This window comes from Meles meles, chromosome 1 (assembly GCF_922984935.1).
Source record: "Meles meles chromosome 1, mMelMel3.1 paternal haplotype, whole genome shotgun sequence".
NCBI lineage: Eukaryota > Metazoa > Chordata > Mammalia > Carnivora > Mustelidae > Meles > Meles meles.
The window spans coordinates 140,089,078-140,161,166 of record NC_060066.1 but is presented as its reverse complement, the minus strand read 5'-3'; the positions used below and the strand labels follow the sequence as shown (position 1 = coordinate 140,161,166).

The following is a 72,089-nucleotide window of genomic DNA, read 5'->3' as shown; positions in this document are numbered from 1 at the left end:
TGCTCTGCGGGGAGCCTGCTTCCTCCTCTCTTTGTCTGCCTCTCTGCCTACTTGTGATCTCTGTCTGTCAAATAAATAAATAAAATCTTAAAAAAAAAAAGAAATCGTTTCTGATAGATCTCCCTTTAAATGTATAGTTAAATTTAAATTGAGGTCAAGTAATGTCAGAACGTTCATGCTAGAATCGTCTTTGATATTATTTAGTGCAAACCTCCGCTGTTTTAAGCAGGAGACTGGGGCCCTACTGAGATTAAAGGATGAGTTCTCATCTGACTTCTCCTGACTTTTTTTTTTCTTCCAAGTCTATTACACATGCTACTTTGCCTTCCTGATGAACTCATACTTCTAAAAGTTAATGAGTTTGGGCCAACTTAGAGTAGACTTAGTGAATCTTATCTCCTCAATGTTTGTTTGGTATCTACATTTTGATAAGGCATTGTGTACCACATATTCCAGGCATTTGTCTGCCTTACTCAAAACCAAAAAAATACAGTACTTACAATGTTTTACTGAGAGACTTTAAAGTTTTCCCGATTTCTTGTCTTATCTACTCATTACACCAACATTTATTGAGAATCTATTATGTCGGTCATGTCCAAAAGGGTAAGCACCACAAAAAGAAAAAAAAAAACAAACGTTTTTGCCTTCATAGAACTTATCTTGTAATTTTTATTTCTATATTTGAAGTGGACTTCTAGTGAATTGAAAGAATTCTTGCATTGCTTCCTGTGATAGCCAGCCTCCAATAACCCTTACCTCCTGGTATTCACACTGAGTATAATGCCCTCCATGTTACCCTGTATGTGGGCTAGAACACTGTACAAGTGACCGTGTGTGAGTTTGAGTTTCACTTATAAAAATACCGCAGCTTTGGTCTTTGCCTCTCTTGGCTCACTTACTCAGGGGAAAGGACCCCAAACAGCTTTGTGGAAAGGCCATGTATAGGAAAGAATTGAGACCTGCTGCCCACAGCCAACACCAACTTTCCAGCCACACTGAGTGAGTCTGGGAAGTCACGTGGGACTGGATCTTCGGCTGTGTCTTGGAAGCAGAGCTTTAGCCTCAGATCAGTCTTCAGATGACTGCAGCCCTGGCTGACTGCTAAACTGCAACTTCCCAGCGACCTTGATCCAAAACTTCTAGCTCTGTTGCTTCCAAATTTATGACTCACAAAAATTGTAGGAAATAGCAATACTTATTGTTCTTTTACACCACAAGCATTGGGGTCACTTGTTATGCAGCAGTAGGGAACTAAGATACCTCCCGTGTTTTAGGAAGCCTTCCTAGAGAAGAAGGATCTGAGAAACACCCGCGTTGTTATACAGTGGGAAGGGAGGATTATTTTCCCACACTTCTGAGTCACAAGAGAGCCAGCGCTTAGTGGGAAATACATATAAAAACACAGGCCATTGCAAATCCATGGTTTCTGACAGAGTGTTCAATGTTTTTGATGCTGTCAGAAATTTGGGGTTTCAAAATATGATTAGGAAAAATATAAAGGATCTACACCTGTATTACATGGGCGAGAGGAAGAGACCCATGGGTGATGAAAAGGCCATCTTCTTGACTACAATAAAGAAGCCTCCAGAAATTAACTTAGTGTAGTTAACCCCAGCAGTGGGCATAGCAACTGAAAATATTGCAAAAAGTGCAACAACTCAGCAAGATCATTTGCTAATAATTTATTTTCATCAAGAAAAGAAAAACATATCCTAGGTAACGTGCCAATTCTCAACAAGAAAATTCATGGCAAGTCTTTCTCTGAGAAAAGAGATAATTAAATCGTTCTGAAGTCTTTGCTCCTTAACTACAGTAGTCATTAAGGCTGTTCACAAATATTCTTGTTCTCTTTCCTTCCTGACATATGGTGGGTTGTACTTTCCCACCCACTTGAAGGTATCACCATGTGCCTTGCTTTGGCCAGGGAAATGTGAGTGGAAACTTTGGAAGTCAGGATGCTTCCCTTTCTTATCTTTTTCTTGTCATAGCAACCAGCAATACTCCTGCTAGTGACTGCTTTGTCAGCCTGGGGCCTGGAGTGAAGATGACAATGGTATGGAACAGGGCCCCCACCTGACCATGCTAGGAAGTAGGGTAAATAAGATACAAATAAGAAATAAATCTTCCCCGGGTGGCTCAGTCAATTAAGCCTCTGCCTTCAGCTCAGGTCATGATCCCAGAGCCCTGGCATCCAGTCCTGCCTCAGGCTCCTTGCTCAGCAGGGACCCTGCTTCTCCCTCTGCCTGCCAGTCCCCTAGCTTGTGTTCTCTCTCACTCTTCCTCACTCTCTCTCTGACAAATAAATATAATCTTTAAATAAACAAATAGATAGATAGATAGATAAATCTCCAGGGTGTTTGCCTGGCTCAGTCCATAGAGCTTGTGACTTTGGATCTCAGGGTCGTGAGGTCAAGTCCCATGTTGGGAGTGGAGCCTACTTTAAAAAAAGAAAGAAATCTTCATATTTAAGCCACTGAAATTTTAGGGTAACTTCTAACCACAGCATAATCTGGCCTATTCTGGCTGAAATGCTAATAAATAAGTGAAGTCACGTTCATTGGTCCTGCCTGTTAAGACACTGGCTCAGCAGCTCTCCACTGGTTAAAGGGAGCTACTAAGAGTGTAAGAGTCTTGCTGGGAGCCAGGAGCCTTTCTTCCTCTATCTCGGTATATTTTCACAATAAGCCAGATATTATTAATGCCATTTTACCTGTAAGGAGGCTGAGAAACGAAGTGCCTTCCCCCAGCTCACTGGCGGGCAGCAGAGCTGGGACGAGAAGCCAGGTTTTCTGAATACAAAACCCAAGCCCAGTCACTGAGCTGTACCGGGGCCCCCAGGACCGATTATGAACCAAGGTAATTTTAGCCTACTTGATAACTCAGCTGTGACCTCTTCCTGCCTTAGTCACTTTTGTATCCTCCTTCCTGTCTCTGCTTTGCTATTTTCTACAGGAACCTTCATCATGTTCCCCCACTCTGAGGTAATTGTCACCCACCCACTTAAGGGTGAGTAAATAAATACTTGATCTGCAACCCCAGAAAGGTGTGCTAAACATTCTCTATACATTGGAATTTTACTTAGTCTGTATATGAGCCCTGTAGCAGAAGTATTATTAACTTCATTTGAAAAGTGGGGAACTGAAGCGCAGGCAAGTTATGTAAATTACCTAAGGTCTTTGTTAATTATCATTGGTGGGTGGATTTCAAACCTGTGCCCACCTGACTCCAAACTTCTTGCTCTTTCTAGCATCTGTTCCCACAGTGATATTCCCTGCATGTAAATCCTTATGGGGTTGGAGGAGGGGGGGGCAGAGAAAAACAAAGTTGGAGAGGATTAAGACACTCCACACCCCGTTTGATTGGGCTTTTCTCTCAAGCAGCAGCCCTTTGGTAACTGAGAGTCTGCAAAGATCCAGGGATCCAAACATCATGAAAAAACAGGGCCCTCCAATCTCCTCAGAGAAAAATTCAGGAACAAGATCAGCTGGAAATAGTCATTTAATTTCCATCCTTTGATTTGCATATAGAAAGTGCACATTATGTATTTGTTCATAAATTTGAGTTCCCTAGTGGCTTCTCAGTCTATGGTAGACAAACAAGGTCTCCACAGCTTCTGGCTTTAAGGCAGGCGTGGGTACTTGACTGGTCCTCCGGATGGGCATTTCTGGCCGCTGCATTGTCCTGGCAGTCTTTTTCACACTTCTTTGCACCCCCACGGACTAGGTTACCACCTTCTTAGCCCTTGGCTCTAGCTCTACTCCTATTTCACTTCTTTGTAAATTAGTTGCTCAGATCCCCCTGGGGAGAATGAAAACACATAATGTTCCTGGGTATTTGAGGCTAAGTATGAGAGCAGTTACTGACCCCACCTCTTTTTTTTTTTTAAAGATTTTATTTATTTATTTGACAGACAGAGATCACAAGTGGGCAGAGAGGCAGGCAGAGAGGGAGGGAGGGAAGCAGGCTCCCCAAGCAGGGAGCCCTATGCAGGGCTCCATCCCGGGACCCTGAGGTCATGACCTGAGCTGAAGGCAGAGGCTTAGTGCACTGAGCCACCCAGGTGCCCCGCATTCTCTTATTTCTTAACTCATTCATTGTAAGTAAGTGTAAGCAACTGACTATTCGGTGGGTATTCTAATGGAACATGGTCCAAGCAAAGGCTTCTAATGCATGTTAATTTATTTTTAATTACTTTATTTCTTTTATATATTATAATTAAGAATTAGGCTGAAATCAAGTGCCCCAGAAAGTTCTCCAGTCCCAAGTAAATCAGAACTGTCGGTCATCCTAGATAGTGTTGTTATTATTATTATTATTACTTTTTAAAAGATTTTATTAATTTTTTTATTTTAAAGATCACAAGTAGGCTGAGAAGCAGGCAGAGAGAGGAGGAAGCAGGCTCCCTGCTGAGCAGAGAGCCCAACTTGGAGCTCAATCCCAGCACCCTGGGATCATGACCTGAGCCAAAGACAGAGGCTTAACGCACTGAGCCACACAGGCGCCCCAATAGTGTTATTATTATTTTTTCCAGAAATTATGTCAACAGGTTATATTATCTAAGAATTTAATTCTGTGATGGCAAAGGAAGGGTTACAAAAGATTTGTTGTAAGAAAGGAGTATTAGGTCTGGTAGGGTGGAGAACCTGCCATAGAGAAAGCCCTGAGTCATGAAGGAGTTTAAGAACAGGATCTGTTTCCACAGGCTGTCCAGAATGGGAAACACCCAGGGCTGAGTCCAGCCCTTCCCACATAGATAAGAGTTGCACCTCCGGGACTGGGCTGGTGTGTGGAGTTGGGAGGGTAAATCCTGGGGTATTTGACATCTATGTTCCTAATAGGGTAGCCTCCAGCACACATGTCCAGATTAATTAATGCACCCAATTAATAATTTTTATTCTTGCAAAATCACAGAGCAGGACAAGTTTGTTTCTGCTGCCCTCTTACCTCTCTTTGACACTCCCGTTCTAGTACTCTGTGTCCTCATGTGGAAAACTGTCCCCAGACAGTAGCAGTGTGGTCTCTGGACTCAGACCAGTTTTGATTCGGACCCCTGCTCTGAGCTAATCATCCTGTGTTTACGCTCCCTTCACTGTAAAATGAGGATAATGACAACATATCGGCTGCATTGAGTTAATGTTAGGAATAAGTAGAAGAAATAGAGTAATACAACTCATTCTTAGCATGACATATACTAAATGTCTCATAAATTGTATTTACCATTATCCATTGGCCTATGTACCTCTGCCCTTCCCAGGAGCAACTTATAAGCGAAATTACTCATTTCTCATTCTTGCCTCTCCTCTCTCATCTGTGTCACTGGAGCACACAGTCAGAAAGCATTCCACTTCATGAAGCAATTTGTGTTAAGCCTAAAGTTTCCTGCATTTTAAAACTTACTTACCTCCACCAGAGGATGGTGTATGAGATATTTTTAGAAGTGAGAGAAGAGGGGCACCTGGGTGGCTCAGCGGGTTAGGCCTCTACCGTCGGCTCGGGTCATGATCTCAGGGTCCTGGGATCGAGCCCTGCGCTGGGCTCTCTGCTCAGCGGGGAGCCTGCTTCCCCCCCAACCCCCTGCCTGCCTCTCTGCCTACTTATGATCTCTCTCTCTCTCTCTCTCTCTCTGTTAAATAAATAAATAAAATCTTAAAAAAAAAAAAAAAGAAGTGAGAGAAGAGTAGTAGTAGATTTTCCATTGCTCCTTGTTGTGGGCTGAATTGTGTCCTCCCTGAGTTCATATGTTGAAGCCTTAACCCCTAGCACCTCAGAATGTGACTGTATTTATAGATAGGGCCCTTGAAGTGGTAATTAAGGTTAGATGACATCATTGGGATGGACCTTAATCCAATGTGACAGGTGTCCTTATAAGTGAGGTGAGGACACAGACATACACAGAGAGAAGACCACATGAAGACACAGAGAGAGGACAGCCATCTACAAGCCAAGGAGAGAAACCTCAGAAGAAACTCCTGCTGCTGACACCTTGATCTTGGACTTCTAGCCGTAGAACTACAAGGAAACAAATTTCTCTCCTTAAGACACGCAATCTGTGGTAGGCAGGCTTAGTAGACTTACACACCCTCTCCCTTCTGTCACAGACCTTTTTTTTTTTAAAGATTTTATTTATTTATTTGACAGAGAGAGATCACAAGTAGGCAGAGAGGCAGAGAGAGAGGGGGCTCGATCCCAGGACCCTGAGATCATGACCTGAGCTGAAGGCAGAGGCCCAACCCATTGAGCCACCCAGGCGCCCCTGTCACAGACCTTTTGCAGATTGAAGTTCCTGGGGCCAAATCCCAGATAAGTTCCTCGAATTGCCTGTTTTCCTTTTTTCATCCTTATGGCAAACCCTGGAGATTCAGGCTATGGTTTCACAACGGGGAGGAAAAGAATTAATATTTTTGGGTTCAGACATGCCAGGTACTTAATTATCATGGTAACTTACAAGTAGTTATTATTACAGATTAGGAAACTGAGAGTCAGAGAGGTTGCATATCTTAAGTAATCATTCATTCATTCATTCATTCAACAAGAATATTATGGAACAAATATACCCATACCTGTATACCAGGCAATATGAAAGATGCTAGAGATACATCAGTGAATCAAACTGACCTACTCCTTCTTCTCGTAGGGCTAATAGATTAGCGGGCAAACAGGTTTTAATAATCACATGGGGTAGTTGTTTGGTTCAGTTGGTAGAGCACATGATTCTTGATCTCAGGGTTGTGAGTTCTACCCATGTTAGGGGTAGAGTTTACTTAAATAATCCCACAAGTAACTATATTATTATAAATGTGATAACTTACAGAGGAGCATAGCATATTAGTAGGAGGGTCAGATCAGTTTAATTCCATGCAGTAAAAATGTACTGAGCATCTATTCTATGCTCCATGTGCTAAGTGGGAAGTATCAATGAACATGACAGATATGGACTGTATCCTCTTAGAACTTCCGTAGCTGGTGGGAAAAGAGGACATCAAACAAGCCTTACAAACGAGAGAGAAAGAGAGATGTGAGAGATGACTTCAAGGTTGTCTGGGGCATTTCACAAAAGCATATTATTCGGTATAAGAAATCAAGGTAGGCTTTCTGGATGAATTGCTATACTTACTGGAACTTGAAGAATCAGGTAGCAGTTAGCCAAGCAGAGGTATGTGAAACTTTCTTCAGTCAGACCATTTCCAGCTCAGACAGTACCTTTCTTCCCATAGACTTTCTGAGCAGGCAACTTTTCTCTGCCTGGTCATCTACAAGTTGTCCAGATACAACACTGGGCACTAACCAGAGAACTATTTTCAAAGTCTTGTCTTGAAAGGGACATTCACCTTAAAGGGTAAGCCTAGGAAATTCCCATCTCAGTGGGGGACTTTAGGGCACTTCCTTTCCTTTACTATTCCTTCTGTGGCAGATGCTGGGGGTTGGCTTATGGAAAACCTTCTTCCTATTGCCCTCTGCTATACAAGCCAGAAACAAACAGATTTATTTACCCAGAGTCCCTTGCTGGCTGGTTGGTCATGTGGCCTAGTTCTGGCCAATAAGCAGAAATTACTGGGTAAGCTTTCAGAAAGAACTTTTTAATTATTTTTTTGTTATTTTTTCTTTTTTTTTTTTTAAAGATTTTATTTATTTATTTGACAGATAGATCACAAGTAGGCAGAGAGGCAGGCAGGGAGAGAGAAGGGAGGAAGCAGGCTCCCTGCTGAGCAGAGAGCCCGATGCGGGGCTCGATCCCAGGACCCTGGGATCATGACCTGAGCCGAAGGCAGAGGCTTTAACCCACTGAGCCACCCAGGCGCCCCTGTTATTTTTTCTTTTTACAAAAAGATTTTGGGACGCCTCGGTGGCTCAGTGGGTTAAGCCTCTGCCTTCCACTCAGGTCATGATCCCAAGGTCCTAGGATCGAGCCCCGCATCAGGCTCTCTGCTCAGCGGGGAGCCTGCTTCCCCCTCCCCCTCTGCCTGCTTCTCTGCCTACTTGTGGACTCCCTTTCTCTCTGTCAAATAAATAAATAAAATCTTAAAAAAAAAAAAGGATTTTATTTTTAAGTACTCTCCCCAACATAGGCCTTGAACTTATAACCCTAAGGTCAAGAGTTGCATGCATGCTCTACTGGGTGAGCCAGCCAGGTGCCCCAATGGAAGAATTTTTTTTTTCTAAGTTGGCTCCTTGCCCAGTGTGGAGCCCAATGCGGGTTTGAACTCGTGATCCTGAGGTCAAAACCTGAGCTGAGATCAAGAGTCAGATGCTTAACCAACTGAGCCACCCACGGGCCCTGAGAGAAGAACTTTTTTAAAAGGACAGATTCACCTGGCACTTGTTTTTTCCTTTGTCCTTGCTCATGCCTGCTTTCTTCTTCTCGCCTTGAATCTGAATGTGTGAACTGGAAATGCAGCCGCCATCTTGTGATCACAGGGAGGAAAGCCACTTGCTAAGGATGCTAAATTGTAAAGAAAGGGCCTGGTTCTCTCATGGCTTAAGTTGGCCCTGCTTATGCCCTGACTTAACTGTTTGAGAGGCTACTGAGCCTTTCATTCTTCAGTGTTTTAGCTAGTTCCCCGCACTGTTTCTTATTTGCTACCAAACACATCCCTAACTGATTTGTTCATTGCCCTATCTCCCTGGCAACCAAAAATAGGGGCTTGAATATTTCTACCTTAGTTTTGAAAGATTGTAGATGTTTTCTACAGTCTGCTTGGTGTCAGGATGTACCTGGTTGGGAAGGTCTAGGTCTTACCATAAATGCATACTGAATCATATTTATTTAGACAATTGTACCCTACATTGCAGAGCCAGCTGCCTTTTGAAATGTCCCTAATTTAAGCCCTTGGGGCACTTATATTCTAGCATTAAACTTCGTGTTAAAACAGGTACAAAGTAGTCAGGGAGTGGCTCCTCCCTAAAGTCTAAACACAATAAAATTGATGCACATTAACTTTAAAAAGAATTATTGTTAAAAAAAAAAAAAAAAACAGAAAAGGAAAGATTGGAGAGAGGAAAAAAAGGCAAGAGTACAAAAACTAGTTTTGGGGGCGCCTGGGTGGCTCAGTGGTTTAAGCCGCTGCCTTTGGCTCAGGTCATGATCTCAGGGTCCTGGGATCAAGTCCCACATCGGGCTCTCTGCTCGGCAGGGAGCCTGCTTCCCTCTCACTCTCTCTGCCTGCCTCTCTGCTTACTTGTGATCTCTCTCTGTCAAATAAATAAATAAAATCTTTAAAAAAAAAAACTAGTTTTGGGTAGTATATCAGATTATCTTCCCTTTTGTAAGATCGAGATGAGTAGAAATATATTCTCCTGAGGGAAGTCTTTCCTTGAGGTAGGAAATTCCTCAGACATCTCCCTTGCTCCAAATATTACATCTTTTAGTTACAGGGAGGCATTTACAAAACAGATTTTCTAAGGCAATCACATTGCTCTGCAGTATAATTTCAAAAGTATTTCCTTACTGAAAACAAAATTTGCCCTTTTGTTTATAAGAATCTTCCCTTTGGAACACAGCCTCAGAGTTGTAAAGCAAAACTACATGTTTACCTTATCGTAGATTACTTTCTCTGATTCAGAAGTTTTGATCTTTGTGAAGTTGATCTTCAAAGAGCCAGATCAGCCACCTGGGTTCAGTGGTGTGCTCTGTGTGTTGTCTGTCTCACCGGCTGAACTGGAGAGATTGCAGTGAACTGTGTTTGTTGACTTAGCCGGATCGTTGCCTTGTGGGCAGAGGGAGAGGAGAGCAGCAGAGAATCTGGAAATAAGACCATCCACCTCTCACAGTGGAATTTGAGAGACCCACTTACCTAACCACCTCCTCCTCATTTGGGTACCTGACAGGGGCCACTGCTTTGGGAGAGTAGGTAAAGAACACGCCAAAGTGGAAAGTGGAAAGTCTTCCTTGGTTCCAAGGAGCAGAGAAATATTGAGCCCATCTGGGAAAGAGAATTTATCACAGATAGAAAACTGGAACCAGAGAGATCAGGGGTCGAGGCAGTGCGAGGGACTGGCTGATTCCTTTGTCTCTCCCACGGTATGGATCTTCTCCCTCTTGTGATCTTTCTGCCTTTCTGCTAAGCTATGTCTGGTCTGTTTTTCTCTATGTATTAATGGGCCAGTTCTTCAATCCAAATGCCAGGAAAGAGCTAGTCCAAATGACTTTGCTTAATCACATTGTCCTTTTGGGCAGTACTCTTGGCCCAAGGCACCTTCATGAGCCATTAGCTTGCTGATGGACAGGCTGCCTCAGGTTAGTGCCCACCTCTAGTCCCTTCAGCGATCACTGATGCACAGACATCAGCCTAATCTGACTTTCCTGATCTGAGGGGCTGCCGTCAGGGCAGTGTATGCTAGAAGGAAGTGTCAGATAACACAGTCTCTGGAACTTGCATTTATTTTATTTTATTTTTTTTAAAGATTTTATTTATTTATTTGACAGACAGAGATCACAAGTAGGCAGAGAGGCAGGCAGAGAGAGAAAGGGGGAAAGCAGGCTCCCTGCTGAGCAGAGAGCCTGATGCGGGGCTCGATCCTAGGACCCTGAGATCATGACCTGAACTGAAGCAGAAGCTTTAACCCACTGAGCCACCCAGGCACCCCTGGAACTTGCATTTAGACCAGATCCCAGTGCCATCACATGCCTACTTTGCTGGACCAGATTTGCACTCAGATTTCCTTTTCTGTAAATAGGGAATAAAAATGAAACCTATTTCACAGGATTGTGATGAAACTTGAGCAGGCCAACGTATAGGTGAAAGGGTTTGTTAAATTATTAAATATTATACTCATGACATTATTATCAGAAAGAGATAATCTCAAGCCATGGTGACCCATTTTGGCTTCATCTATAAAGAGAACAGTGACAGGAAGCATGTAAGGAGTGTTGGGGGTAGAGGTGGACAGGAATGTCCTGTGACCCTGATTTAAGAGGTATCCAGGGGTAGCTAGCCACAGTCCTGGTCCTCAAGGTCTAACAAGGCTCTCAGTGCTTGGGGTGTGTGTGTGTGTGTGTGTGTGTGTGTGTGTGTAAAATGATTGACAGAGAATAAGGAACCCCCTTTTTTAAAAAAGAATTTTAAAAACTTATTTATTTGAGAAAGAGAGAGAGCGCACAAGCAGGGGGAGCAGCAGTCAGGGAGAGAGGGAGAAGCAGGCTCCCTGCTAAGGGAGGTGGGGCTTGATTCCAGGACTCCCAGATCATGACCTGAGCCGAAGGCAACACTTAACCAAGTGAGCCACTCAGGTGCTCCTAGAGAACCTCTTCTATCTCTTCAGAGCCTCTCTTCCCCTTTACTGATGGTCCCTCTCCTTTTTTAGAAAGTATTTTATTTTTAAGTCATTTCTACACACAATGTGGGGCTCCAACCCACACCCCTAAGATCAGGAGTCGCACATTCCAATAACTGAGCTGGCCAGGCACCCCCTAATGGTCCCCTTTTTGCCACTAACCTCTCCAAATTTCTTTAAATACCAGGAATAAAGTAAACAGGAAATAAAAATATCAGAGCTGAAAAGAGAGAGGTGACAGTCAATAGGCAGAAGTCATACGATATTGGGTGTGAGTTCCCCAGAAGGGTTGGGAGGTTCAGACCATAGAACTGGGGAATTCTGGCTCCTAACCAAACATTCTGTAGATGCCAGTAAGTCTCAAGCCCTTTGTATGAAGAGTGGCCCTAACCTTGGCCAGAGCTGCATCTGGGCACCCCCGGAACTCCCTGATTCACAGCCGTGGTAGCTGAATGAAGGTGTGGTCCTGCCAAGTCCAGTGGCTTTACTTGCTGAGCTCACCAGATCCCTCCTTAAAGCACGGGAGGGAAGGTGGGGGTGGGGAGAACCGCCTGCCAAGATCCTTTAGCAGAGCTCCTCTCCTGGATTGGAAACCTTGGCCCTGTTCAAGTAGGCTCAGGTTGCACACATTCAGGCTGTCACATAAAAATGTACTGAAGCATATAGGAAAAATGCAAAATTTATTCATAAAAACAAAGCTTTCCAAAACACACTGCAAGCTGGAATGTCTTGGTCCAGCAGACTATCTACTGAGTTCTGCTGGCTGAGATGGGCCAGGGCCAGGCCTCATGGGGGAGGAAGATTAAATAGGGGAGCAGGAAAAGTAGAAGCAAAGTTTGGACATGTTCCTCTGAGAAGCATACAGGAAGGGCAAACAAGGGGAGATAGGGAAGTGAGGAAAGAGATGAATCATTCTCCTCTATATTTGGCTAATTCCCTCATTGGCATTGGCAGATCTGACTGCTGAATCGAAGTCCTGGGGTCCTTGTTTTCTTCTCCCGGGGCTTTCTGTTCTCTGTTAATTAGGACATTGGAGAAATTGTCATGATAATTATAGTGTCTAGACTTGGGAAACTATGGGAAGCAGTAAGTGAATATTTAATTGCAGAGTTGAGAAGACACATGTAGACAATAGTATTTTGAAAGTCTCTTCCGAGAACAATGCCGCACATAGCTGTATTTCTTGGGATTGCTCTGACGTTGCCTGTTATGTAAGGGGAATCTTGGATGTTTCGTCTGAGCACTTAGGGTTGTCAAAATTTTCATTTCCTCAAGAAGATTCCAAGGATCTGCAAAGAAAGCTGTGCTGTAGAGCTCTGATCTTTATCAGTTTTACCCTCAGAGAGTATCGTCATAAGGGGTGGTGGAGGCAGATGCTCTAGTTTGTTGCCCAGACTGGAAGATGTTGACTGATTCTCTTGGAAAGATAGGTCAAGTAATTAGGATGGGAACCTCCCACCTTGCTGCGTTTGGAAATCATACTTTCCCTTTCACCGAGTCAATGACACACTTTCTTCAGCTGGTTGGTGGAAGAATGGAACAGAATGTTTTCCTTCTCAACATAGTTAATCCATGCTTATTGTTATCTGGTTAGAAATCCCCATTATTCAGCATTTCCCCACTGGGAGAGGACAAAATGATTGGTGTTCCTAATGATGCCTGGAAGGTTCCTGGCCATCTCCAGCTGCATTTTATTTTTCCGGATGGAAATATCATTACTGTTTCTGCTGATTATGCATGTAAAACTGGCTTATTGTAAAGATTCAACATTGAAAAATGGGAAAGTGGAAAACCCCATTGTAAATGCCTCACCCATGGTTAATCCCCCAGGTAAACACTCTGTAGACTAGTATAGGTCCCTTGAGAATTTTCATGCATATAAATATACACATGTATATAGAATATATTTATGCAAATAAGATCATATTATGCATACTGTTGAGTAAACTGCCTTCTTATTTTATGTGTCATAAACAACTATATTAAACACGTAGAACTACTTCAATTTTTTTTTTTTTTTTTAGAGTGGGGAGGGAGGGGAATCCCAAGCAGTCTCCATGCCCAGCACGGAACCTGATGTAGGGCTTAATCTCACAACCCTGAGATCATGACCTGAACTGAAATCAAGAGTGGGACGGTAAACTGACTGAGCCACCCAGGCATCCCTTTAATCTTTTTAATGGTTTCACAGCATTAAGTAGAATAGATTCATCATCATTGATTTTTTTAAAGATTTTATTTATTTACGAGAGAGAGAGAGAGTGCTTAAAGGAAGAGAGAGAAGCAGACCCCCAGGGAGCCCTGTGTGGGACTCAATCCCAGGATCCTGGGATCATGACCTGAGCCCAAGGTAGACACTTAACACACTGAGCCACCCAGGCACCCCACCACCATAATTGATTTTACTCTGTATCTATTTGTGAATAGTTAGGTTGCTCCCTATTCATTGCTATTAGAACTAATTCTGCAATAGCATTTTAGCAGTTCTCGGATTAATTTTTTAAAAATATATATTTATTTATTTTAGAGAGAGAGAGCAAGCAGGAGGGACAGAGGGAGAGGGAGAGAGAACCTCAAATAGACTCTACACTGGACGTAGACCCTGACACAGGCCCGATTTCATGATGCTGAGATCACAACCTGAGCCTAAACCAGGAGTCAGATGCCTAACCAACTGTAGCACCCAGGTGCCCCTCTGATCATTTTTTAAAGATCAACTATATTGGGACGCCTGGGTGGCTCAGTGGATTAAGCTTCTGCCTTCAGCTTGGGTCATGATCTTGGGGTCCTGGGATTGAGCCCTGCATTGAGCTCTCTGCTCAGCGGGAAGCCTGCTTCCCCCCCTTCTCTCTGACTGCCTACTTTTGATCTCTTTTTTGTCAAATAAATAAATAAATAAATAAAATATTTTAAAAAATCAACTGTATTAGTGCTTTTTAAAGTTCACTTAATCGAAATATAATACAATGAATTTAATTTAATACAATGTTTAATTTAATTTTTAAATTAATACAACGAAGTTTAATACAATGAAGCAAACTCATTAGAAGTATTTAGTTCCATGAATTTTGACACAAGTATCCACCCATGTAACTCATACCACAGCTAAGGGATACAGTGTTTCCATCACCTCCACAATTTCCTCCTGCCCCCTTGAAGTCACCCCTCTCCTGGTCCCAGGCAACTATTGTTCTGCTTTCTGTTACTATAGAGTAGTTTACATTTTCTATAATTTCATGTAAGTGGAATTAGATAGTGTGTACTTCCTTGAGTCTGTCTTCTTCCACTTCACATAATGTTTTTGAAATTCATCCACATAGTTGCCTGCATCAGTGGTTCATGTTCATTTCTGAGTATTGCTGAGTCCTAGGCCATTGTGTGGGTATACCACCATTTATCTATTTAACTGCTGGTGAAAATGTGGATTCTATCCAGTTTGGGGCCATTATGAATAGAGTTGCTATGAACATACGTGTAGAAGTCTTTGTGTAGACATATATTTTTATTTCTGTTGCATATGAACTTTATAAGAAACCACCATACTGTTTTCCAAAGTAGTTTGCACCAGTGTACATTCCTACTAGCTGTGTGACCAAGTTCCAGCTACTCTACATTTTTTCAATATTTGATATGTTCGTCTTTTTAAGTAGAGTCATTGTATTGGCTGCACAATAGTATACCATTATCACTTTAATTTCTATTTTCCCAGTGATGAATGGCGTGGAGAATCTTTATTATTATTATTTTTTTATTTGACAGAGAGAAGTCACAACTAGGCAGAGATGCAGGCAGAGAGAGAGGAGGAAGCAGGCTCCCTGCCGAGCAGAGAGCCCGATGTGGGGCTCGATCCCAGGACCCTGAGATCATGACCTGAGCTGAAGACAGAGGTTTAACCCACTGAGCCACCCAGGTGCCCCCGTGGAGAATCTTTTCATAAGCTTTTGGCCATTTGTATTTCTTATTTTAGGAGGCACCTGTCAAAATATATTGTCCATGTTTTAAAAAATCAGATTGTCTTCTTATTACTGCATTATAAGAGTTCTTTATATTCTAGATACATCTCCTTTGTCAGATGTGTGCATTGCAAATATATTCTCCCAATCTGTGACTTGCTTTTTTTCTTTTCTTAATGGTATTTCCAAAGAGCAAAATATTGAAATTTTAATAAAGTCCATGAATTATTTTTTGAAATGTCAAAAAAAAAACGCACAAAAAAGAATGAGATTAAATAGTGGTTAGTGCAGATTTTGTACAAAGTGCATAAAATATTTCAATTCCTTGGTAATTGTCAACTGTGTGTTAATTAGAGTATTGGATTAAACAAAGCATCCCTTTTCTTTATTGCCTTGGCTAACAGAATTCGCTATACTTATGTGTCCTCATGCAGTGACTCTGAAAGTCATCTTAAGCCCCCCCCTTTTAAAGAAACTTAATTGGGAAATATAGAGAAAAAAGAATACATCAGATCTCTGCTGACCATTTATACCAGAATACCTTTTCCCTAAATGAGCACTCTATAAAAGTCTGTCAAGAGTTATAATGAAAGCCTATATCGAGTGCTTACTGCTATCAGGCAGTATGTGCTAAATGGATTCTTTCATTTAGTTCTTACAACAATGACCCTATGAATGGGTCACCATGGTTATTTCCACTTTTGTTGTTGTTGTTGTTGTTGTTTCCACTTAATAAAGAAACTTTTCAAGTTCACTGAACTGAACGGAGAGCTAGGATCTAAACTCCAGCTATAGATGTGTCTATATGCTTTATGTTTTTAACTGACTGAGCCACCCAGGCACCCCTATGCTTTATTTTTTTAAATGACTCATTTATTTCAGAGAGGGCGAGAGGGGCAGTGGAAGAGAGAGGCTTAAGCAGACTCTGCACTGAGCACAGAGCCTGACTCGGGGGTCGATCCCACAACCCTGATACCAGGAGCTGAGCTGAGACCAAGAGTCCAAAGCTTAACTACCATCCAGTGCCCCTGTGCCTGTGTGCTTTAATTACCACCCGCCCTTTACTCGTTCTGTGAGTTTTCTTTGCTGCATTGAAAGAGATGCATTACGTGTAGATTGTAACTTAGCAGTGTAATGCAATTGTTGTACTCTAAGATTATTTACTACCCAATCTGTATTCTGATTTCCCCCAGTATCCCAACATGTCCTCCAATATATTTTAACACCAATATTTGATCCCTATTAATAGCATGTTTGATGCTATTTATAGGCCAATAATAACCAGCCATTACCTCTCAACCATATATTTTTATTTTTAAATAGCATTTATAATGCCGCCTCCTCACCCTTATTTAGGCATTTGATTTTAAGGGTGAACCTTTTTGAGATTTTTGAATATTTCATTTCAACTGCAAAATGAATTTTTCAATGTAGAGACTTCATTTTTAAACTCACACTTGCCACTATTCTTAAGTAAAACATTCAAAGATTCTGGTATTGAACCTTCTGACTCTCTGACAAGGTAGGGGTCAAAGAGCAAGACTCTGGAAGGCTAGAGAGAAGTTGCTAAGGGAGATGAAGGCTGTCTCTCATAAATAAGAAATTTTGCTGAGTCACAGCTGTCCTTCTGCATTTTCAGAAAAAAATAATGCAAATTAGTGCAGCCATGTAGTGGTGAGGTCTCTGTGCCTCACAGAGCTAACTTCTGGGAAGGGGTGGTGTATATTCAGCATGGGGCTGGGAGGGGTGGAGAGCATGTTAGCGCCATGAGTGTTGATGATTGAATACGGCAGTTATTAGGCTCTGCAGTTACATATTCTAATGGTTGTCCTGGGGGGGGGAATGTCTAAGCAGAGTTGCAGAAGACAACTATAGGACATGCAGTAGTCCCTCTTCCTTGTTACTCTGTGCTTTAAAAATTAAATAAAGTCAAAAAAAAATTAAATAAAGTCAAGCATACCATGAACATTTTCCTTTCTCCTTTTCAGTTTCCTGAAGCAAAAAGCAACCCAGAAATTAAAGGATTTGGAAAAAATTCCTCTGTCTTACGTTAATTACTGAACTAAACATCACAAAATTATGACCTTTCTTCCCTTAATAATTTGTATCAGTGGGAATATTTAGGTCATAAAACAATTTGGGGAGAATGGTATTCTGTGCAAAGGACATCTACTACCTTCTGTAAGAGCATCATGCGTTTCCAGGTTTGGGGCACATATTTTGTCAAAAAACTAGAGCCAAACCTACCTCTCCCAGGCAGTTTTGGAGTAAGAGAGGGAGTACAGGAAGATGAGTGAGTTCCCAGAGTTAGTAATTTTGTCCACTGATCCCAGCCAGGCAAGTAGATCCCTGGAAAAAAACAGTACAGACCCCTTCCCAGCTACAGCTGTCTTATCCTCCTATTCCATCCTGCCCTTGTCTCCATACCTCTTTTTAGAGTTCCTGCAAGGATGTGGTTGGAGGGGAGGAAATTGTAGAGAAGTGAGTGGAAAAGAGCTCTTCAACACTCAGCATGAGGTGTGGGTCAGAAAGCTCCTTGGGTTGACCTTACCCATTTTCTAGTCTTCTTGCTTCCACTTGTTGATTGAGTGACCTTAGAGAAGTACCCCCTTGTCCTCATCTGAAAAGTCAAAGGTTGGGATTAGAGCTAGATGATCTTCAAATGCCTTTTAAGACCTGACAACTGGGACTCTCTTCTGTAATTCTTGGTACAACTTGAACTTTCTTCATCCAAGACAATGCAAAGCAGCTTGTGCTTTTTGTAGGGATCTGTTTTAAAAGATCCAGGCACCTTCCTTTTAAAACAACTCACTTTTCTACACTCATAGATTTCTTTAAAAACAAATATGGGGACTGATTGGTCAGAATAATGTGCTTCTAGAAATATCTGATGGTAGGAAGGTCATTGATTCATCAAATGCATTCTTGCTTTCTCCTTAAGGACTACATATTGGCCAGAGCATGACTCCATATATTTTTCCTTCCTTCCCTCCTTCCTTTCTTTTTAACAGGATTTAATCCACTTTCTTTTTCTTTTCTTCTCTCTCTCTCTCTTTTTTTTTTTAGGTTTATTTATTAGAGAGGGAGAGAGAGATCACAAGCAGGGGAGAGGGATAGATGAACAAGCAGATTCCCCGCTGAGTAGGGAGCCCGATGCGGGGTTCAATCCCAGGGTCCTGGAATCCTGACCTGAGCCGAAGGCAGATGCTTAACTGACTGAGCCACCCACACACCCCACCTTATTTTTCCTGTATAAAACTGTGGTGGTCACAGTGGGAGCCAGGGTCCTCTGCACCGAGACTCTGGTGTGGTTCTCTACAAGATGGTATGTGAATTCCTGATAGGGAGACTTGGTGCACACGGTCTCTTTCCAGAGGTCAAGGGTGAGATAGCTGTAGGTCTTGGAAATGGCATCAAAATGACCTCGGCCAAGTTGCCCAGGGTGGCCAAGTAGCCCCCAGCTGGGGTGTAGCAGTTGTCACTACTGGCCATTGTCAGAAGCTTCTTGGTCACAGGGGCTGAGACAACCCCTCTGGGAGCAGGGATAACGTCCACGAGCACAGAGCCACAGCAGCAGGTCACCTTGTATGGGACAGCATGAGCCTTGCCAACCTTGTTCCCCCCATGTGTGGGACAGTGTTGACCTTGTTCCCCCAGTCTCATTGCATGGAGGTGACAGATGGTCCCACGGATGGCAGTGGCTACCTGCTCAGAGAACTTAACATCCCGAGGTATCTATTGTGATCTCCAATGGCAACAAATGCCTTGAACCCAGTCTGCTGGCCCACACAAGGCTGCTTCCACACAGGCATCATCTTCAAAACCCCATCCTCGAGGGATCCCCTCAGGAAAAAAGTCAGTGATCTTAGATTCCTTGATGAGGAAGAAGAAGAGGTAGATCTCCTCTAGGAACTTGATCTTCATGTCCTTGACTAGGTGGTCCAGCTCAGTGACAGTGATCCTCTCCTTGTCCTCAGTCTTGACTTTTCCAGCTCTATAGCCCTGGCCTCGTCACCCCACCCGCACCCCTGCAACACCAGTGGTGTTTTCTCTGCGAAGAAGCTACTTTCCTTTCTTTAAGACTGATCTCAGCTAACTTACTCTTCATCAGGACTGCAGATGGAACTGTACAAGAGGTGAAGTAAGCTTCTCTTTCAAGACAGGAGCGTGAGTTTATGTGCATTACCTCCCTGCTAAGACTCCCCTGGAATAAAAATAAACAGGTATGGAGAAAAGTGTGTGAGGGGAAAGGATAGAAGCCAATGGAGTGGAGATTTAAAAAAAAAAAAAAAAAGTCTGAAAGATAAAAAGTGAAAGGGGAGGATTATGGTCGGATTAGGCAAAAAGTACCACAGGCTAGAATATACAAGGTAAAATGGCAATTAGAAACTTGAGAAAAAGCAAATTCTAAACAATGAAGTCACAGGCCACACATGAAGCAAACTACATCTAAGCATGAATATAAGCAGTTAACAGAGTGTAAGAAAAGGCAATCCATTTGACCTTGATGCTAGAAATAGCCTAATTTGAGAGACCCAGGGGTTATAACACTGGGTTCATGGAAAATGTCATCCTAGTATATTAATATTGAACAATGTTCCCATTGATCATAAAATATATACAGCATATTGGCTTGTTTCCATTATTTTATATTTTAATAAATTTTATTTTTAAAAACAGTTTTAGATTTACAGAAAGATGTAAAGCTAGCAGAGAGTTCCCCTATTATTAACATCTTAAAGATTATTTATTTATTTATTTATTTATTTATTTATTTGACAGAGATCACAAGTAGGCAGAGAAGCAGGAAGGCGGGGGGCAGGAAGCAGGCTCCCTGCCGAGCAGAGAGCCCGATGCAGGGCTTGATCCCAGGACCTCGAGATCATGAGCTGAGCCGAAGGCAGAGGTTCAACTCCCTGAGCCACCCAGGCGCCCCTATTATTGGTATCTTATGTAACTATTATCCATTTGTTCTAATTAATGAGTGAATATTGATACATTGTCATTTACTAAAGTTCATGTTTATCAGATTTCCTTAGTTTTTCCCCAGTGTCTTTCTATTCCTGTTACATTTAGTCATCCTGTCTCTTCAGGCTCCATTTGGCTATAATAGTTTTTCAGGCTGTCCTTGTTTCTGATGACCTTGATAGGCTGAGGAGTACTGGCCAGGTATTCTGTAGAATGTCCCTCATTTGGAGTTTGTCTAATGTTTTCCTTATGATTAGATTGGGGTTGTGGGTTTTGCAGGGAACACCACAAAGGTCAGCCATTTTTGTCACATCAAACCAAGAGCACACACTAACAACATGACTTATTGACTCAGCACTCTTTTTGACCTTGATAACCTGACTGAGGCAGTGTTTGCCAGGTATTTCCAGTGTAAAGTTACCTGCTCCCCATTCACACTGTACTCTTTGGAAGAAAGTATATAGGCTTTTAACTTCTTCTTTTTTTTTTTTTTTTAAGATGTTATTTATTTATCTGACAGAGAGAGAGAGCACAAGCAGGAGGAGCAGCAGGCCTCCCCGCTGAGCAAGGAACCCAATGCGGGACTCAATCCCAGGACCCTCAGATCATGACCTGAGCTGAAGACAGACACTTAGTTGACTGAGCCACCAAGGCACCCCTAGACTTTTAACGTCTAAAGTCAACCTGTAGACAAAGTAAAGAAGAATATTTTGTGGTTGCAGTACAGAAGGTAAATATGAACAGTTTTGCTGGTGGTAAAGTGGTACTGACAACAATGAGAAGCAGAGGAGAGTGGAGCCATGGGGAGGGGGGCCAATACCTTCCTTTCATAGAAGAGGAAATGCACAGATACTCTATTAAAAGAGATAGGAATTTGAGTCCTCATTTAAAAACATGAAATTTTAGTTCTAATAGAGGAAACAAAAAGCTATTATTGCTATTGAAATTTGGAAGAGAAGGATGGTGTGAGATACATGCTTATTTTCAAACTGTGGAATCAATTGATATTCACTAAAGTTGGTAATGTAAGAAGAGAGGTAATAGTACAGTGGAAGGAAACGCCACATGATCTCACCCCAGATGACACCCGAGTTTTCACCTGTAGAGGGGACCCGAGCTAAGCAAGGAAAAGAGGAAAGGCTGTTGCTTTTCATTGGAAGTTCATTTATACTGTTGCATGTGTTACCATGTGCACAAATCGTTTGCTTTAAAACCAGAGATGATGTGTAGGGGGGTGCCGGGACTTGTACTAGATCTTCTAATATGACCCCTTTTGCTAACCCACCTTCGGTCATCCAAACCAAGCAGCTATTCACAGAAACCATGCTACTATGGTTTTGTTTTGGCAGGAAGCTTACTTCTGAGAAAGTAAAGGGGTAATCTTCTTGGGTCTTTGATTTGTAGGAAAGACATTACCGTAAACAACAACAACAACAAAAGCAAAACAAAGCAAAAAACCTTTTGTTTCCCTTGAAATAAAGATTCGGAAGATTTCAGTTGCAAAAAAGAAATTGGCTTTTTTTTTTTAATTTTTTTTAAACATTTTTTTAAAGATTTTTTTTATTTATTTATTTGACAGAGAGAGAGATCACAAGTAGGCAGAGAGGCAGGCAGAGAGAGAGAGGAGGAAGCAGGCTCCCCGCGGAGCAGAGAGCCGGATGTGGGGCTCGATGTGGGGCTCGATCCCAGGACCCTGAGATCATGACCCGAGCCGAAGGCAGCGGCTTAATCCACTGAGCCACCCAGGTGCCCCAGAAATTGGCTTTAAGATGCATCAACTGTCTCTGGTTGAAAAGTATTGGCAGTCAGTGAAAATCCTCTGTGTTTCCTGTGTTTAGCATTTATACAACATGTTTTGGTTTAAAAGCCCTTTACTGTCATTAGTTAATTACCTCCCAAGGGCTGCAGGGTAGTTATAGGGAATACTGGAACCAAGCCAGCTTTTAGAGCTCTGAGAGGTACAAGTGTCTGTACCAGCCCAATTCAGATGTAGTTGTTACACCATTTCCCACACATGGATCGATTGGTTAATATGTGGCTATTCAATCTCTAAAGTTCCATTTCTAAACTTGACATCTTCTCAATAAGTACAAGTTACTGAAACAGAAGAGAACTTACTCCAATAGCATCTCTTGTATCTTGAAAATCAACAGTGGTAATGGTTTTAGGTTTATCATTAAATAAGAATCTCCAAAGTGAAGCCTAAATACTGGTACTTATTAAAAGTGCCCTGGATGACTCTAGAGTAGAGCCAGGCTTGAGAACCACTGACTTAAATGGCCAATCAAAGTACCTTCCCTTATCCCCCAAAATAATTTTATCTACAAGGAAAATGAAATACAACATTTGGCTAAGGAGAACTAATTGAAATAGATGTTACAATCTTGTATTATATCAAATACATATTTTACATTATAAAAGTGCTAAAGGGGAACCCAGGTGACTCAGTTGGTAAGTGTCCGACTCTTGGTTTTGGCTCAGGTTGTGATCTCAGGGTTATGAGATCAAGCCACACTTTGTGCTCTATGCTCAGTGCAGAGTCTGTTTAGAATCTCTCTCCCTCTCTCTCTGCCCCTCCGCCTCCCCCTCAATAAATAAATAAATAAATAAATGATTTTTTTAAAAAGTGCTAAAGAAATTTGGAGAATATAGAAGAGTAAGTATGTAAAAATTGAACACGAGAGAATCACTGTTCATGTTTTACCATTTTTCTTTCTGTTTTATCTCTATGCTTTGTCTTTTAAAAAATTATTGGCATTGCTGGGGCACCTGGATGGCTCAGTGGGTTAAACCTCTTCCTTTGGCTCAGGTTGTGATCTCGGGGTCCTGGGATCAAGCCCCACATCGGGCTGTTTGGCAGGGAGCCTGCTCCCCCCTCGCCCCCCACCTACTTGTGATCTCTGTCAAATAAATAAATAAATAAATAAAATCTTAAAAAATTAAAAAAATTTATTGGCATTACTGTTATCAGATTCCATAAACAATTTTACATCTTGTTTTTCAAGTTTGCCATTATAATAAGCATTTTCCACTGTTCTGTGCTTTAAAAGATCATCTCTAAAGACAAAAATCTACCAAAATGAGGCAAACAGGGGACTTTATATCCACAGTTGACCCCAAATAGAAATTCGGGTACTTTCAAAGAGGCTCCCAGGAATATTCTCTACCCCATGTCCCTTTAGAACGCTTCAGACCAGCAGGAACTAGATAGAGAGACACGTGCTCCGTTTCTGTTATCAAACCTTGACTATATTTGGTGTGTGATGCCCTCTACTGGGTGTCCTGGGACTGTGCCCTTTTTCTGTTGATAAACTGTTGGCTAAGGAAGGGGTTAGATTGTATGTGTACATGTCTGAATTTCGTTTGTTTTTATTTTTTATTTATATTTGTTTCCCTAATATAGAATTGAAGTTATTTAAATACAGGAGCTGACTGCGGATCTGTTTCCTTCTTATTCATCCAACAACATTTTAAAGTCTACCATGTGCCAGGTATGGTGCTAGCACAAAGATGAGATCTTCACCTTCAGGTGGCTCATTATCTAGTGGGAGTGTCACAGTCAGGTGGGATAACCTAGTTACTGAGTCCTGGACAGTCCAATGGGAGAACTTGACTCCATGTAGATCCTGGCTCTCCTCTCTCTTCAATGAAGCAAGCAGCTTTGGGAGAGACACATGTAGCAGAACCAGGAAGAAAGGGGACACCTTCCTAGCAGGGCAGATCCATCAAATCAATTCTGGCAATCAGTGGGGTTGACAGATGTCACAGACAGCTTGCTTTACATTTACTCAGAAGATTAAAATTTATGGTGGGCCAAACACATTAAGAAGATAAAATGAGTGACAATAACTCGGACATTTAATTGAGCCCCTAGAAGGGAATAAACCTAATTTTCATAGAAATGTATATTTTATATAATACATACCTAAGGAAAAAAGGTAACGCTTACATTTTGAAGGTTTTTTTTTTTTTAAGATTTTATTTATTTATTTGACAGACAGAGATCACAAGTAGGCAGAGAGGCAGGTAGAGAGAGAGGAGGAAGCAGGCTCCCCACTGAGCAGAGAACTCGATCTGACCTGAGCTGAAGGCAAAGGCTTTAACTCACTGAGCCACCCAGGTGCCCCTGTAGTTTATTTTTAATGGAGGGAAAGAGAGAGGTGGGGAAAGGAGTAGAGGGAGAGGGAAAGAATCTTAAGCAGGCTCTATGCCCAAAGTGGAGCCCAATATGGGGCTTGATCTCATGATGCTGAGATCATGACCTCAGCCTAAATCAAGAGTGGGTCTCTTAACCAACTGAGCCACCAGTAACCCCAAACTGCTACATTTTGAAAGCAATTTTGCTTTTGGAATTTTACTTTGCTTTTGTGGGGAAGAAAATGCATATGAAACTGAGTTCTTCTAATCCGAGGAAGGCCTAAAGCACAGGACAAAGTGGGGAATCTCTACAGCAGTCATGATCCCTTCTTTGCTACATATTCTCTTTGACTGCATTAGGTACTGTTATGCAAGATGATCTGTAGATTGGCAAAATCTCTCTTCTTTTTTACCTGAGCACCTTGATGATGACATTGGGTCTACAAGGTTGGCTCCATATGACAATAGACCTAAGCATGACTGTATAATATTTGTCAGGAATATAGAACCAAGAATTGCTCATTGCACAGTCTTGGACAAGTAACTTAATTTTTCTCTTTAACTTCCCTCATTTGGAAAGGATCTAATCTGCTTATTGTAAGGAGGAGAACTAAGGCATGTAAAAGCTTCCATCAAAATATTTGGCACAGAATAGCTGCTCAGCAGAACATGATCGAGATGCAAGTGTGGGCTCTGGAGCCAGGCTGCTTGCATTTGAATCTTGGCTCTACTCTCTGTTTCAGTGGTGTGACCTTGGGCAAGTAACTTTACCTTTCTGGGTCTCAGTTTCCTTATCAGTAAAGTGGGTGACAGTACTACCTATATTTTGGGTAGATAAAATGAGTTAACACATGTAAAGTGCTTTGAAACATTTATTAATATCTAGGGTTTAATAAAAGCTAATTATTATTTTAATTGCTATTCCTTTTAGCTTTGAGAGACACCTGCATCTTTTCGAAGTTGCATATTAAAATCAGAGACATCATCTTGTCCTATGTATAAAACACGACCATTCAGTGCTGTCAACACCAGCTGTTTTCAGCAGCTTTCTATTGCCATGGGCTCTGTAACCAGCTCTCCTTTGATAAGTCCCACAGTAGGAATTACTTTGTTTATGTTAAGTTTGACTGCTTTACTTTAAGATAGTCATTTTTAGTTCTTGACCTCCCTGAGTATTTATGAATTCCCTAAAAGAACATGAGGAGGAAGAAAGAGTTATTGGGAGCAAATCAGGAAAGCACTGTGAAATTAGGACTCCCCTTTGTGACTCTATAGTCACTTACACTCCAAAATCATAAAATCATAGGATGCTGTGCTTTTTTTTTTTTTTTTTTTTTTTTGTAGATGAAGCTCTGGGCATTTAATTTCAGTCTCATTAGGTATTTTCTTCAGTGGTGATTTTGTTGTCTCTCCTTAACACACAGTGCCAATGTGCTACCTATAGGCCACCTAAAAAAGGTACAAAGGAGGGTCTCTGAAGAATCTGAATAAAGAGTTAGACAGGGTTATAACTAACTCACTACAAGAATCCAACTATGCTAATCGCTATTAAGGTGACATGGAGGGAAGGGGCTTCTAACTTAGAGCTTAGGGAGAGGTTTAAAAAGAGGTCCGGTGATTATTGAACCTTGAAGAATGGCAGAGGAGGAGAGGGACCACAATAGAAGCGGAGAGAACAAGGTGAGCAGGGGCTCGTGAAAATGCATGGCTTGTCTGGGGAGCAGCAGATGGTTCTGTGTTGCTGGAGCAGAAGGTGTGTGCATGGGGGCTTAGGAGATGAGCAACAGAGGCCCCTGGTTCCTCAGGGGGTCCACTCACCCAGTTCTTCTCAGGTTCTAGGGATGGAGATGGTGGGGCTTCTCTGACAGCTCCCTCAGGATCAGGTCTTAGGGGTAGCCCTCCATTGCCTCCTTCTCCCTGAGGGCTTCTCTTGACCTCACACCACATATCCTTTTAACCTCTGCACTTAAAAACAAAAGAACAAAAAACATAGTCTCTTCTCTTTTCCAATAGGCTTTGCTGGTCTGGTGTTGACTAACCTGCTGCCTATTGTGAAATGAATGGAAGATGTAAGGGCCTAAGACTTTGTGCAAAACACTGGCCCCTCAGGATAAAAATCTAAGCCTAAGCAAGTGGGAACAGGCCCAGGAGCCTGGCTAGTTTCTGGGGAATAAGAGAGATAACAACGAAAGAAGAAAATGATGTTTGGCATATGGTCGGTGCTCAATCCATATTTGTTCGACGCAGAAATTAAGGGATGACTTGATGGACTGTCAGGTATTGCAAGGTTTCTCAGGTCTTGTGGGGTAACTCAAGTATTGCCCCCTCTGTCAAAAACTTCCTATTTGGGAAAGAGGAAGGATGGGGAGAAGATATCTGTGTATTCTGGCTCTCCAAGCATTTGTTCTGAGGCCAGATTTCTTCTGGAGTGAGGAGTTCCTTGACCAGTAGTTTTCTCTTTCAGAAAAGAAAGAAGTGTGTGTGTGTGTGTGTGTGTGTGTGCATGCATGCACATGCAAATAATACACAAATGCAAATAGTGACCCAATTATTTATTCCTTACACTCATGACAAGACCCAAATACCACAGGTTAGAAACCATCCCTTTGCCATGATGCCCCCCCCCCCCAAAAGTAAAAAATGTCAAGAGTGCTCACTTGGACTTGATAAACGTATGTGCTCAGCACTTAGGATACAAAGAAGACTTGGTTCTAAGCTCAAAGGGCTTTTAATGTGGATAGACATAAAGCCAAACAGAGTATTTAATGCAAGGGAGATAGTGTTCTATCAGTGCTTAGCTCAGGGCCTTGCTACTGCGAGTACGGTTGGACCAGCAGCAGAAGCAGCAGCAGCAGCAGCAGCTCCTGGGAAACCTGTGAGAAATGCAGACTCTTTGGCTCCAACCCAGACTGACTGAATGTGAATCTGAGTTTTAATGAGATTGCTAGGTGAATCATTTAAGTACTGGCCTAGTGTGTGGGGATGGGATGTGGGAGCATTTCTTAGAGGAAGTAAATCCTGAGCTATGTTTTGAGAATGAGTAGGATTCACTGAGTGGTATAACAAGCAGCTAGAAAAGCATAAGTAAAAGTTTAGGGGCATGAAGAAGCATAGGGATGTTTGGGGACTTAAAATTGCTCACCAAAAAAGAGACAGTACGGGAGAGGACGAGGGAGAAATGGAGGAAGATGGCAGCTTAGGCAGTGATCCTGCTGCATGTGCTCTAGGTTTTGGAGCTTGGCCTTGGCCTAATCCATAATAAAGACCCATGATGACATGTTCAGATTTGTGTTTAGAACACTGCAGCCCTGAGAAGCCTGAGAAGGTCAAGGCCAATGGGCAGAGAAATGATTTAGGAAGCTACAGCAATAGTGTGGGAGGGAGAGAATGAGAGTTGTGTAGGTACCGTGGGTAGTGCTGTGGGAATGGAGAGAAGGGAACAAGTTTAAGAAAATTTTAAGAGGTAATAGGCAGATGAAAGACTTTAGTGTGGATGGGGGAGGGAGGATGGGAGAAGCCTGCGTCTTGACGAGATGAATCGTGCAGGCTTCCGGCTAGGATTAGTGGGTGGTTGCTCATGACACCACTAAAAGAGATGAAAGAATACAGGAGGATGAACAGGTTTGAGAAGGAAAATTATGAGTTCAGTTTTCAACATGTTCAGCTCAGGTGAATAGAAAACATGTAAAGGAGGGAGGGGGGAAAATAAAGAAGAGAATAAGGGTGGAGAACTGGGTGAATCAATCGGGGTGGAGAAGGAAAGTGATGAGGAAGAAACAATGCCCTGTGAAGATTTGGGGCTATAGTAATGCACATAATGTATCTGCAAATTTTTTTCTCCAGGCCTATTTCCACAGGCTGCTGTTATGGAACTTGGTTCCAGCAACTGATTGGACCCTAAGGAAGAGAAATGGTTTTGATTCATGGTTTCCCATCTTGTGATCAACCCATTGTTGACACTATTTGCTCTACTACAAAAGAAAAGAAAGAAAGAAAGGAAGGAAGGAAGGAAGGAAGGAAGGAAGAAAGAAAAAGAAAGAAAGAAAAAGAAAAGAAAAGAAAAGAAAAGAAAAAGGGGCACCTGGGTGGTTGGGTCGTTGGGCATCTGCCTGGGATAGAGCCCGCATCCAACTCCCTCTTCAATGGGAGATCTGCTTCTCCCTCTCCCACTCCCCCGCTTGTGTTCCTCCTCCAGCTGTCTGTCTGTCAAATAAATAAAGTCTTTAAAAAAAAAAAAAAGAAAGAAAGAAAAGAAAAGAAAGAAAAAAAGTTAACCTGAAGTTAAGCTGCTGCAGGGTCAAACGAACAATTGGTGTTTGTTTTTTTTTTTTTTTCCCCATATTGCCCTGTGGGGTGAATAATTTTGCTCACTTCCCCAACACTACTTCCAAAGTGGCAGTAACACAATACCAGTATGTGTGAGGGTTTGTGCATGGTCATTCTTCAAGTTCTGGGCGACTTCTGTCACAAATCTTCCCTGTCTTTGAAATTTTACAGCCCCCTTTTATTTTGCACCTTAAAATTCAGAAACTGGTAATAACTTGTCTTGGTTCATTCCCGTAATTATTTCCTATTCAGCAATCTATTCTCCTCGGCTCACACAGTTGTAAAAATCATCCGGGACTTATGTATTTCCACAGCAAAAAAAACCCGTTAAGTACTTTAACATTTTCTGTACAGTCGTCACCAGCCAATAAAAAGCAAAAGGTCGGCACGTGGCTTATTAGTTTGGGCAGGAGGAAGGTATTCTGATCCAATCCTTTCGCTCTTGCCAGGATCAAATATGGCGGGCTGCAGCCAGAATTTCCCGAACATCCAGTTCGCTTTCCCGTGACCCTAGTCAGTCTTCGGCGTTCCTCTTTCCACCTTCCTTCCTCCTCCGACGCTCGGAGAGGGTCAGCACCCGGGAGCGTGACAGCCGACTTGCTTCCCGCCCCCACCCAAGAGTCCGCCCACCAGCCCGCGCCAACCAATCGCAGGCCGCGCTGCTGCCGCTGGCAGCGCCGGCCGGCCCCGCCCCTCGGCCTCACTGTGGCCTGCGGCTCCCGGGCCGGTAGCGCCGCTTTCGCTCGCGCGGACTGGTGGTGTGGAACCGCGCTTCCCGAGTGTTCACCGCCTGCCACAGCTCTGCCCAGCGCCGCCGAGCCCGTGAGCCCCGAGCCTCCGCCATGGACTTCGAGGACGGTAAGCAGAGCTTCTGGCTGGTCGCCGCGGCGGGCGGGAGGCGGGGTGGCCGCCCCGGGGGTCTGTTTACGGCCTCAAGATGGCCGTGTGGGCTTTGTTCTGCGGGCCCGGAGGCCGCCCGCCCGTCGCGGGCCCAGTGCCCGGAATCGTCCTGTGTGGGGACCCGCGCGCCCTGTCGCGCCGGCCCGGCGCCCGCCGCCGCCGGGGACCTGGGAGTTCCGTGCCGGCCTCGGTGCGGGAAAGGGCGCGCCCAGAGCGCCACGGCCTCCGGACTGGGGCCCGGACTCGCGCCCCGGACTGGCCCCGGCCGCGGTGCGTGGAAATTGCCCCGGCGCCTCCAACTCCCCGGTGTCGGGCAGAGGGGAGAGTGGGGCCTTCCCCGCCTCGTCTCGCGTCCGCCCCATGGGGCGGCGACCCAGCTCGTCCGTTTCGTAAATCCTCTACCCGGTGGCTTCTTAGCAATTTTCAGAGGCCCGATCACAGTGAGGTTTCTTGGCTTCGTTTAAGCTGAGTTTAAAGGGCGTCTGTAAGTGACAAGTACGGGTAGCTATCTCTACAGAATGGAAATAAGCTGTTACCCGTTAACAAGCTAGGATGTTTATCCACCAGAATTATCTGGTCGTTAATCCCTAATCTGAAATACTTCTGTGAACCAGAGCATTTTTCTTCTGGATTGTGTGGATGGGACTTAAGTTAGTCAGAATTTTGGCACAGCATCACGTGCCGTTCAAATTCAGTTCTGTGCCCAGCCGCCTGGGTTGTATTTCGGCAATGCCTTTCAGTCGTCTCTCACGCTAGTTCTATAAACCATTTTCACGGGCTCACAAAGTAAAATTAATTTGGTCTTCACCTTGTCTTCGAATCTTGCCTAACTTTTATAGGAATCGGTGTCAAAATGCGTCCCTAATGACAGCATTAGGGAGAGGGAAGAAGGGTTTGAATGGTTAAACTGGACTTAATCCTGAGTAGCCAGACGTTTCTAATAAAACAGATCGACTAACTAGTTGTAAGTCACATACCAGCCAAAACCCCATCTTCTTTAACATTGTAAGTAGTGTGATCTCAGCATGTGAGTCTGACTAGATGATCTTTTGATCTTTGATTTGATTTCATGCCACAAAGTATTAAAGCTGCCAAATCTAAGTACGTGAAAGGATACTAGAATAACCCTTTTCTGAATCCTTTTAAATTACTTTCAAATAGGAAGTTCAGCTCTTAAGAGTGGCACACTGGGGCGCACCTGGGTGGCTCAGTGGTTTAAAGCTTCTGCCTTCAGCTCAGGTCATGATCTCAGGGTTCTGGGATCAAGCCCCGCATGGGGCTCTCTGCTCAGCGGGGAGCCTGCTTCCTCCTATCTCTTTGCCTGCCTCTTTGCCTACTTGTGATCTCTGTCTGTCACATAAATAAATAAAATCTTAAAAAAAAAAAGAGTAGCACACTGATGTTTTTGTTTGTTTTGGTTGGACTGAGTGATTTTAATATAGATACCTTTAAACTATGAATATTTGAGTGCCAAAGCCAGAAATGAAACTTAAAAAAAAATGCATTATTGTGTTTTCATGCCAAGGTTTAATGACACCCAAGGTACAGCAGCAGTCCCTAGTTGGGGGGAGGGAACAATAGGCGTGGTGTCTCCCCGCCCCCACCCCACCCCCACCCCCACCCCCGCTGAAGAATCCGTTTTCTGTAGAGAATTGAAAAACAATAAAACTTAGTATGTTTGCTTTTATTGTCACCATGTGCCTACAATTCCAAACAGTGTCAGTAATAAAATTATAAACAGTGTCAGTGAGAAAATACTCCCCCTCTCTCTTGCTTCCTTTTCGCTTATCCTGCTATATTTGGGAGTGGAATTTGGCTAACAATATATCTGAATCTAATCCTATGTAGTGTAGCTGGATTCTGTTGTATCCGAGTGATCACTATATTAATTTCCTTTCTTTTAGTATTTATTGGTAAATTAAAGGATTTAACAGTTATCAAGTCAGTTTTGACGGAAGTTGCCAATATGGTTTTTGGTGATGCCACATCCTGGATAGATAGGCACAGATGTACATATATGCATATGCATTCTGCAATAAGATCTTGAAAACCTTAGAGAGCAAATAGGTAAAAGAAATATATTAACTTTGAAAAATTATACGTTACATAGAATCAGTTCTCAGGTGGCCCTTTTTGCAATGGTTGATACATAATTTAATCTATCTGGCTTCCCTTTGTTACCCTGTATATATCAGTACTGGATTCCTCTTTTGGCAGTTATTATATATTAGGTTTTATAAGCTAATTTTTGCATTATTGTAATTTGGATGATAAACCTGCCTCTTGGGGAGATAGTGAAGAGGAAAAGATCTATGTTTTCCCATATAAAATATTTGTAATTATTTGTACCCCATTTTTACAGACAAGTGAGTTAATGACATTTTTAAAAATTGTGTTTGATTTGAATAGATGAGTATGTAATTTCAAATTTTTGCCAATTTTGTACTAATTCCTTTCTGTTAAATGTGTCTTCATAGATTACACACACTCTGCTTGCAGAAATACTTATCAGGGCTTTAATGGTGAGTATCCTCTTTCGTTTGTTCTTAAATATGTTAAGGGAATGCATTTCAGTTTTTCTCTACACACACATAAAGTAACAATATAAAAAGCCAGTTCTGCCTTGTTTCAGTCATTGTGTTGTCTCTTGATGTATCACTGCTCTGTGTTAATGTTGTCATACTATGTATAGTATTTGAATTAGGGAATTTGGGATCAGAAAAAGGACTATTCAGATTAGTTTGACTCTTTGTTTTATTTGAATTATGATTTCTTTAATTTATTCCAAAAGGCCTTTACGACATTCCGAATGATGAGTTAAAAGAAACTAGCTGAGTTATTTTTGCCGAAGGAGAGGCTTTGGTATTGAATAATGTAGATTAAGTGGATTATTGGCTTGGTTTTAAATTCCTTCTAATGTAATGCATTTTGACCTTGTTTTTGAGGTCATTTGCTTTAATGTGTCAAAATGTGTTAGTATATAAAGAGCTGTCTAGAGGAGCACATAAAGAAGCCTGATTATTTATTGACTTGAGCGTGACGTTAGAATTGTGACTACAGAACTAGATAAAATCAGAAGAGGTATGCAGAATACAATTGGATGTTATTTTGATAGTTATTAAAGTTAAGACTCTGCCAAGCAGGATGATAACATAAAAGAATGTGAAACAATTCAGTGAGGTTAAAAGAGGACCCGAGAGAGGAAGTAAATATGCTGATTGACAGAAAATGGAAAATTCAACTGTTGTACAGAATATAATATATTCATAAAATAAAACTGAAGCAAATGTATTCCTAAATAAAGCTCTGCCATTTTGTGAAAATAATTACTCTCCAATTAATTTCTTTGTATCATCTCTAAGAGTTTAGAGAAACTTTGTACTTGATGTGAGCTAGAAAGGCTCAAGATATGGGAAGGGGTCGGAATATATTGAATGCTGGAGAATATAGTTTTGTTTTGCTTTATTTTTTAACTTTTATTTTTAAGTAATCTCTACATCCAGCATGGGGCTGGAACCTACAGCCCCAAGATCAGGAGTTACACCCTCTACCGACTGAACCCGTCAGGCCCCCCTGAAGAATATAGTTTCTTTGTTTGTTTTTTGTTTTTTTAAAGATTTTATTTATTCATTTGAGAGAGAGAGAGAGTGTATGCACAAGTGGGGGGAGAGGTAAAAAGAGAGGGAGAAGCAGACTCCCGACTGAGTTGGGAACCCAGTGGATTGGTGGGGGGGGGTCTCCATCCCAGGACCCAGAGATCAGGACTCAAGTTGAAGGCAGACACTTAGCCGACTAAGCCACCCAGGTGCCAAGAACACCATTTTGAACAGGAGAGTGACATAATAAAATTAGCAAAGGAAGTTTGATTTGTATCCATACTTAGGTAGATTGAAAACTGGAAAGTTAGGAGTGCCTGGCTGGTTCAGTCAGTAGAGCATGTGACTCTTGCTCATGGGGTTGTAGGTTCAAGCCCCATGTTTGGTGTAGAGATTACTTAAAAATAAAACCTTAAAAAAAACACTAAAACAGAAAATTAGCTAAAAAAACATTTAATAAATTTGGTTGTTAAGATTTAAAGACCCTGAACTTGGGAGATGACAAAATTAATTTTTTATTTAAAGATTTTATTTATTTACTTGAGGGAGAGAGCACAAGTGGGGGAGAGGGGCAGAAGGAGAGGGAGAAGCAGACTCCCCGCTGAGCAGGGAGCCTGAGTTGGCGTTAGATCCCAGAACCTCAGGACAATGACCTGAGCCAAAGGCAGATGCTTAACTGACAGAGTCACCCAGGCACCCAACAATAATAATTTTTTAAAATATTAAGATGTTTCTAGAGAAAACTAGCAGAACTTGCAAGCTGACTAGTAGCGAGTAGAAAATTAAGAAGGACGAATAAAAATGGGTCCAAGATTTTAAACTAGAATGAGTAGGACTAATACTTTTACCAAAGAGAGATATTTGGAATGATAGAAGGCTTTATTTTCTAGTAGTGTTTACCAAAGAGTTGGGACTTAATGTCTAAATGTAGGACTTTGAAATGCAGAATCATACCAGGCCAGAAGTTCTCTTAATGTTCTCTTAATGTACAAGTCATCATGCTATATATTATATCCCCGTGACTTACTTTTTTATAGCTGAATATTTGTACCTCTTGATTCCCTTTGCCCAATCCATCCTCCCCTTTAGTAACCATCAGTTTGTTCTTTATATCAATAAGCTTGTTTTTGTTTGTTTGTTTTGTTTGTTTAGATTCCACATACATGTGAAATCATATAGTCTTTGTTTTTCTTTGTAACTAATTTCACTTAGCATAATGCCCTCAAGGTTCATCAGTATTGTTGCAGATAGTAAGATTTCATTCCTTTTTATGGCTTGAGTTCCAGTCATTGTATATCTGTACTCATCTTCTTGGTCTAGTCATTCTTCAGGGGGGCCTTAGGTTGTTTCCATATCTTAGCTATTGTAAATAAAGCTGTAGTGAACATGGGGGTACATATATCTTTTTGGATTAATGTCTTACTAATGTTATGATTTTTTTTTTCTCTTAATATAAGTTCCAACATTGTGATTGTTAGATTCCCCTGGAGAGGTTTTTCAAAGTGTATCTGTTCAGGTCATACCCTAGTTGTCTTGAATCTTAATTTTAGACAAGTGGTCCCTGGTTATGCATGTTATAAAAAAGTACTCTGAATGATTTTGGAATGCAGTGCTGGTTAAAGATCATTATTTGACATTATTTTGAGGTCTAGGTTATCTACATTTTACAAATGAGGAACTTATTTTCAGAGACATAATTTGACTTCATTTAACAAATATTTCTTGAGTGAATGCTGTGTATCAGATACTATTTTAGGAGCCCATATTATTGCTCTTGGAGGGAGCATGCAATCTAGTGGGGTGAAATGGAAAGTAAACAAGATAAAGAAGTGACATATGTTGTATGTTAGATGGTGATGATTGTTTAGGAGAAAAACGACAGAGGGGAGGGGTGGTGGTGGTTTGGTTTTGTGTGTGTGTGTGTGTGTGTGTTGGGGAAGGACTTATTAAGGAGGTGACATTTGAGCACAAATTTGAGGAGGTGAGGATGCAAGCCATTGGGCTGTCTAGAGGAACAATGCTGTAGACTTTAAAAAATAAAAAGATGTGTAGTTACCAAATGAAGCCAATGATACAGTTAATTGTTAGCATTGTATTTTTCAGTGACTGAGATGAAGTAAAAGGTACTGGAAAATATGTCAAGTTCCAGATTTCCTCCATATCATTTCTTAGAAGGAAGTTTTATTTCCAGTGTTTCCATGTTTCCTTCCTGCTTCATAATAACTTCTTATATAAATAACTGACAAAAAAGAGAGAGCATTCAGATAGAGGGAAAGCAGGAATAAAGGTAGAGTTGAGTGCATTGTGGTTCAGAGAGACTTAAGAAGAATAGTTCTTTTGTTTTTTTGTTTTTGTTTTGTTTTTTCTAAGTAGGCTCCATGCCCAGTGTGGAGCCCAGCATGGGGCTTAAATTCATGATCCTGAGATCAAGACCTGGATGCTTAACTGGGCCACCCAGCCTCTCCTACCCTAGGCTTAAGAATGTTTTGACTAGAGCATATGATACTTGCCAAACAGTCTTAAGACAAGGTTAGAGTAGTGAGAGTTGTAGCCAAAGGCATTGAAAAATCAAAGATAATTTGTTTATATCTAAGAGAGAGAGTAGGAAATAAAGACTTGAAAGAATGGAGGGATTGAGAGGTACAGTTACAGAGGAAGAACATTCCAGGCAGAGAGAGCAGCAGGTGCCAAAATGGGTGTATACTTATTGTATTTCTAGGGACAGCAAGGGACCTAGTATATCTGGAGTGAAGTGGTAAGGGTTTGGAATAGTAGATGATGAAGTTAAGAAGTGATGGGGTGGATTATATAGGGCAAGATTTCTCAACTTCAGCAGTATTGACATTTTGGACTAGATAATTCTCTGTTTATGGGGGATGTCTTGTACATTTTAGACTGTTTAGCTATATCCTTAGCTTTTGCACTAGATGTGAGCAGCACCCACCCTTTGGTTTGGACAACCAAAAGTGCTTTCAGGCATTGTCAGATGTCCCCTGGAGGGCAAAATTGTCCTTGGTTCAGAGCCACTGTATAGGGCCTTACAGATTATTTAAGTCCTTGGCTTTTACTTTGAGTAAGATGGGAAGCCTTTGCAAGTTACTAAGCATTGAATATGATTTAAACTTAGACTTTAACAAAATTATTTTGGCTATTTTCTTCAGAATAAACAGAAAGGGAGAAAAAGTGGAAGTAGGAAAACTCGTTAGGAGGCTACTGCAGTAATGTAAGAGAGATACTTGTGGCCTGTAGCAGGATGCTGGTAGTGTGGATTTTGGTGAAAAGTGGTCCCATTGAAGACTTAGTGTGATACAGCTCTAAGTCTTTTGATCCTAAGTCAGCTGTTTTTTCCTGTTAACGCTCCTCAGCAATTTCCTTGTGATTTAATTGTAACTGAGTTGTAACATTTGTCGAGCTTATTCCAAAACAATGGAATAGGCTTTTTTTTTTAAAGATTTTATTTATTTATTTATTTGAGAGAGAGAGAGCCTGAGAGGGGAGAAGGTCAGAGGGAGAAGCAGACTCCCTGTGGAGCTGGGAGCCTGATGTGGGACTTGATTCTGGGACTTCAGGATCATGACCTGAGCAGAAGGCAGTGGCTTAACCAACTGAGCCACCAAGGTGCCTCATAGATAGAATAGATATAATTTAAAACTTTAGGTCTGTTTTATTTTTGAGTGAATTAGTTTCATTTAATACTAATGGTAAAGATACAGTGTTCTTACAGATTTAGTTTTAAAGTGATTTTTAAGTTCATTTGCCAACCTGGAAGAATATTGTTTATATATAAGCAGTCATCTTATAGATTACATAGAGTACAGGGACTTTTCCTTCTTCTCTTTTTAATTAACTGAATGATAGCAGTACTATGAACAATAAGCCAAAGTCATTGCTATGTAAATAAGATAGCTCTCTTAATTTTTGTGTACTCCATGATGCCTGGCAAAATGTGGGTGTTCAGTAAATATTAGTAATTTATGACTCCATAGTGAAATAAAAACACACAGAATAAAAAAACAAGGATTTAGTATCCAAATGCAACCTCTGTGATCTCAAAATTGAAACTAGCAGAAATAATAAAATATAAGACTTTTTACTTTGTGTACCTAATTGAACCTAACTCTTAAGATTCTTCTTCTTATTATTTATTTTTTAAAGCTTTTATTTATTTGTTTAAAGAGAGAGGATGCAAACAGTGGGAGGGGCAGGGAGAGAGAGAGAGAGAAACAGAATTCCAAGCAGACTCTGCACTAAGTGGAGAGCCCAGGGTGGTGCTCAGTCTCATGATTTTGAGATCATGACCTGAGGTGAAACCAAGAGTTGGATGCTTAACCTACTGTGCCACCTCACCCAAAAAAAAAAAAAAAAAAAGAAAGTTACGCACTCTACTGACTAAGCTAGCCAGGTACCCCATTAAAAAAAAAAAAAAGAAAACTCAAATTTTATTGGCAGCACGTACTGTTACTTGTTTTCCTTGAATTGAGTTTTACTTTGTTCATTTTTGAGAAAATGTCTGCCAAATGCTCAAGTCTGACAGCCTTAGTTTTTGAGTGTTGGTCTGTCATTCTAATAAAAATAGTCTTCCTTGTAAGGTGGCTAATTCAATTAAGCAAGCACTTGCATGATGGCTTTTCCTGGAGAAAACTGTGATACTTTGGTGTGCAGCAAATTTGCTTTCTTTATGTGTACTTCCTGTCTCACTACAGAAAATATCAGAAAGAAAGTGTACTCAAAGGTGACGATCTGATAAAATTGATACTTCTTACTGGTTCATCAAGAACATTTGTAAATGGAGATGGCACTTCTTTTTTTATTATTTTTTTATTGCAAGTGTGCATTGTTGAGAACTGCAGAGTACAGTTTGGTGCCACAGCCTTGATTTGTGCTGTGGCACCAGCAGATTTACCCACCAGTGCTTTTGCTTCTTCAATGCAAATGTCAACCTGTGAAAAAGGCAAATGATGTTGCAGTATTCTTTATGAAAATGGTTTGATCTTGTGGATCCCAAAAGGGTCCTAGAGTTTGATCTTGTGGATCCCTGAAAGGTCGCTGGCAACTCCCAATGGTGAACAGACTATTCCTTGAGAACTGTGGCTCTGGAATATATAAGAGAATTAATAAAAATCAGACCCTGACCCACAAGACTTTTGTACATTTAAGATGAGGCCACAAGTTGCAGAATGTAAGGCAGAGTATCATAAGCACCATATAGGAGCTACAGACTTGTAGCTATTTAGATGAAAGAGATGATAATCAACTGAGACAGTATCATTAAAAGTGTTCTTGGAAGGGTTAGTGTTTGAAATGGACTTTAAAAGATGAGATTTCAAGAAGCAGATATTTGGGGTTTTAGAGGAGAGCATTTCACGTAAAAGCTACAGCATAAAACTAGAAGGGTGGATACATAATGAACTTTGGGAAAATCATTTCATTCTTTTGGATTTTAGCTCTCTAATCTATAAAATGATTGAATTTTATCCTTTTAGATTGCCTCCAGCTTTAAAGTTGCAAGATTCTGAGTGGTATTTTTGTGAAGTTGTTGCTGTTGTCATTATTATTGTTGTTGTTAGGATCAGAAATATTTAAGTGATTGTAATTAAAATTTAGTGTTTAAAAAATATAAATGAAGGCATTTGCTCTGTGTATACTGTTGTATTTATTAGTGCATAAAATTTGGGGAAGGTGATAATAAAGGATTTTAAATGACTTTATAGGACACATTCTAAATGGTTTAAAAAACTTTTTACTTTTTATAATCGTAGTAAATTCATTTTATTACCTCTTGTTGTATTTTTCATGTTAGAGGTTGGGATATAGGTGGAATTGCAGTGTCATAAAATATACTCAGTACCCTTAATATATTAGAAATTTTTTTAGTGTTTTGCATTGCTAGAGTTCACATTCATTTCCTTTATTCAGAGTATTTGAGAATTTAAATGTTTGTTGTTATTATTTACAGACATAGTACCACAGATTGGCCCCATACTCCATGATTTTACTTTTTAAAATGTCTGTTTCAGTTGGTATATGAACAAATTGAAATTAGGCTAGTTGAAAATGTGGCAGCTCCTGGATTTTTAGACATTTTGAGGACATTTAGATACAAAAACTATACTTGAAACAAAAATTTGTCTTATTGACATTATTAAAAGCTGACCTTCCTTATGAGTAGGAATTATTTATTATTGATTATATACAATGTCATTCCTAAGATAGAACCTTAAAGGAATATGCTAATCAATTAAATATTGGCTAAACTGAAAATAATTCTAATGTAGAACTTTTTAGTTGATAATTTTTTTTGTCTTTTTTTGATAATTTTTTTTGAAAAATTAAGTTTTCTTAGCAAATCTGATTTTTCAGTAGATTATTCTCTGAGTTTTTTCTTCCATATCTAGTGTGAGTTTAGCTTAAATGTTATTGATGAATTATCTCAGATAACTGATACATCTCAGATATCTTGTGTTATATGCAAAGATTCCCAAAGAGTATGGTATATCTTACTGACCTTTTGTTATTAACTCTGTTTTAGGAATGGATCGTGATTATGGCCCCGGATCTTATGGAGGTCTGACATTCAAGGATATTTATCTAAAAATTCTTCTTTTGGGTGCCAGTAAAGGTGAGCATCATTTAATTTTTTTTTTCTTTTTAAACTCTTTATAGGGATGGACCGTGACTATGGCCATGGATCCTATGGGGGTCAAAGATCCATGGACTCCTACCTAAACCAGTCATATGGCATGGACAATCACAGTGGTGGTGGTGGGGGTAGCAGGTAAATTGCTTAATCACTTGGCCAAATAATTAGATGACTATAAGATTCTGGATATTTTAATTTAAGTATTCCTTAGGCATGTTATGATACTTGAACTTCATTATTTGGTATTGAATAATCACCTTAAATGTTTAAAGGGTGTTAATTAATGGTTCTAAAAATTATCTCAGGGCCACTGACAGACATTATTTTAGGAAAACTTTAAGTAGCTATTTTCATTTCAGTACAATAGAGTAAGATTTTCTGTTTTCATTAGTGAATTTTTTTTAAACTTCTTTTACTTTTAACTCCTTATCATTCAGAATGTTCTGAACGAATGTAAAAATGTTATTGCAAGTATTATTTGTGAAGTTATTTTATTTATGAGTTTTAAAAGTATCTTTTCTAAGGTGGGGTATTCTGTAAAGCAGCAAAGCAGTTTTTGACTGGAATGGGTTTAACTGAACCAGTCTAGCAGCATTCAGTTTCTGAGAAACATTTAAGATAGTTATTCTTTTCATTTTAATTTTAGAGTAAGTTGTAAGAGCATATTGTAATAGTAAAACATTCTTTAAGTTCATTTCTAGGTTATTTATTGGCAGATACTAGTTATACCAGAAACACCGTGCTCTAAGCCAAGAGCATTGTATCAAAACCATGAATACTATACCTTCATTTATTTTAATGCACTAGAGTTCAGATTGTTTTTATATTTCACTGTTGATACTGTGTAAAGCTCAACACTAGTTGAACTAGCATAGGCTTTAGCATTGACCACATTTCAAGCAAAGAGGGTACAGGCACAGATAATTTCTACTAAATATAACTAGTTAGGTAACATTTGAAACTATCCTCCTTCTTCATAAGTTGAAGGATCTGGATTCCTTAAGGATGGACTGAATGATGCTTTACTTTCCTTCTTTCTGCTGCGAATATGCCACTATGGTTTATAGTAGTGGAAAATAAAAAAGATGAACAGATACAGCAATTTTGCGTATGTGATAGATGTTTTAAAAAGAGTTGGAAAGAGGAGTAATTTTTATATGGTTACCAGGATTCAGAAGTAAATAGTAATTCTACTTAGTGATCTGTAAATAACTGAAGTAATGTAACACATTTAAATGTTTTAATATATCCATTATTGCCATATTGCATTGTAAATGTGTTGTGCATAAACTGTGTAGATGTTATTGTTTATCTCATGTGTAATTGTGGGCTTTTATAAAAATTATGTTGTAAGATATCAAGCAACTTTTGTAATCCATGCCTTGGATTTGTGAGAAGTAAGATGATTTGTTTCTTCTGTTGACTCCATTAAAACCTTGAGGAGACTGTGTGCTCCCCTTTTTAGAGTAGTTTTATGTGATAATTTCCTGCCAGGAAAGAATTTTTTAAATAATTGAAGACTTAAAATGTATTCTTTCTTATCTGCCTTGATAATTTATGTGCAGAGGGTATATGTTGGTGGTCTTTTACTTTTATGTTCTATTTTATGTCCTTATCCTTCTAGATTTGTTAGATTTGCTAGTCTCTACAAGTGGAAAGTAACTGAGGATTGATTACTGATCTTACCCAAAGTTGGGCAGGATATCAAATTTCATAACTAGAGATAATTCTCCAAATTTTGACTGCTATAGACACAATGAAGCAGTTTTGTGATATAGATTATTGGAGGTGCAAAACGATCTCTTTTGTGTCACAAATAGCTTATATTGGTGTAGTCTTCAATTTTTGTCCCTATTGAAAGCCAAAATATTGTAAATATTTGGTATTTTCCAATACTAGGAATGGATTCAAAGAAAGTTTGAGTAGCTTGTGAACTTTAGTAAATGACTTTTCCCAAGACTAGGGCTGGGCTTAAATACTGACAGACAAATCATTTTAATAAAATAGAAAAGCTGCTACAAAGCAGATTTTTAAGCTAAGGTTTACTTAACTCAATTCATACTTAAAAATTGACTCAGATAGCTTTCTATCTGGGCTCATGTTGAACTGCCCAGCCCTAATCAGGTGTGAATAAAAGTACAACTGTGCAAACCAGTATGGTATAAATGAATTTTAGTTGATAAATGTCATCTGATAATTTGTCTTTTGAATTGTCTAACATTAGTAAGCTTACTTTTGTTTTTTCCCTCACTGTGCAACTTTTCCAGGTTTGGACCTTATGAGTCTTACGACTCCAGGTCTTCTCTGGGTGGGCGAGATCTGTACAGATCTGGCTATGGTTTTAATGAACCCGAACAAAGCCGCTTCGGAGGTAGTTATGGTGGTCGATTTGAGAGCTCCTACCGGAATAGCCTTGACTCTTTCGGAGGTAGAAACCAGGGCGGGTCTAGCTGGGAAGCACCTTACTCCCGTTCAAAATTGAGGCCTGGGTTTATGGAGGACAGAGGAAGAGAGAATTACTCTTCCTACAGCAGTTTTTCTTCACCCCATATGAAGCCTGCACCTGTAGGCTCTCGGGGGAGAGGAACGCCTGCTTATCCTGAAAGTACGTTTGGAAGCAGAAACTATGATGCTTTTGGAGGACCATCAACAGGCAGAGGCCGAGGCCGAGGAGTAAGTACAACAGAATCTTTTCAGATTCTTTTCACTAGTCACTCTTTTAAACCCTTTCAAGACCATGGTTTTCATCTAGAATAAACACTGTTCATCCCAGTGTATTTTGAAGCAAAAGCTCAATCATAAGCATAATTTTTAGGTTGCCTGTAAGTTTTTTCAGCACTTCAGAAAATTAAGTGGCAGTGTGAGATGATTGTTCATAAGTTTTGCCAAATCTCCCTTTATTAAAAAGGTGAGGATATTAGGTTTTGGTCTAAAAGGGGTTAAAAGGAGTTGCATTTTTCCTTGTAAACACTAGCAGTTTTGCTGGTGGGACAGTTCTTGGATTATTGTAAAAGGTAACTGAACCCTTTGGAGTTTTTGAGTAGGTTAAAGGTGCAATGTATGATAAAATGTTTATACTTTGCTGCTAACTCTAGCACATAGAATTTCTTCAGAGCTCCATATTTCACAATAAACACAAGGGACTAAAAGTTGGTGATAGATGAGGGTAGCTTAGCCATGTTTACATGGTGAAGAAGTTGATAAGTTTAATAGGTTGTAGAATGATTTGTGGTCACTATAATTACTAACTCACTCTCTTGCAATATGTCCTATTGCTGGGTGTTCTGTTTTCCCTTGTGTCACTAGTTTTTACTATTGAGAAATGAGTTCCTACCTGTACAAACATGTCTCTGGCTCCTTCCTAGGAAGTAATATTTTGTAAATCATTGCTAGCATGAGTAAATATACTAGTCTTCAAGTGTTTTATTTCAGGATGTAGTATAAACATAATGATTTATGTTCTTAGATAACTTGACTGACATGAAATTTTACCTAGTAAGTGTACGTAGATTGTGGAGTTTTGTAGTTTGGTCATATGAAGGATATTGTAATAGTTTTTACTTTAATGTAAGAAATTTTTTTTGTCTTTTTAAAATCAGTTACTCTTAATATTCTCTTTGCAGAGGAAAGTACTTCTGATAAAAAAAAATGTAGTAGGGCACACGTTTTTAACTGTTCATTAGCCTTTGGTACATGAGTGTAGTTTGTCATTTTTGTGTAGAAATTTTGCATTTATAACAGTTACCCTTTACTTATGTAAAATGCATTGCACCTTTAATGGATAATTAATGAAGATATTTCTAATGTGACTATAAATTACCTGGTAACACTAATCTATTCAAATCTACTAGGTTAGCTAGGGATTCCTAAGCATAATACATAAATGTAAGCAACTAATATGTTGCTTTTCCACCATAATTAGTGACTGTAGGTTAATTGAAAATTGTTGGGGTAATAGGCTTTGGGTTTTGAAGTTGAAAATCAATTCCAGTTTGAAAATTTGAAAAACACTTAACATTTTCCATGCTGTATATTACTTTAGGCAAATGATTTTTTTTCTTAATGAGACTTTATATATTAATTTTGTTTTCACAATAGAAAAACAGGCATTCCTGTACTTTGTGTTCACCATTCTAGTCTGAATGGACTTTTCTTTCTTTCTCCTGTTAATGAAGTAGATGAACCAACAGGACTTTCTTTTTTAGTCTTCACTTGTACAATTCCCATTGGATCCTTCTCTTCAGATTACTCCTCAATCTTTATCTTGTAAAAGTAAGATTAGCAGAATAAATTTCTGTGGACATGTGGCCTCTTGGTGTAGTGGATTTTGTTAATGACAAGAGAAGAGGAAGGGACACAAGAGTCGTTTGGTTGCATGACTCTTCGTCTGTAAACTTTTCGCTCCTTGGGCTTCTGGGTCAGAATATGTTTCTCTAGGTAAGGATGTGAATGGAACGTCAGATGTAATTCTTTATCTGAAGTGTGTCCTGGAAGTTGATGCATGGTTATGCTTTAACTCTCCTATTTCATACTAATGTTCCATCTCGCCTTCTCATTCCCTTTTTCAGCAGGGAGAAATCCTAAATGATTTCTGGATCTTTTTTACTTCAGACTTCAAATATGGTCTTCTTTATGCATCTTAGTTTTTAAGCCAGGTTTTAGTGAATTAAAGATGTCTTTTAAGGTCTTTTCATAGGAAAACATCAATTAGGAATTCTGAAGAGGAGTTGTCAGAGAGTTGTACAAGTGGTAATATTCTGACAGGCACATATGTTGTTTATGATTTCAAGTAATTTTGAATGGTACAAATAAAAAAATAGGTAGGAAATATCCATATTTGTTCTACTGGAAATAAAATTACTAATTCACTGGATTTGAGTTCATGTTATAATTGACAAAGCTTTTCAGTGTGTTTATTCAGAGTGGACATGTAAAATTAGGTACATTCTGGGGAATTTTCAGGTGAAAATTATTAGATAGATAACATGTAAACTTTGTGTGAATTCCTACTTTATCTTTGGGTACTATGCTAATACTCCTTGATTTCACAAATTTGCAGCATATGAGTGATTTTGGAAGCATTCATAGACCTGGAATTGTTGTTGACTATCAAAACAAACCCACCAATGTGACAGTTGCTGCTGCAAGAGGAATAAAGAGAAAAATGATGCAACCGTTTAATAAGCCTGGTGGAACCTTTATCAAGAAACCCAAGCTAGCAAAACCTGTGGAGAAGATGAGCCTCAGCAAATCACCCAGTAAGTAAGAAAATGTAATTGCTACTGCTTAAGGTACTTCCAATTTTTTAAACATTTGGTGCTCTTAGATAATTTTTTCATGTTCATATGACAAACTTCATAGTAATTATAATTGTATAAATAGTCATAGAAATTGTAGATTTCTGAATCACCTAGTGTAGTTATTAATCAATCATGAACATTGAAATTACCCAGAGCTAAAAATTTTAAAAATTCACATTCCACCTCTCTTGCCTAAATTCTTATTTAGGATGGAATCAGAACATCTATATGTTTTAAAAGGCTGTTCTCATGACTTTGATTCAGAGTTTTGTCTTGGATGTTATATTTATTGTTGGGAGCTACTGCTGAAGATACAGGATTGTCCCATTACACAGAATCCCCTTCAGAGGACAAAGGGAAGAAATTTTTCATGGTGCCCGGTACCAGGAAAAAGTGTGCTTCTTCTGGAAGATTGCTTTGCTTTTAATCTGTGGACATGACAACTCTTAGAGATAGTCACATTTCCAACTTTACATTGTTAAAAAAATCAAGAGCCAATCTGAAAATGAAATTAAGGAAACCATTTCATTCATGTTAGCATCAACAAGAACAGGTACTCAGGAATAAATTTAACAAAAGAAGTACAGAACTTATACCTCAAAAACTACAAAACATTGCTGAAAGAAGTTAAAGAAGATCTAAATGAATGGAAAAACTAAATAAAGGGTTCACAGATCTGAAGACTTAAAACTGTTAAGGTGGTTTTACTCCCTAAACTGACCTATAGATTTAGCATAATCCCTGGAAGAATTCTGCCTGACTTCTTTGCAAAAATTGACAAGTCGATTCTAAAGTTCACAGGGAACTGCAACGCATTTAATAGTGGAAACAATATAGAATATGGCAGCAATCCTAAAAAGAAAAACAAAATAGGAAGACCCACATTTCACCTTACTAGGAAAGACTGAACACTTCTCATTCATCAAGGCAAAAATAAATATACAAAAACAACAACAACAACAACAACAAGTGTACAAATAAAAACAGACAAAATATTTGGTATATATTATTTTGCTGCTACATGTTTTCACAAAGAATGATGAAAAGACTTTCCTTTAGCTTTTATTTAGTATATCCTTGCCTTCATTTAATTTGATCAGATATACCTGATTTCATGTAGAGATACATTACAAAGTGAAAAAATAAAATACAACAATATAGATAAGTAACAGAGTAATCTGCCTCTGAACTTTTTTATAAAAAAAACCTTACTGATTCACATACCCTACAATTCACCCATTTAAAGTGTGCAACAACCCACTGGTTTTTAGTGTATTCACAGATATACGCAAATATCATCATAATCAATTTCAAAACATTTTCATCACCTCGTAGAGACCTAGTACCTGTGAGGCATTATTCCTTACTCACACCACAGCCCAGAGCAACCACTAACTTAGGTTCTATCTTTATCCATTTCTGTATTCTAGATTTTCATATGAAAAAAAGTCATGTAGAATGTGGACTTTTTTAACAGGCTTCACCTAGCATAATCCTACAAGGTTCATCCAAGTTACAGCATGTAACAGTACTTCATTCCATTTTGTGGCTGGAAATATTCCACTATATGAATATACCTTATTTTCTTTATCCATTCATTCACTGATGAGTATTTGGGTTGCTTCTACCTTTTGGCTACAATGAATACTGCTGCTACAAATATCTGTATATAAGTTTTTTTGTGAACACCTGTTCTCATTTTATATATCCTAGATATATATCCAAGAGAAGAATTGCTGAATCATATGGTAACTGTGTAATCATTTGAGGTGGAACATGTTTTCCAGAGCAGCTGCACCATTTTACATTCCCACTAGCAGTGTATGAGAGTTCTGATTTCTCTGTATCCTCACTAGAGACTTATCTGTCTTTATGATTCTAGCCATGCAAGTCATATGAAGTAATATCTCATTGTGGTCTTAATTTACAATTCCCTGATAACTAGTGGCAGGGCATTTTTTTGTTTACTGGCTATTCGTGTAACTTTCTTGGAAAAATGCCTATTTAGAGGTTTTGTTCACTTTTCAGTTGAGCTATTTGTCTTTTTATTGAATTGTAGAAATTCTTTATACATTCTAGGCAGTTTCCTTTTCAGATGTATGATTTGTAAATGTCATGTGCCACTTGGAGTTGCCTTTTTACTCTTCTGATGGTATCCTTTGAAGCACAAAAGTTTTTAATTTTAATAACGTCCAATTCATGTTTTTTTCTTTTGTTGCTCAGTTCTTTTGGTTTTCTAAGAATTCCTTGTCAAATTCCAGAGTCATGAAGGTATACTTCTATGTTTCCTTCTAAGAGTTTTGTAGTTATAGTTCTTATCCTTAGGTCTTGCACTTTCACATTTGAATGTGGCTATCCAGTTGCCCAGCACCACTTGCTGAGAAGTCTGTTCTCTACCAACTGAGTAATTCTGGCATCCCTGCTAAAAACCAGCTGACCATAGTTTTATAAATTTATTTCTGGACTCTCAGGTCTGTTCTGTTTATCTATATGCCTGTCCTCATGCCAGTACCACAAGGTCTTGATAACCGTGCCTTTGTAGCAAGTTTTTAAATCATGAGTGTGAGTCTTCCTATTTTGTTTTTCTTTTTAGGATTGCTGCCATATTCTATATTGTTTCCACTATTAAATGCGTTGCAGTTCCCTGTGAACTTTAGAATCGACTTGTCAATTTTTGCAAAGAAGTCAGGCAGAATTCTTCCAGGGATTATGCTAAATCTATAGGTCAGTTTAGGGAGTAAAACCACCTTAACAGTTTTAAGTCTTCAGATCTGTGAACCCTTTATTTAGTTTTTCCATTCATTTAGATCTTCTTTAACTTCTTTCAGCAATGTTTTGTAGTTTTTGAGGTATAAGTTCTGTACTTCTTTTGTTAAATTTATTCCTGAGTACCTGTTCTTGTTGATGCTAACATGAATGAAATGGTTTCCTTAATTTCATTTTCAGATTGGCTCTTGATTTTTTTAACAATGTAAAGTTGGAAATGTGACTATCTCTAAGAGTTGTCATGTCCACAGATTAAAAGCAAAGCAATCTTCCAGAAGAAGCACACTTTTTCCTGGTACCGGGCACCATGAAAAATTTCTTCCCTTTGTCCTCTGAAGGGGATTCTGTGTAATGGGACAATCCTGTATCTTCAGCAGTAGCTCCCAACAATAAATATAACATCCAAGACAAAACTCTGAATCAAAGTCATGAGAACAGCCTTTTAAAACATATAGATGTTCTGATTCCATCCTAAATAAGGATTTAGGCAAGAGAGGTGGACAAGGGCATGTGAATTTTTTTTTTTAAATTTTATTTATTTATTTGACAGATAGAGATCACAAGTAGGCAGAGAGGCAGGCAGAGAGAGGGAGAGGAGAAAGCAGGCTCCCTGCTGAGCAGAGAGCCCGATGCGGGGCTGGATCCCAGCACCCTGGGATCATGACCCGAGCCGAAGGCAGAGGCCTTAACCCACTGAGCCACCCAGGCACCCTGGGCATGTGAATTTTTAAAGATCTGTTTGTTGTTTGTTTATTTAAGAGAGAGAGAGAGAGAGTGCAGGCTGGGCGGAGGAGCGGGGGTGGGGGTGTGGGTAGGGGGAGAAGAATCTAAGGCAGACTCTTCCCTTAGTACGGAGCCTTCATCAGGCTCTATATCAAAACCCTGAGATCCTGACCTAAGCCAAAACCAAGAATTGGAGGCTTTAACTGACTGAGCTACACCCAGCACCTCGGGACATATGCATTTTTAAAAAGTATCTTTGTGTAATTTTGATGTTCGTGACTGATTAGTACTATACTGGGTGATTCACGGGTTTAACTTCTACAGTTATAATCACCATGTAGTTCATCATATGAACATGAAAAAATTATCTAAAAGCATTGAATTCATGATGATGGTATTTATATGAATGAAGTTGCAGAAATACTGGTTAATCTCAAACTGATTTTTCTGGTGAGTTCAATTTAGATTGTGGTCAGCAGGTGAACTTGCATGTCTATACTTTATGAAGTGGAAACTAAAAAAGGGAGATTGGAAAAATGATTTTTAGTTTTGACTTTTGCTGATATCCTAGCAAAAACTGATCCTAAAAATGAGGAAGAAGAAAAGCGACGAATTGAGGCTCGGCGAGAGAAACAAAGGCGCAGAAGAGAAAAAAACAGTGAGAAATATGGAGATGGATACAGGTTTGTGCTTAGTAGAGTCTGAAAATTGGTCTCATTAAAAACAGTTTCCTAGAAAATACAAATACATCAATTGGAATGTGAAAAAATTCATGAGGGTCAAATGAAAGGTCTGATCAAAGATCTTTGGTATTTCTGTGCAGTCACTCCTTAGAAAATACAAGAAAAAAGAGTTCCATTCAGAATGGTAATCAAAAAGTAAAAAATACCTGGAAATACAGTATTCTTAAAAAGAAATACATGTCATAACACAAAGAAAAACACAAAGTCTTCTTGACCTTTGTGTACAGGGAGACATAGTGATATTCTTGGATAAGAAAACAATATTTAGAAATATAACAGATATTGTCAATCTTGATTCCAAAGAAGATTCTGTAAAAGAAGAGTATCTAGCTTTCGAGATAATTGAAACATTATAAAGTTGTAATAGTTAAAAATATGTGGTACCAGAAAAATGTTGAGTGTAGTAAAATTATTAACTTGTAAATACATGTGTTATATATAAGAATATAATATTTAATAAAGAAGAGGTTGCAAACAAAAGGGGAATTGCTTAAAAATAGGGGAAGAGGGATTGCTTGAACAACTGAACAATAAGAAGAGAAATAGTTTACATCTTCTTATACCAGTGAAGATGAAATCCAGGTGGATTAAAGAACCTACAAAATGGAGAATAACAGGAAACTAAAATAGCGTATTTATAAATAATCACTACAGAAGTTTTTTTTTTTTTTCTAGGCTTAAAAGTTATAGAATAAATTACAAAGGAAATAATGACCACATTAGTTTAAATAAAAATTTAAAACTTGAAAGCACACAGACTTGGAAAATATTAACACAGGAAATGATTAATGTGTCTAAGATAAATATCACCCAACCAGTATTTCTTTCTTTTTTCTTTTTTTCTTTTTTTTTTTTGGAGAGAGAGTGAGCAGGGGCAGAGGCAGAGCAAAAGAAAGACTCTTAAGCAGATTCCATGCTCAGCAAGGAGCCGGATGTGGGGCTGGATCTCACAACCCTGAGATCTGGACCTGAGCTGAAATCAGAATCAGATGCTTAACTGACTGAACCACCCAAGCACGCACAACCATTGTTTTTTTGTTTTTTACATAGGAAAAAAACAAGATGCTCAGTACATGATTGTCTGAAGGAACACCAGCTAGTTAATAATTTTCAGGAAAATGTTGAAACTCCCTGTAAGATAAACTGAAAATTTAAATAATAGCATGGCATTTTATTAGTGAGGAGAAAGGAAACATTGGTTTACCAACAAGGATACAGTTTAAGTACACTATTATAATTTGCTGAATACCAAATAGTATGGTTATAATTACTGGGAAGCAATTTAGCAGGTTATTTATTTATTTATTAATTTTGAGAGTTGGGGAGAAGGGAGAGGCAGAGGGAGAAGGAGGGAGAATCTTAAGCAGGCTCCATCTCACAACCCTGAGATCTGACATGAGCCTAAAACAAGAGTCTGAAGCTTAACTGACTGAGCCACCCAGGTGACCCCAATTTAGCAGTTTTTAAAAGAGTTTAATCTAAAAAGATGCCCATTATAACATTGTTTATAGTAGCTCCAAACATGAAACAAATACCAGTGATAGCAAGTGGTCAAGTATATGGAAGTTTTGACACTTCCCTTTATGGGCTCTTAGGCCATTGTTGGAAATGAAAGTTATAAAGCCTGCATTAACATGGAGAAAACGCAGGCAAAATAGAAAAAGTGATCTATACAACATGTTAAATATGCATGAAAAAGCCTAAACAAAAAATTTTTTGAAGGACAGTAATTGATATTTTTCCATCATCTTTTTCTTAAATTACTGCTTATGCTAGGAAGCTAAAGATTATAAAATGTAAAAAGTAAATTCAGTGTATTTTCTATTCAGAATATAGTTTTGCTCTTTATTTTTTTTAAGATTTTTATTTGAGATAGAGAGCAAGTTAGAGACTCTGTGTGTGCGTGCGTGTGCAAGAAGTGGGGGCAGAGGGAGAAGAAGGCTCTTCATTGAGTAAGGAACCCTACAGGGGACTCTATCCCAGGACCCTGGGATCGTGACCTGAGCTGAAGACAGTTGCTTAACCAACAGCCACCCAGGCACTCCTAGTTTTGCTCTTTGTTTATTTATTTATTTATTTTTTAAAGATTTTATTTATTTATTTGACAGAGATCACAAGCAGGCAGAGAGGCAGGCAGAGAGAGAAGTGGAAGCAGGCTCCCTGCCGAGCAGAGAGCCCAATTTGGGGCTCGATCCCAGGACCCTGAGATCATGACCTGAGCCGAAGGCAGAGGCTTTAACCCACTGAGCCACCCAGGCGCCCCTAGTTTTGCTCTTTAGAAGTTAGTTTATTTTGTGTAACATGAGGGGCATGAATTATTACACATTAGTGAATTTTCTAGATGTCTAAAACTTTGTTAGTTTAAAAGATAACATTTTTTTTTCTCAAAAGATTTTATTTATTTATTTGACAGAGATCATTAGTAGGCAGAGAGGCAGGCAGAGAAAGAAGGGGAAGCAGGCTCCCTGCTGAGCAGAGAGCCTGATTCGGGGCTCCATCCCAGGACCCTGAGATCATGACCTGAGCCGAAGGCAGAGACTTAACCCATTGAGCTACCCAGGTGCCCCAAGAAGATAACATTTTTAAGAGCAGCATCTGAAGACCTTTCTCCGGAAATATTTTTAAAATTATCTGTGTTCTTCCATATTAAATAGGATATTCTTTGTTACTACTTGGTTTTAATATATACGTTGATTTTATTTATGTAAAATGCAGTAAAAGAAAATTCACTGACAGCTGGATTCCCAGATTTTTTTGTTTGCTTAGACCGTCTTTGATTTTAGTGAGCTTGGTATTACAGTTGGCCCATAAACAGCATGGGGGTTGGGGCGCTAACCTCCATCCAGTCACATATCCATGTGTAACTTTGGATTCCTGCAAAACTGCTAATAGCCACCTTTTGACTAAAAGTCAGTAAGTTACTGATTACAAACAGTTGATTTAACACATATTTTGTATGTTACAGGCATTAGATACTCTATTACAATAAAGTAAGCTAGAGAAAAGAAAATATTAAGAAAATCCTAAGGAAGAGAAAATACATTTACAGAACTGTGCTGTAGAAAATCTGCATGCAAGGAACCTGTGCATTTCAAACCGCTGTTGTTCAAGGGTCAACTGTGCTTTTATAATCTTTGTGTCCACCTTCAATAACCTTGCCCTATGTTCTTTTGATTTGTTACTCATAATTTGTAAACAGTAGGATTAAGCTTATTAAGGATTAATTCATGAAAAGAAGTTCTAGTTTTTATTTTATTTTTATTTTTTTAAAGGTTTTATTTTTTATTTTTTGACAGAGAGAGAGAGATCACAAGTAGGCAGAGAGGCAGGCAGAGAGAAAGGGAGGGAAGCAGGCTCCTTGCTGAGCAGAGAGCCCGATGTGGGGCTTGATCCCAGGACCCTGAGATCATGACCTGAGCCAAAGGCAGAGGCTTTAACCCACTGAGCCACCCAGGTGCCCCGAAGTTCTAGTTTTTAAAAGGCAGCTAGTTTTGGTCCTTATGAGTATCTCTGCCACTGTGGATAGAATTCCTTCTTTTGACAGGGGTGGAAACAAATTGGAATGAATTCTGTTTCAGGTTTGTAGGAATCTGGAGTTGTTTTTACATTATAAGAATAATTTTTCTATTTACCCTATGAATACTTCCCCCTTTAAAAATTGTAGCTTTGGGTAGGATATATCCATGTTCATAAATGTGTGATTTGGAGAAAATGGAAGAACTGAACTTTCATTTAGCTGTTTTCTCCACAGCTCTAAATATGAATCTGAGGATGTAAGCCAAAAAATGTCAGTTCAATTAAATTGTCATTTTAGGATAAGAATCATTAAAAATAGTTTAAAATTACTTTAGTTCATCAGAACAGTTTTATTTTGAGTTAGGAGGATAAGAGATTGACAGCGAATAACTATTCTTATGATAGTTCTTTTTGGATATTTGAATGCTTTCAATAAAATAAAGAAGAAGGGAACCTGGGGGAAAGAGGACAGGGGTGTGAGAGGTATAGACAAATAGTAATATATGGAGAAGAGTGCCAGAAGAGAAGTACAAAGAAGTGTCTTACAGGAGATAACTTCTCAGTAGGAGTGCAGGAAAATCAGGGAGATGGTTGAAGAGTTGGAGGTGGTATTTGAACTGACTGAGGGAGGGTAGGATTGCAGTAGGAGCTGTTAGGCAGCCCAGACAGAGGGCATGGTTCAAGGACAAAGAAAGAAACAGGGATATTTCATTGATATTCAGGAAATGGAAAGCTGTGTAGATTGAAAATGAATCTAGTGGGGGTTGAAAAGTGTAATTTAAACAATGAAGGCATACCTAATGTGCCAGATATGTTAAAGGTATTTAGTGGGTAAAGCCAAAAAATACAGGAGAGATTAAAAACTTTCTTAAATGGTAGCTGAAAGTGTTTTGACTTTGTTTTTTGAGGCTTAAGTCCATGAAGCCGGTAAGTCTTTTGAGCAGTGAAATGCTGTTGCCTCCTTTAGGAAGTGACAGTTATTAATTGAATTATTACTGTGTGCCAGGAACTGTCCTAAGGGTTTTCTATATGTCAGTTTTTTTAATCCTCACAGTACTTCTATAAGGGTTCTTATCTCATTAAGATCAGAAAACTAAGGCCCAGAGAAGTTAAGTAATTTGCCCAACATCACACAAGAGGGCTAGGATAAACCCAGCAGTAGGCTACAGATCCCATAATCTTAACCAGGAAAATAAATATAATAGCGGTATGAAGACTTAATTGGAAAATGGAGACTGGAGACAAAGAAACCAGTTAAGAAAATTGTCATAATTCAAGGAAAAGGGAATAGTAAGAATATATAAGACGGGAACACTTTATGGGAGGAAAAGGGGAAGTTCATATTGAAGTGACTCCTGAGCTTCTAAATTTTCTGGTCCAGGCTTATCAGTCATCCTGCAGTAGTCCCTAAAGGGCAGGCTTTTGCTCATCGAAGAGCTCCAGGGGAGTGATTTACAGTTGTCCGGTATTCCACCAGGCTTTGTTGATACTACGTTGGTGGATTGCGAGCTTAAGAGTGGAACTGAAAATAAAAAATAAGTAATGAAACTTTGGAACTTGATATTTTTTGAAGTTTGCTTTGGCTTTCTAGCTAGTCTAGACTTGAAGTGGATAGCTTAGGACCAGATTAAGTAGATCCACTCATTTCCATTGTTTGTACCAAGGAGTTCCAGGGTGGGTCAGAAATGTAAAGTGGTATAATAACAGTGTTATCCAAATAGGTATTTAAAAAAATACTGATTTTTCTGACTTTAGCTAAATTTAGATTAACCATAAAATGGAATAAAGGAAATCATTTATGCTGGTAAAATTAGTTTTATTAGTATGGTCTTATGAACTCTAAGTAAAGTAATATTTAAAGAAAACTTTCTTTTTTCTTTATAGAATGGCATTCACATGTTCCTTTTGTAAATTCCGAACGTTTGAAGAAAAAGATATTGAACTACATCTGGAAAGTTCTTCACACCAGGAAACACTAGATCATATTCAGAAACAAACCAAATTTGATAAAGTAGTTATGGAGTTTTTGCATGTAAGTAGCTATTTTTAAAACGAGAAGCACTTTATCTGATACTTTAATTTTTTACTTTTTCAGTTACCCATCTCTCATTTTAAGTGTCTAAAAATTTAGTGTACTGTTTACTTAAAGAGTTCTTAAAAAAAAAGCCCAGAATTAAACGTGAATTCCTCTGTAATAGATTTTAGATTTGTAATTTGGGAGAACATTTTATGTTTTTCACATTAGTTTCTAGCAGGGGTGTCAGGAAAAGAATTCCTTTAACAACTGTTTGTTGATGCAGAATCAGCTATCATTCACTGAGAGTCTACTCTGCACCTTGTGCTGTGCTGGGTACTTTCATTCATTGTGTCGTTTGAGCCTCATCACAACTCCTTTTCATCATGAAAGATCAGTGTACACTCAGAACAGTGTAACAACTCAATCAGTTAGTTGGCAGTCCGAATTCAGAGCCAAAGAGCGGGTGTCTGTTTGGTGTCCTTTATATTATTGGTGTATGGTTACCAGTTCAATAGTTTTTGTTGAATACTTAACAAAAGGTTCTGTGCAGGGACCAAAGACACAGATACCTCCTCTGTGAACTAACAGTAGTTGGAAAGAGAATGTGCTTGTATATCCACAGATGGCACAGTTAAGTTGAAGGGTTGGGAGTGAGAGTGTAGGCAGAGGGGTTTGGAGAGGGGGAAGATCCTTGGAGCCAGGGATGCTTAAGGAAAGGACTAGAGCTAGACTGCTAATTGTACATACAGTTAATTTGGACAAAAGCATGGAATTGTTATGGGGTTAGAAATAAAATGATCATTGATTCCTCCATATCCTTTCAGAATTGTGTACCTTTAGAAACATTTCTTTCTATAATTTCATTCCTTAACTGGTTCCTAGTTATCATTTAGGACTTAAGGACTCAACTGCCTTGAGAAGACCTCTTAACTCTTCTAGCTGTCTTTGATTTCTCTTGTTCTTTATGCCTAAAATATATTTTTTTCTTTCCAAATTCTTATTTAAATTCTAGTTAATTAACATACAATGCAATATTGGTTTCAGGAGTAGAATTCAGTGATTCATCACTTATATACAACACCTAGTGCTCATCATAACAAGTGCCCTCCTTAATACACATCACCCATCTAGCCCATCCCCCACCCACCTCCTTCCATCAACCATCAGGTTGTTTGCTATCATTGAGTTTCTTGGTTTGTTTCCCTCTCCACCCCACCTCTTGTTCTATATTCATCTGTTTTGTTTCCAAATTTAATTTAATTCCACATATGAGTGAAAGAAATCCCATGGTATTTGTCTTTTCTGACTTACTTTGCTTAGCATAATAACACTCTAGCTCCATCCACATCATGGCACATGGCACAATTTCATTCTTTTTGACGGCTGAGTAATATTCCACTATAGATCTATATCTATATCTATATATATATATATGTACACACACACAGACATACACACATACCCCATCATCAGTATCCACTCATCAGTCAGTGGACATTTGGGCTCTTTCCATAGTTTGGCTATTGTTGATAGAAAATACATTTTGAAAGCAAATACCTTTTATAAGTGTCTTAGTACTTTCTTTGTATTTTATGATAGTCTTTTCAACTGAGTCGTAAGCTCCTTGAGAACAGATACTAGTTCTTTTTTTTTTTTTTAAAGATTTAATTTATTTATTTGACAGACAAAGATTACAAGTAGGCAGAGAGGCAGACAGAGAGGGGTAGAAGCAGGCTCCCTGCTGAGCAGAGAGCCCGATGTGGGGCTCGATCCCAGGACCCTGGGATCATGACCCGAGCTGTTGGCAGAGGCTTTAACCCACTGAGCCAACCAGGCGCCCCAGATACTAGTTCTTAACGTAACCAGTATTATCTTCCATAGGCTGAGTTAGTTTGATGCTAAGCATATTCTAAGTGTTCACTGAAAACTTTCTGGGTTTCTTCCTATTTTGCTTTATAGGAATGTATGGTGAATAAATTCAAGAAAACATCTATTCGTAAGCAACAGACAAATAATCAAACAGAAGTAGTTAAAATAATTGAAAAAGATGTTATGGAAGGTAAGTACTTAAACAAATTATTTTAGAAATTTACATGTGTTTTTTTATATACCATACCCTATTTCAGTATAAATGATGCCTACTAGAGTGATCAAGTACATAGTCAAATGTGGTAGCCATGAGTAGGTTATTAGAGATGAATTCCTTTGACTTCCTCTTATGCTTAAAATGTACTGTTATGTCTTTCACTTCAATTACAAGAAAAATCAGCTTTTCATCTAGGTGGAAGTGAATTCTTCCATATGTCTTCTGTCTTATTCCTTCTCATCTCTTTAAGGACATCTGCTCAAATAGTGAACTCAATTTTTTAGTCTTTCTTTTTCTGTTTCTGAAGCCCATGCTTTCATCTTTAAAAAAGAAAAAAAGTCCTCAAAGAAACAAAGGAAAAGAAAAGAAAAACAGACAATATTTCCCCTAAAACTTGCTTTTCTCCTTGAACAACCATGCTTCTTTAAGCATAGTCCACACCGATGTGTTTACTCACTGCCCATTACTACTTTTCCACAGTAGACCACTTTCTGTTACCAGTGGTCTCCTGAAACTGGTCTGATAGAGATTTCTGACACCAGCTTCAGTAGATTCTTCTGAATTATTATCTTACTTCTATAGCATTTTTGCTGGTGTTTGTTCATCTGCTTCCTCCCCTGGATTCTGTGGTATATCCCTGTCCTGATATTCTTTATCCCCTTGCTGTTGTTTACTTGTACTTTTCTTTCTCTGTGAGGCTTTTAGAAGTTGGCATTTCCCACTGCTCTTCCTTAGTTCCATTATCTTCTTTTTTGTATTCCTTCCTCATGATTCATCTATTTGCAGAGCTTAAATTAACCCATCTCTGTTGGTTACTGATACATTATATGCCTAGCACAGGTTTCTCTCTGAACCCGAGTCCTGGACATCCAACTGCCTACTGACTTTTCTCTTTAGTGGTCTCGCAAAATCTGTGTATCAAAAAATTTGTGTACTCTTTGAGCATCCTCCACCCCATAAAAAAAACAAAACGAAAACCCTGTTGACCTTTTATTTACTTTGGAAGTTGGCCTCATCATCAGAGCCAGAAGTACGTAGTCCTATGTAATTTTACTTTACTATATCTATAACATTGTATCTTATCACTTCTGTCTTTTTTTTTTTTTTTTTTAAGATTTTATTTATTTATTTGACAGAGATCACCAGTAGGCAGAGAGAGAAAGGGGAAGCAGGCTCCCCACTGAGCAGAGAGCCCAATGCAGGGCTCAATCCCATGACCCTGAGATCATGACCTGAGATGAAGTCAGTGGCTTGAACCGACTGAGCCACCCAGGCTCGCCTTATCACTTCTGTCTTTTAAATATCTTCTAGGTCTGCTTCTTTACCTCTTTAAATATTACATTTGTTCAAATCCCCATCTGTTCTCTTGGCAATTATTATTTTCTTTCTTATCTCTAATTCTGCAAGACTTATATTACTTCAAGAATTTTAGCTGGTTCCCCATCCTCTACAGGATAAATTTCAAATTCCTATGTCTGGCATGCAAAGATCTCCAGGGTGTTTTTTCTTTATTCTCAGTGCCCCAGCCATACTGAATTACTAGGGATTCCTGTAAAGTGCCATATTCTCTCACACTTTTTCCTTCCATATATTTATACCTTTATCTATAATAAATTTGTTTCTTGTGAATCCAGTCTTGACATTTTTTTTTCCTATCCCTATCCACCCACATTTATTACGGTAATTTTTTTCTTAGTACAAAATCAACATGTCTTTTATATAATATATTTTGGGGATGGACTTCTAGGCCTCAGAACATGATTATATAACATGATTAGGAAATACAATGTTATTATACTTTATAATTTTATCTATTATCCAGATTTTTAATCTGTATATGCAGATTTGTGAGATGTGATAGGAAAAACTTAATCTACATACTTTGATTCTTTTTTGAGAAGAAGGGCTTATAAATAACCGTGGAAACAATAAAAACTTGTTTTGTTGGAAATAAGAATATGTAAATCATTACTTTTCTTATTTATAACTGGCTTTCTTTTGTAGGTGTTACTGCAGATGATCACATGATGAAAGTAGAGACTGTTCACTGCAGTGCGTGCAGTGTGTATATCCCTGCTTTACACAGCTCAGTGCAGCAGCACTTAAAATCTCCTGATCATATCAAAGGGAAGCAGGTATCGATCTTAATGAAGTCATTGAATTATTTGTTAATCCTTTATTGTCCTTTAAAGGCCATTGTTTCACACCTACCTGCTTCCATACAGCCCTATTAATCTCCTGTGTAAAAAAAAAACTATGAAGATAACCTAGAGGGTCTTTGTAGCATAGTAGTTAAGCCTGGTGGTTAAGCTTGAGCTCTGGAGCAAGAATTCCTGGGTTTGAATTCTGGTTCAGTATATAATATGTGGTAAGCAAGTAAATTAACTTCTCTTTGCCTAAGCTGCTTTATCTGTAAAATGGGGATGGAAAGTCATTCTATTCTTACATAACTGTTTAAAGATTAAGTTGGTTAAAGTATAAAAAGCACTTAAAATGGTGCCTGACTGGTATAAGCATTACGTAGTATAAGCTTACATAGTGTAATCCTTCAGGAAATCATAGCTGTTGAATTGTTCTTTTCATGAACTCTTTTTAAAGTTGGTACAAAACAGTTTTATGAGGACAAAGAGAGGGAGAGAGCGTGTGTGTGTGTGTATGTTTTAGATCAAAAAAGAAAGGAAAGATTTGATTATAACATACATTTTTCTGATTGCTGGGAGAAATAAACTAGTATCAGTTGTTATCTATTGTTACATTTCTGAGTAAATTTATTCAAATTCTAGGAAAAATGCACTGTTTTTCTTTTTGATTGGCATATTTCTGCTTTTATATTCGTTGATTTTATTTAGTCTAGTTTATTTCAAATAAGTAGTGTTTATAGTATGGGAAACAAGCTCGTTTGAGAAGCAAATTTAAAAATTCAAATATTAAAGACTTAAGTTTTATTTATTTTTTAAGATTTATTTATTTATTTTAGAGAAAGAGCAAGTGTGTGCCTGTGCACACCAACGTACAAGCAAGCAGTGGGGAGGAGCAGGTAAAGAGAGTCCTGAAGCAGACACTCTGCTGAGTGTGGAGCCCAACCCTGAGCTCAATCCCAGGACTCCGAGATCATGACCTCAGCCAAAATCAGGAGTTGGCCATTTAACAGACTGAGCCATCCAGGCGCCCCTAAAGACTTAAGGTTTAAATAGAACATACCTGAGTCTTAAATTCATATTTTGTATTGATGTGATCCTCATTTAACTCAGACTTCATCAGCCACTTTGAGCACATAAAATCTTTTAAAAATCTTTGTACTTTTCTCTTTTGATATTCCCTTGACACCTTTTTGGCAACTGGACAATCCATATCATTACCTTTCCTCCTTTATATAATATAGTCTTACGTTAACTACAGTCCAGAGGAAGACTAATTACTCTAGCAGTATGAAAAATTATTCTTTTTTAATGGCATGAAAATTAGTAGTTGGCAGAATTGGGGCGGGGGGATGTGCATATGGAGTAGAAAGGAGAGAAAGCAGCTATTTAGTAGATTTGGATGTATCATATTTGGTGACTGGATGTTTTTTAATGAGTCTGATTGGCTTACTGAATCGTCATTGTTTTAATCCACGGATGATTTAGATTGTATCCCAGTAGCTGTTGTTGCTTTATAGCTTAATTTACCAGGAAGTAAATCATTTAAATCTAAGAATTTGAGCATACAATGTTGTTTTAATTATATAAATATTTTCATGGTATGGTTTTCAAGTACATCAGTGTGTTCTATTTCTCACAGGCTTATAAGGAGCAAATAAAAAGAGAAAGTGTCTTGACTGCTACAAGCATTTTAAATAATCCAATAGTGAAGGCGCGATATGAACGTTTTGTTAAGGTAAGATTTTAGGGCAAAACCTTTTTAGGTTATATCATAGTATCTTTATAATTAAATAGTGGCATAGTAACTATGATGTCTATATATAGTGCACCATTAGGAAGAATTTTACTTAGTATCTTGCACATAGTAAAACATCTTTTTTCCTAATTGTTGGGATTTGTTGGGTGAGGGAACAAACAATAAGCCATTCCTCTCTTATCCTTTTCTCACTCTGGATCATTTGAGAGAAACGCAGGAGTCTGATTGAAGATCAGAATGTCAGCTTTATTCTTGATTTTTATTTATTTATTATTCTATTTTATTTAAAAATATATATATATATTTTTTTGAGGTAGAGAGCGAGAGAGAGAGATCACCCTTGGGGGGGGCAGATGGAAAGGGAGAAGCAGACTCCCTACTGAGCAGGGAGCCTGACAAGGGCCCCAATCTCAGGACCTCGGGTTCATGATCTGAGCAGAAGGCAGATGCTTAACTGACTGAGCCACCCAGTTGCCCCTATTCTTGATTTTTATAGAAAGGACGACTTGGGGGATATGACAAGTGTATAGTTACTGTGGACCTTTGTATTTCACTTCTTCTTTTTTTTTTTTTTAAGTTTGCATTAATCCCAATTAGTTTACATACAGTGTTATATTAGTTTCACGTGTACAATACAGTGATTCAGCACTTCTGTACAATACCCAGTGCTCATCACAACAAGTGGCCTCCTTCATCCCCATCACCTATTTCCCCCATCGCCCCTGCCTACCACCCCTCCGGTAACCATCAGTTTGTTCTCTATAGTTAAAAGTCCATTTCTTTCTTTTTTTTAAATTTTAATTATAATTTTTAAAAAATTTATTTATTAACATAAAATGCACTGTTTGCTTCAGGGGTACAGATCTATGATTTATCAGTCTTACACAGTTCACAGCACTCACCATAGTTGTATTTCACTTCTAAGTTAGATAAACTTACCTCACCTTGACTTCTGTTACTGGTTTAGCTAGATAGCAATAAGCTTACCCTAGTTTACCACATGGCCTACAATAGACTAGAGTGTACCTTTTCTGTTGCTGGGAGGACCCAAAAGAGGGGACCCAGAAAGGACTAATTTGTACATGCCCAGTTTCTTCTTCCAAGCATACTAATTGGGTAAGTTGTTGTTCTTGCTTGGATGGGAAAGTGGGAGGTCAGATATGCTGCTTCAGAAAAAGCTCTCTCGTGGAATTAGGAGCCCAGAAGAACAGCTTTGCCCTGAATGTTAGTAAATGCAGATGTGAACAATTAGGTACACCTGGCACACTGCTAGCCATATGTTATTGTTGTACTCTTTACATAAAATTCTTTACGTATTATATATACTTAACTGTGCAAATAAGAATTTACTGTTATTCAAGAAATTAACAGAAATATATTTTAGAGGTTAGCTTTTGAGTCTTTGTAAAATAATGCTCATTTAAAATCATCCTACACTGAAGAAAGCTATTATGTTGAAAATTTGTTAAGTCTGTTATTTACATTTGTAACTAAATCTTGATTTTATGCATTAGAGAAATATTATTTATTTTGGCTGTTGTAGTGATTAACAGGTACTCTGTGAAGAAGCCTGATCTATCTGTCTATCTATCTATATTTATATATTTTTTTTAATGACCATTAACTTACACCTCAACCAAGTGATTTACAAGCTGGATAAATCTCAGTTCTTTCAGCTTGTTCCTGAGGGTCCCATTTTCTGATTTGTCATATTTGTCACTTTTACTACATTCTTGGCACCATTTTTAAAAGGTGAATGCAGAAATTGTAACAGAGTAATGCAGTCCAACAGCAACAACAAAAAAATAGTGACTGCAGGCCTAATTGCAATTCAGTTTTTTGGGAGATATGGCATCAAAAAGGTAAGAGCATCATTGCTAAATGAGGAAAAATTTTTATCCTTGCTATATCACAAACTTTTGAGAAGTTAATAATGGTTTCTATTAATGTATGAAAGTAATATTTAATGAATGAAGAATACAAATTTGAGTTGCTATGTAGACTTTTCAAGCTACACTTGAGAGTCACTTCATTGAATGAGAGACATCACTGGTGGGGAGTGTCTTGCTGATGTGCATATTGTGGAGAAAATACTTGAACTGAGGAGATCTCTTCTAGAATTTTTTTACTATGAATGGGATCCATGGACCAGCAATATTGGCATCTCCTGGGAGTTCATTAGAAATGAAGTTTCATTTGAACAAGATCCCATTTGATTTATAGACATGTTAAAATTCAAGAAGCACTGGTGTTACATTACTCAGTGATATCCCTTTGTTCAGTTTTCCTAATCTGCTCTGTTCCCTGCTGTTATTTCCCAGAACATCCTCTGCCCATGGTCAGCTCTGGTCATCGCTTAAAATTCTTTCACCTTTAAGTGCTCAGTCTGACAGAATTATCTTTTTTAATCTTTGCCCCATGAAAATAATCAGTTCATCAATTTCCCCTATTTTTCCCAACTGTATCACCTTGTTTTACCCTCACATCCTGGCCTTGATACTCATGATCAGTCCTTATAACAGTGCAGTACTGCCATTCTAAAATTCCTCACTTACTTGTTCTGCCACTTAACAGTTCCCAGCACTGTGCCATCTAGGGTTAGCTTTTTAATTTTTTTTTTTAAAGATTTTATTTACTTGAGAGAGAGAGCACAAGTCGGGGGTGGGGGTGGGGTAGAGGCAGAAGAAGTAGACTCCCCACTGAGCAGGGAGCCTGATGCAGGGGCTCAGTTCAGGATCTGGAGATGGTAACCTGAGCCTAAGGCAGACACTTAAACCGACTAAGCCACTCAGGCACCTTTATGGTTAGCTTTATTAACTGTCTTGCTACAAATGTTATGGAATTACCGTGACTGTGCTAGATTTTCATTGCAGTTCACAGTAATTTTGCCTATTACCAATCAATGTAATGTACTTCCTACAGTGGCTATTTCAAAGCTTTTCCACTCTTAACATATCTAGATTTCATTCTTTTGCCCTTTACTTCCTATGTTCTTATCACTTTTCTTGCTTTAGGGAGATTGAGACCACTAGATGTGAACTATAAGTTTTCTCCTTCCTGCGTTAGATTTATGTAACTTACTCTCACTTTTATTGTTATCTGTGAAGAAAGATAACCCCTTTTTGCCCTTCACCTGTATTATTGTTCATCAGTTTTCTCTCTCCGTACTTGTATCTTACTTGTGCCCTGTTTATTATTTTATTCTTCTACAAACAGACATGCTTACAAGTTCCCTAAACTAAAAATGACTTGACTTTTCCTATCTTCCCCCTTCCCATCTTATCTTTTCTCTTATCACCATACTTAGAAGGGCACTAAGTTGTGCTTTGTGTTGTGCTCTTTGCTTCTACTCTTTAACCTGGTGGTTCTCAATTAGAGATATGTAATTAGAATTCCTTGTGAGGCTGAAATCAAGCAAAAAACTGCCTTGGCCCTCTTTAAAACCTTCTGAATTAGAGTTTCCCAAACTTCTCTGATTAATACCTCGTGAAATGCTTCTTAAGTGTGCAGGTTACCAGATCTCGCCCCTGGAACATTTTCATTCAAGAGGTCTGAAATTGATTTGGGAACTTCTGTTTTTAGCAAGAGTTCTAGTACTTGACTAAGTTAAAGTCTCAGTGTGTGGGACTTGGGTCTGTGGATTTTGAAAGCCTAGAGGAAATTCTGATTCATTCTTGGGCAGTCATTGCTGTCCAGCTTCCACTTACATCATACTTTTGGAACTGCTCCGAGATAACTGGTGACTTAATTTTCAAATAAATTTTTTTAACATTTTTGATTTACTATTTTAAACATATAAAGGTTAAGGGGATAGTGTAATAAATCCCTCATTCAACTTTAATAATTTTCAACTCTAGTGACCTTTTTCAGTTCTTTTCTAATATTACCTGTTTTTATCATTTGATACTGTTAATCTGTCACTTATTCTTGAAACTTTGTTTTGCCGGATAATGTTTTACTATCTTGAGTTTCCTCCTGCACTGAGTATTTTTTTTTTCATAACTTCTGTCCCTACGTATAGATGTTTTCAGTGGGTTTTTATCATTAGCCCTTTTATTCTACTTATTTCCCTGACCTCACTATTCACTTTGCAAACAATTCGCAAGTCTTATTTCGAACTCTCATCTCTTTCGAGTTGTGAATTTAAAGCTGCCTCTTAGATATTTAGACATCTTAAATTCTAATTATATATAGCATACATCTGCTTCTTCCACTTTCCCCATCCTAATTTACATATTCTTTAATGGTGCTGCTACATCTTTTACACTTCCTCTCCTGGATTAGTAGAGTAACCCGCTCATTAGTATTTTTTCGCTTACGATTTCAGTTCATTCTGTGCCTTCCCACCTGATGGGTCTTGAAGTATAGCACCAGGCTTATACTTTGCTATTTAATAACCTTCATTGCAATTTATTTCTTACCATATTAATATAGCCTTCTGATACGGTCTAGTTTATGAGACTTAATCCAGACACATAATTCAAGTATTTATATAAATTAAAATAATAAGGTTGTATCTGTGAGTGTAGTGAATTATAGATTTTTAAAAAGATTTTATTTATTTATTTGAGAGACAGCACAAGCAGAGGGAGAGGAAGAAGCACACTCCCCACTGAGCAGGGTGCCTGTTGCGGGGCTCGATCCCACGACACAGAGATCATGACCTGAGCCAAAGGCAAACACTTAACTGACTGAGCCACCCAGGTGCCCGTAGTGAATTAGATTTATCTACTTTTTTAATGTAAAAGTAAGGTATATCTAGTAGGTACCTGGTTTTCATTCATTTGAATTTTTAAAGAGACTTGATTTTCATTTGAGTGTTTTGAAGAGATCTTTCCACCATAGTACATTGAATCCTGGTGTAATTTAGTAGAACATATCTTCACTTTATTTACTTTATTTCTACCAAAACTCACGTATTTGCTTTCATCATATGTATATGTGTGTGTGTGTGTATGTGTATATATATATATATTCCTAACTAAAGTTCTAAAATCATATATATATATGATCTTAGATTTAGATTTTATATATATAATATATATATTTAGATTTAGATTATATATATATGGTTTTACATATATATAATCATATATAGATATATGATTTTAGAAATTCAGTTAGGAAAATGTGGCCTTTAAGCATTCTAGTTTATGGAATGTAAGGTAGTGACTTTAGTAATTTATATGCCCACATTGGTATGAAATAGGTACTGAACAAAATATCTAGTGGATTTGTCATGAGTTAAAATAAAAAGCTTCAAATTATATTTATTTTTAATGTTATAGCAAATAACAATTTCGCTGATAACAAAAATGAATATACTGATTTTAAAAGCTATTTTCCTCATGCTTTTTAGGGTGAGAATCCTTTTGAAATTCAAGATCATTCTCAAGATCAACAAATAGAAGGAGATGAGGAAGAGGAAGAAAAGATTGATGAACCTATTGAAGAAGAGGAGGAAGAGGAGGAAGAAGAGGAGGAAGGGGGGGAAGTAGAGGAAGTAGAAGAAGTGGAGGAAGCAGAGGAAGTGGGAGAAGGAGGAGGAGTAGAGGGAGTGGGAGACACAGAGGAAGCTGGGGATATAGAGGGCGTGGGGGAGGGAGAGGCAGTGGGGGAGAGAGAGGCAGTGGGGGAAGGAGAGGCAGTGGGGGAAGGAGAGGCAGTGGGGGAAGAAAGAAAGGAAGAGCCTGTTGACTTCCCTGTTGACCAACCTGAAGAAAATTAAATATAAGGTATTAGTCAAATCTAAAAGAAGCTTTAAATTTCTCTCCTAATATGAAAAAGGGTAAGAATTTTAATAGTTTAAAATATGAGAATTAACACCCATGTTGCATGCATTCCACACATTCAGATTTGTTTTATATAATTTCTAAATGTTTGGCATTTGTTTAATAAGATGAAGGTAAGACTATTTTAGTTTAGTTTTTATAGCTATCAAACTTAGATTAGATAAATTGTTTGTATAATTTTTAAGCTTAATTTTTATTACTTTATTGGTGTTAAGGATAACAGATGTGTATTGTTAGTATATCTACTCTAATCATTTGAACTTAAATGCTGCTGTTGGGAGTATATATTCAAGTGTGCATTAATGTTTTGAATACTTACCCTAGAAGAGATAAATTGGGCAAGTATTTTGTGCTCTGACTGTGTATTTTTTTACGGCATTGGACATTGAATAGTAATTTGCGTTAATATACGCTTAAAGGCTTTTTGTGACCATGTTTCCCTTTGTAGCAATAAAACGATTTTTACAAAAACACTTTCCCTGGATTAGCAATTTTAAATGAAACAATTCATCAATTAAATGAGTATTTAAAATGAGGTTTTTGCCTTAATGTAGGCATTTAGCTCATAGATACATCAAGATGACTGAGAAGAGTTGAATTAAAATTTACTTCAAGCATTTTTTAAAAGTACTACTAAAATTTTTTTAACCTATTTCAAGTTGAGGTCAGTCTATAACTGACTTGTTTATACTTATTTCAATTCCTTCCTTTTCTTTGTGCCTATGTCAGATCTTGCAATCTTGAAAATACATTTGGTTACAAATAATTTTTTATAGTTGTGTTAGTTCTTTTGTCATGTCTGTTTTTAGCCGAAGAACAATTAAGCAAACTATCACTTTTCTAAAAAAGTATTTCTCTCTTGAATTTTTTTTTTTAACTTTTTGTAATTTGTAGGCTTACATACTGAAAAAGAGAAGATGAGACTGACAGTCTATTTTCAAATGAACCATGACCATCTATGTCACTAAAAAGTAGTGCTCTTATTTCTTTGAATCTTCACTCTGGCCTCTTTTGAGAGGGGGACTCTCAGTGAAATAAATTAGCTCCTCCAAATTTTGAAGCATTGAATGGATGAGTATATGGGAATATTAAGTAATTCTAAAGCATTAAGTTCATGAATGTATAGGCATTTGTAGAATTTCACAGGTAATTTCTCTTTTTGCATACAACAAAGCTTTTAAAAATACATTTTGGGGGGCGCCTGGATGGCTCAGTGGGTTAAATCCTCTGCCTTCAGCTCCAATCATGATGCCAGGGTCCTGGGATCGAGCCTCACATCAGACTCTCTGCTCAGCAGGGAGCCTGCTTCCTCCTCTCTCTTTCTGCCTACTTGTAATCTCTGTCTGTCAAATAAATAAATAAAGTCTTTTAAAAAAATAAAAATAAAAATATATTTTGGGGGGCCAATATAGGTTCATGTTGTGGGCTAGATTTGCTTATCTTTAAGCTTTAAATCCTTTGTATCCACTTATAGGAATTTAGAGCCAAATAAGAGAAAGTTAGTTGAAGACTGGAGAAATTTGGATCCTAGCTAAGAGTCTTATTTACTTAAATCGGATTTAGAAAGCCTTTGTGCTCAGGAGTTAAAATTTTAAGGATAATAGGACTTGATCGATGGTCTTGTTTCTTATTTATTTAGTTTCTCCTTTTTAAAAAAATATTTGTGGTTCGCCTCCCCTCCCCAATGTCCATAGCCCGCTCCCCCTCTCCCAATCCAAATAAAATGGAAAAAAAAAAAAATAAATAAAATAAAAAAAAAATATATTTGTGTAAGTGTAAGGTAAAAGGAGAACAGAACCCTTTGGATTATAATTAGTGGGTTCTTTTGGTACTAAGTAGGGTGTTTTTTTAAAAAAAATATCCTTAGTAATTTGAAATTTGAAACTTTGGAATGAATCCTGTAATAAAAATATGTATAACAAAACTTCTAAGTAAACACTTTGTTTATTTATTTAATTTTTAGAAAGATTTTAAGTAGTCTCTATACCTAGCATGGGGCTCGAACTCAAAATTGCCAGATCAAGAGTCTCACCCCTCACTGAGTAAGCCAGCGATGTGCTCCATAAATGTTTTAGAATAAGAGATAAAGAACATCTAAGTAGTAATTTTTGTGGGAAACATGTAAAAACGTTTATTCAGATTAGCTCATTTGCAAGGTATTATTATTAATAAAGTGCATTTTGTTATACTTCAGAAATTCAAATTTATATATATCCTATTATTATCTATAAATTAGATAATTTATAGATAGGCAGTTTAATTTGCAGGCAGATTAATTTTTGTGGTCCTTAGAGTTTATATTTTCAGTATTTTCATGATAAGAATTTATGTGATATCTTTAATAACTTTTCAACTTCTGGAATCCAACTATTACTTGTTTATTAAAAACCTAAATGTGGTGACGCCTGGGTGGCTCAGTTGGTTGAGCCTTCGGCTCGGGTCATGATCCCATAGTCCTGGGATTGAGTCCCACATCAGCCTCCTTGCTCTGCAGGGAGCCTGCTTCTCTCTCAGCCTCTGCCTGCCACTCTGCCTGCTTGTGAGTGCATGTGCTCTCTTTCTCTCTTTTTCCCCTCCCTGACAAATAAATAAATAAATAAAACCTTAAAAAAAATCTAAATGTGTAGTTATAATAACCAAAGAAATTTATTTACAACTTGCACAGTTATTTAAGCCAGATGCCTAGGGACCATCCTACATTTTCCCCTTTTTATCACCTCCCACCTCCAGTCTTTCAGAAAGTCTGTGTTTTCTTTCTTTCTGTTTTTTTAAGATTTTATTTATTTGACAGACAGAGATTATAAGTAGGCAGAGAGGCAGGCAGAGAGAGAGAGAGGAGGAAACAGGCTCCCTGCTAATTGTTTAAAGACTATGTTTGAGGTAGGGGTTATAAGAGATGGCCTTCTTGGAGACCAAGAATGTAGAAGGTAACAACTATAAGCAGCTTAGTTATTAGATGAATAAACATTATGAATCTGGGGAGAGGTCCAAATCAAAGTGATATACTGTATTAAAGATATCTTACGAAGTTCTATTAAAGTTACGAAACTATACAATGATAAACATTTTCAGTAATAAAAATAAATTCATAACTACACTGGAAGATACCAAGGTTGCTGTGAAGCATTGCTAGAAGGTAGAAAACAGAGAACCAGATCTTGGTGAAACAGAGCCACCGTCCACATAGAAAAGTTAAGGAAGTACCTCCATTTTCTTTTTATTTATTTATTTATATATTTATTTGAGAGTGAGACCAGAGTAGGGGAGAGCAAAGGGAGAGGGAGAGAGAGAACTTGGGCATGGAGCCTGACACGGGGCTGGGATCTTACCACCCTGAGATCATGACCAGAGCCTAAATCAAGACTTGGACGCTTAACTGAATGAGCCACCCGGAGTCCGCACCTCCATTTTAATTTTTATTTATTTTTATTTTTTAAAAAAATTTTATTTATTTACTTGACAGAGATCACAAATAGGCAGAGAGGTTGGCAGAGAGAGAGGGGGAAGCAGGCTCCCCGCCGAGCAGAGAGCCCGATGCCGGGCTCAATCCCAGGACCCTGAGATCACGACCTGACCTGAAGACAGAGGCTTAACCCACTGAGGCACCAAGGCACCTCCGTTTTTAGAGGTGGCTGTCAGAGTGGGTGGCTTTGGTATGGTAAGCCATGTCACTGAAGGACTGAATAGTACACTAGTCCTAGGCTTAGGAATCTTGGTCCATGATATTCCTCCAATTTAAAGCCATAACACAGCCTGCCGTTTGCCAATTAGAGTGAAACTTCTAATGTAGTAGACTCCCAGAGCATATATGTGTAGCAGCCATCGAAGTGTGGTCATACCTTAGGTGTTTCGTGGATACCACAAGGGGCTTTGAGTCCTCATACTCACAAAATAGGCAATCAGAAAAACCTGGTGACTGTCCATTTTCCATTTTTCCAACTGAGTCCACCCCCTTCCTCTCTCACACAATTAAAATGCCAGGTTCTTTGTAATCAAAATCTGCCAGGGAATTTCACTCAAATTGAGAAAATAAACTACAGGTAACAATACTTTTTGGCAAAAATCCAGTAGTTTTACAAACCACCATCTACAAGCCTCCCACTCACTGCCTGTTTTCATATGGATTTTAAATTTTTAAAGGGTTGTAGAAAACAAAGGTAAAGAAACTGTCACAGCTACCTAATGTGGCTTCCAAAGCCTACAATACTTATTAACTGCCCCTTTACAGGAAAAGTTTGCTGACCCCTAAGTTTGGTTCTTATTTTCTGATAATAGTCAACTCAGGAGCAACAAATATTTAAGGAAGAGAGTAACATGAAAGATAAACATTAAACTTAACAAGCAGAAATAATCCTGGGGATATAATGCAGGTAAAAAAAAAAACAAAACCAAAAACCCTTAAACTTTAAAATATTTTAGTAAATACTAAAGTAAGTTTAGTATTTTATGTAATAATAATGTATCCTTAGATATAATATATCATTATAATCTCCAAAGAATTTTAGAGGTTATTGCACTAATTTAAAAAAGTGCAAACTGTAATAAGAAATATCTTGGAAATAAAAAAATAGTTGCTAAAATAAATATATAGGGGCGCCTGGGTGGCTCAGTGGGTTAAAGCCTCTGCCTTTCGCTCAGGTCATGATCCCAGGGTCCTGGGATCGAGCCCCACATCGGGCTCTCTGCTTGGCAGGGAGCCTGCTTCCTCCTCTCTCTCTCTCTCTCTCTCTCTCTCTCTGCCTGCCTCTCTGCCTCCTTGTGATCTCTGTCTGTCAAATGTATAAATAGAATCTTAAAAAAAAAAAAAAAGATCTTCTCTAAAATAAATATATATTTTAGGCCAAGTAGTTGAATAAAACATGGCTGAAAATTTAATTATTGAGCTAGAATTTTAAACTGAGGGGCACTTATAGAATCATATAAGAAAAAGTCAGAAAATAGAAATTATGAGAAAAGTTGAGACAGAAGATCCAGGTAAACACCATCCATTTAAAATGAAACTTCATGAGATTAGGAGCCATATGTATAGAGAATTTAGCATTGGAACTCCTACATCTATCGCAGTGCTAGGTGCGTTGTAAATGCGCAGTAAATATTTTTGAATCAATGAATATATGTATGTATTGCATAGGAGGTATAGAAGTTGAGAACAGAAAAAGTATAGAAAAATAATAGGAAAAAAATTTCTTCTGATTAAAGACTGACCACATACTAAAAGTCCGAAGTCCTAAGGAAAAATAATGAAAAAGGAGACAAGCACTTAAAATATTTCCTCACAAAATTTCTGTAATCCCAGGATAATGAAAACAATCTCAAAATTTCTGAAGAGAAACAATTTACCTATAAGGGGAAAGAATCACATTGGTCTCAGATTTGTCATCTGTACATTGGGATGCTAGAAGATCCTCTTATTTTTAAAGTTGTGTGGGAAAATGATTTTGAATTTAAAATTCGATCT

The 72,089-nt window shown here is 38.6% G+C and overlaps 1 protein-coding gene, 1 long non-coding RNA gene and 1 pseudogene across 4 annotated transcripts; 2 read left to right on the top strand and 1 right to left on the bottom strand.

Moving 5' to 3' along the window:
* Positions 1-17,174: 17,174 nt before the first annotated feature.
* On the bottom strand, positions 17,175-19,407 carry LOC123954075 (annotated as a pseudogene).
* A 1,375-nt stretch (positions 19,408-20,782) lies between these two features.
* On the top strand, positions 20,783-28,510 carry LOC123943857. Its single transcript, XR_006818692.1, has 3 exons — positions 20,783-20,922; positions 23,596-23,683; positions 28,173-28,510. It is a non-coding gene; the product is annotated as an uncharacterized LOC123943857 (long non-coding RNA).
* An 825-nt stretch (positions 28,511-29,335) lies between these two features.
* ZNF326 (zinc finger protein 326) lies at positions 29,336-67,104 on the top strand. Of its 3 annotated transcripts, none has more exons than XM_046011666.1 (12): positions 29,336-29,513; positions 32,033-32,077; positions 39,681-39,716; positions 39,815-39,926; positions 42,059-42,464; positions 44,851-45,049; positions 49,128-49,263; positions 54,724-54,871; positions 56,816-56,915; positions 58,947-59,077; positions 60,723-60,818; positions 66,199-67,104. In XM_046011666.1, exons 1-12 carry the CDS (start codon positions 29,498-29,500, stop codon positions 66,565-66,567), a joined length of 1,794 nt encoding a protein of 597 aa, XP_045867622.1. In that variant the 5' UTR covers positions 29,336-29,497; the 3' UTR covers positions 66,568-67,104. The 3 variants fall into 3 exon arrangements, with proteins under 3 accessions (XP_045867622.1, XP_045867632.1, XP_045867643.1); XM_046011676.1 differs by having other exon boundaries at positions 29,338-29,513; positions 49,152-49,263; XM_046011687.1 differs by lacking the exons at positions 29,336-29,513; positions 39,815-39,926; positions 42,059-42,464 and having other exon boundaries at positions 39,681-39,770; positions 49,152-49,263.
* Positions 67,105-72,089: the final 4,985 nt, after the last annotated feature.

Bases quoted from the DNA above. Each gene is read 5' to 3' on its own strand.
- ZNF326 (XM_046011666.1), top strand. The intron at 39,717-39,814 runs GTCTGACATTCA...AACTCTTTATAG, and splicing joins TGGCCCCGGATCTTATGGAG to GGATGGACCGTGACTATGGC. The intron at 56,916-58,946 runs GTAAGTACTTAA...TTTCTTTTGTAG, and splicing joins TGAAAAAGATGTTATGGAAG to GTGTTACTGCAGATGATCAC.